Source organism: Pseudorasbora parva, chromosome 12, assembly GCF_024679245.1.
Source record: "Pseudorasbora parva isolate DD20220531a chromosome 12, ASM2467924v1, whole genome shotgun sequence".
NCBI classification, from domain to species: domain Eukaryota; kingdom Metazoa; phylum Chordata; class Actinopteri; order Cypriniformes; family Gobionidae; genus Pseudorasbora; species Pseudorasbora parva.
Window position 1 is genome coordinate 15,539,460 of NC_090183.1, and position 62,222 is coordinate 15,601,681.

Here is a 62,222-nt window from a genome sequence, read left to right on the forward strand (position 1 = left end):
CCAGCCTGTGACGATTCTCAATGCACCTCGGACGCGTGAGCCCTACAATGGATACACACAGAGGGTAAACAGGTGGAATTAAAATGAATTAAAAGCTCCCCTGTTCACCGGATCAAAGGCCTTTTGATTGTAGGTGAGAAGGAAGTGGAAGTTTAAATATCAAGAGCAATTTAGCAAAAAGGCAAAAGTTTCTGTCAAGTAGTGATAAAACAAAAAGCACCTTTGATACTGTTTGTAATTACCAGACTGAACTTTGTTCCCGATGGGAGGGGAAAAGAAAACTTTTGCAGAGAGGGAGAAAAAAAAAAAAAAAAAAAAATTAATAATAATAAAAAAAAAAAAAAAATTAAAATAAAAAAATTAATAATAATAATTTTTAATTAAAAATTAATTAAAATTAAAAATTAAGATTAAAAATTGAAAATTAAAATTAAAATAAAGTTATAAATTAAATAAAAAAAAAAATTGAGATAAAAAATAAAAATTAGAAGCTCAACTTAATTCAAATTAAATTCAAAGCAAGTTTAAATGAAATTTAACTAAGCCTGTAAGGAAAATCAAATAAAAGAAAGCCAATCAAAAATCCTACCCTATAACGATTAATCTCTAAATGGGAGTTATCCAAATAAAAGAATTAATCAGGAAGGGCGTAGGGATTTAGTGTTGCGCTGACTTAACAGGGTATAGCCACACGGTGGCGTCCTTCCTTCCAATTGGACTGTCTGTGACTTAAACCTAATTTCACTTTGGGTTAGAGGAAGTTATGTTTCTTTTTAAACATCAAATTCGAATAAGGGTGTTTAATCAGCGAGAAAGGAGATTTGGTTGTTGCTAGAAAAATTGTATAAATGAAACTGTGTACAACAGTAAGCAATAAACAATTTATAGGCTCAAACTTATTTTGTTAAGGCAGAATGAAATACGGAGAGTGAAACTATCCGAATTTATCCACACGATGGCGCTATTGCGCCCGCCCTAGACTAGAGTTAGTTAGGAGGAAATGCTCACCAGATGGCTTTGTCTGGTTCTTGAGTCGCCCTCTGGCGGTTTGCAAGCGGCGTTGCAATTTCTGAGTCGCCTTCGCGTTTTGCAAGCGGCGTTGCAATTCTTGAGTCGCCCTCTGGCGGTTTGCAAGCGGCGTTGCAATTTCTGGGTCGCCCTGGCGTTCTTCGCTTTACTGGCTCTTGCAAATCATTTACAAATGACTGGTGCTCTAGATGCACGCGTAACAAGACGGGTGAATGCAGGAATCTTCCGTCTGCCTATTCACGCATTTTACATGGACTCCAATAGACATTTATCAATATGGCTGACGGTTTTCAGCATCTCTGATTCAAATGTTTTAGGTCTCAAGTCTTTGGTTAGCTAAGCCAGACTTAAACCAGGAGTTATCGTTTATCTTAACGATCTAATAATTATTCTGAGGCCCCTTATATTGTACAGGAGAGTCTCGTCCTGTCCCAATCTTCCGCACAGATAGAAACTTTTGTAGTTCAGATCAAGCGGGATAACGCAACGTACGTGTCTACAGACATCATCAAAATCTCATTATTTTGATGGAACACATAATATATTGCTCGAGTCAAATGTATGGATTTCCTACAATACATTCGTTTGGGAATCACGCGGATAACCCTATTGCGCCCACGGCTGCAGTTTTTCGTTTCAAAATTGGATTTTTGTACCGTTCATATTTTCATTAATATAATCCGGCTACTTCAACATTTCTCAGCATCTGTTTATGCTTGGGTTCGCCTTGCGCGTACCGTTCAATTCACAAAACAAAACGAAACAAAAACGCGCGTGCAGGTTATTAATACTCCAAAAATACACAATGAATAGAATATGAATATCATTCACACATACACAAACGTTTGAAACTTGCCCGCATTTTTCTCCACCATAAAATATGTAACAACAACGAGTTTATGAGTTTAATGTCTCGGGGAATAATTAACTCAAAAGGGGTTCAATATTCAATATTCATGAATTTATGAATATAATTTGCCCGTCATTCATTACGTATTAAAAATTTCCCGATAGGGAAAATTGTTTAATTAAATACAAGTAACCCTTTATGAAATTGCTTGAAATTATCCTACTAAGTTCGTCCACCAAATTAGTTATAGACTTTTCAACTCAATTCTCCATAAGGGATCACTGCTTTACGAGCGCATAAGAAACATTAACTTTACTGATCAGGACAAGTTCAATATTTCAAATGGTCATACAGTTTACTTTACTAACATAGTAGCATAAGCAGTTAGGTAACTTAGATCGCAAGTTTCATTGACTTTGTGTATGTGGGAGAACAACAGACCCAACTCATTAAATGTTTTTTCGGAGGTTTAATAAACACAGACTAAAAATAACACTACGATTCACACAGGGAGTACACACTAAATATGCATCAAGAAAGTAGACATGTAGGTATTAACGAAAGAATACATAAAAGAGAATAATGAATAGAATGAAATTAGAGAGAGATAAAAGAGAGAGATGGGGGAGAGAGAGAGATGAGAGAGAGAGATGAGACAAAGCATTTAGAGGTAAAAACACAACTTTCCTTCAGTTCAACAACTACGACCTTCACGGAGCTTGTCCCAACGGGACAATACACACCTTCTTTACAGCAGTTTAAATTTTATAAGAAGAAGAATACTTGCATTTCTTTTGGTTTCGTTTTGGCTTCTCGCTTGTGTGTGTGTGTATATATATCTGCGTCTCAGGTAGTTCTCTCCGAGGTCGGGAGGTGACGTAGTTTTCCTTTAGCGGCGTTTCGGGTCTACCTCCTGAAGTAGCCCGTGGCTAGTAAGTTGATGGAACGAGGAACAAAGGATTGTTGAAGACCGGATTGTAGAAACGGAGTTTCTTGAAGAGGAGTTTCCAGAAGAGAAGAGTTCAGAGGAGAATTTCAGAAGTCAAGCCGGGAAGAAGTTTCAGAAGCGAAGAGGGGAGTCAAGAGGAGTCAAGAGGGAAGATTGTGGTCTCCACTGGTCTTTTAAGAGAATTAATCCACGCCCCCTTCTGGCTAATTCACCCAATCCAGAGGGTGAATTCGGTAGCGGGAAAAGTTCTCTTTGTCTCATTTTATGGCCTATTTTGCATGTTCCTGAGGTGTCGTAAAGGGGTGTTGATTTTGTATGGTTTTACTCCCAAGTCGGCTAAACATATTAATGATACATTTCACAATCCCATTTTGTGCATCATTGAGTAAGTCAAAGAAATAGGAATATTTAGATATCAAACACCTTATGGCTGGGAGATATTAAAACAGAGATACAATTTTACACAGGAATACAAGCATTTAAAATGAGCTTACATTGTTTCTATGCCATGACTGAGTAGGCCTGAGTCAAGGAGCATGCATATACACACCAAGCTACCTCGTATACAGTCTAGAATAGTCTTAATTAAAGCTTCATAAGGAATGTGTGTGTGTGCTCGTGAGTCCTTGTGTATTGACAGGAGCCTTGGCGCCTTTCGGTCTGGGGAATGAAAAAGGGGGGGAAACAGGGTTCGAGTCGTGTGACCCGATCAGGGCCTGTGTTATTGGACGGGGTCGTAAAACTGCCGAAGTTGTCACTTCCCCCAGACTCTGTGGCGTGGCTCTTAATTTACATGCGGCTAAAAGCTATCCCCCCTTTTTTACAATCAACATTGGGTTCCTCTTTGATCCTCATTGTAAGAGACCACAGACGCTACACCACCTCAGTAAGAAAACAATGTGAGTTGAGTTGAATATATCCTATTCACACTTTTCTTCCTTGAAGTATACTAAGAGGGTTAGGTGTGTGGTAAGGCACGATGAGACACAGGATTGAGTTCACAAGAATTAGACAAGACAAGAGTTTTGAACAGTATTTTTAAGAAATCCTCAATGACGAATGGATATCTCCATTTAGGCATATTGAATTTTGCTAACAAATTTATGACTCTGAATGTAGCTTCCAGTACTCCCTCCTTAAAAAATAAAAAATAAAAAAAACATTGCTTGACAAACTGGTGAAGGCAGCTTGGTATAGTACTATGGCTATTATGTGCTGCTACCCTTAGAATTTTCAGTGTGTAGTTCCTATGGCTGGTATAGTTACTAACATCAGTTTGATTTTCTCCTTCTGATTTTCCTGTTAGGTACCCAAGTCATCTTCAGTATATTGAACTTCTGTCGTTTGTGATAACGGACCACCCATTCCTTAGGGAAAGTATTGGATCAGGATATGTAAGTTTTTATTTGCATTGAAGTTGTTAACTAATACTAAACTAACTTTTTTTTTAACAGAATAGCTATAAAAACCCTATTTGTTCTCTTTACACAGAGCATATTTCTGTTTTACGGTGATTCAGAAAGAATTCTGTTTTGTTTCAACAGTAGTAACCACGCAACTTGCCAGAATTAGCATTGGCTTGAGTGGTTTGTCTCAATAGAGAGCTTAAATGTGGGCTGCTCAAAAATGTGTTGATTAGAGCTACGGACAGAGCGCGAGTGTAATCCAGTTTAAAGGCAGTAAAGAGTGAAGGGCGTATTTGTGAAGGAGAGGGTGAGGGTGCATATGACGGTGCACAACGTCTCCAATTTGTGCATGTAGTAATTTATTGTTTATGTATTTTAAAGAATGGAATCACCTTTAGAATAGCGATTAATCCGATTCTTAGCATTTTACATCAATTAACGGCCGAAATTAACGTTTCACGATTTAAAAAACATGTTTCAAGATCGATGCATATGCATCGTCAGTATTTGTAATCGATACATTGAGGAAACGTGAATCGTTAGACCCCTATTCAACAACATACTGCAAGTTTGCATGTTTCCCAGCATGTAGATGGTCAAAAGCATAAAAGTAAAAGATTCATTAAAACTACAATTTTCTTTGCTCACTTTTTTCACAGGATTCCCTGCTTGAATCACTGAGAAATAAGTTTAAGAAGGAAAGGCAACCGCTTGTGGCCAATAATGAAATCCAGCGAATGAAAGCGAAATGGACAGGAAGGAAGCGGCCTCTTCAGACAGCTGCAGCTAATCCAAGCACCTCGGTAAAACAATCTCAAATTCGGTAGTACACTTTGCAAAATTGTAAATCTGAAAATTCTCAAGAGAAAAAACACTTGTAAGTGATTTTAAAGGGATCAACCTACATGTTTGGTGATAGTCAGCTGCATGGGACTGAAATGGTGGCAAACAAAGAAATCTCTAGTGTTAATTTTGGTCATGGCTTGTCTTGAAAAACGAAGACAACTTGACAATCATCGTAGAAGTCACACTGCAGGACTATGTGCTAAATCTTTTGACAATTTAGTTAGAGGTAAAATTAGACAGCCAATTAATGACTGTTGCAATGTCAAACTAGCGATCAAGACTACAGATTTTAGCCTAAGCCTAGGATTATAGGAATTCATAAAGGATTCATAAAATTTGTCTCAGATAAACAGACGCCAAAGTTATGCTGCTTTCACACCGAATGCGAATTGAGCATCTAGATGCGTTGACGCGTGTCTGGAGGTCCTGCGGAAAGATAGACGTGTTTAGATGATCCAGGCGCAGCTCCTGGAGCATCTCAAATGCACGTCTATTTCGCTTCAAATGCTCGCTTCAATTGGACGCACGAGTGGATTCAAAATGTTCAAGCGTCAAACTAGACGCGGATTTGACGTTCAATTCTCATTTGGTGTGAACTCAGCATTCAGATTTTTCAACTCGGGCGTCAGAGGCAAATTTATTTCAAACAAGTGAATGCACAAAAAGCACCATATAAAATGACTCAAGTCTTTCACCCGAATGAGGCGGAATCGCGCCGCAGGACCTCCAGACACGCGTTTTTACATGGACTTAACATGGAAATCGCTCACTCCAGATGCTCAATTCGCATTCGGTGTGAAGCAGCAGAACTTTGGCGTCTGTTCATCTGAGACAAATTTTATGAATCCTTAATGATTCCTGTGGAAGTCATCTGTTTTGTATTTGTACCCACATTTGTACCAATTTCACTACTCCAATAGGTTGATGCAGGAGAAGATGAACGAAGTATTGGAGAACATCTGCGAGTAATGAAGGAGGAAATAGAGAAACTTCGACCAAACTTAGAGCTCCTAAAAGAAAGAATGGTACGGATAAAATGTTACTGGAGAAATTTTGTGTCCAACCATAGCACAGAGGAGATTCTCTCTGAGTTCCCATGTTTCAGATTGGCGAAAATGGTAAGTAGTGTGTTGATTGGCTCCTTATGTAATTGTTTGAGTTATGACTATTTTTTAATACATGTCTTTTCTACTTTGCTCTCATCTTAACATTAGCTCCTTTGGGATCTCAGAGACCACACTAATGTGGATGTGGACCAACAAATTCTTACACAGCTCTCTGTAATGGCACCTCGAGTCCTTCAAGTTTCACGGAGTCCCCTGAAGGACAAGTTCAGGCGAAAGATTGAGGACTGTGAAGATGGCAGGCTGAAAAAAGGTAATTAGGGTGGCACTATAATTTAACAAAACATGAAATTGGCTCTAACTACAGTCATTTTCTTTTCTGTTCAAAAAGCGCCTGTTATGAAGTTTTATGTAGCATTATTTCACAAAGCCAAAGTATGAACATTCTGTTTTTGCTTCAAAATTTAAAAAAATATACCATCTAATTTAAATTAAAAACTGCTCAGACTGCATGTATGTAGCATCTTTGTTGGGATTGTGCTTAAAATACAGTGGTTGCCTCTAATTTTAAACGGCTACAGATAGTTAAGGCAGATGAACTGGTAATACCTGGAAGTCCAAGTAGAAGCATAGGGAGTGGTACATAGTCAATACTCAGACAAGGACCCCCTCCGCTGGTGTGGTGTTATACTTTGTTTATAAAAAAAACAGTGTACGTGTGGACTAGGCCTAAATTCACTATCCCTCATTCTTTGCTGGTTCAGTGGTTGCACTTGCAAGCCATCAACATCGTACCTCATTACCGCACCCTACTTAAGCTCTCTTCCCTCCACCACTTTGTCTGGTCTCTTCAAAAAGAAAGCACAACAAACCCTTACCTATTATCACTCACTGAGAAACCTACCTGAGAAACCTACCTGTTGTTCCTGACCTGTCATCTATCTTCTGATCCCTGCTTTGTCTGCCTGGATCTCATAATCACCAGTCATCTACAGCACACACCACCTGCACAGAGAAAACTTCAGTAAACCAGCATTTTACATCCATCCATGCTTTTTGCATTCCAGCTTTGTTCTCCTATCGTTGCAATAAAGACTTGTTTTTCACTTATTATTGTTTCAATGTCTATCCTCTTTCGTGTGCATGACAGAAGACCAGACTACAAAAAGAAAACATGAGCTGAGAATTCACTGGACACATCGTGACGGCGGCTCAATCCAATCTGTTTACTTTTACAACAGATAAATTCTGTTGTCTCATCCATACCAGGTCCTTGAATGAGACCATTAAGGCTCTGTACCGGACTCGGACAAATTTCCTTAATCCATGAGAACTCCCTGGTCACATTGGATTGGACTGGAAAGAGGTCATTCACCGATGTCTGGAGTGCTTTTTTCCCCAGTATGATTTTCAGCCAGCCCCAGAGTCTCATCCTAAGATGGCCACCTGTCTGAACTCCGGTCCTATAATGGCCATCAGTTAGAGGTCCGTCCTAAAATGGCTGCCGTTCCTAAATCACTTCCCGACATTGACTGCCTTTCCAGAGCTTCATCACAAGTTTGCCTCCATTTTAGAGTCTCGTTGCACTTAGGCTGGTGAATCTGACCCCTTAGCCAAAACAGCCACTGTACCTGAGCCCTCAGTGAAGATGGCCATCTCGCCTGAACCCTCAGCCAAAATGGCCGCCACACCTGAGCCCTCAGTCATGATGTATGCCACATCTGAGTCCTCAGCCAAAACAGCTGACACTGGACCTATGACTTCAATTCCCTTCCTCTTCCAGGATCCAGTAGCAACTCCCTTCCTTGTCCAGAGGCGAGTCCCTTCCTCGTCAAGAGCCCAGAGATGGCACTAGTCCATGAGCCCACTCTAGTTAGTGAGTTCGCTCCTAGCCCAGAGGACATTACTGTGCCTATAATGGAGCTAGCATTTGTGTCTTGGCCACACACATCAGCTCCAGCCCCTGCACTGCCATGACATCCGAACTGCCTGCACCGCCATGTATATATAATATATAGTAGAAAATCTTAATCTGTATTCATCATAAATCTGAAGCAGTGTGCACTGAAATTTTGTAAATAATTTTAAGCACCACTTTCTATGAAGCCTGTATTTATAAGCATTATAAGGGTATTTTAATGCATTATAATGCATACATATTGCCTTATAAAACACTTATAATCTGTTTGTATCATGTAATGTTTGATTAGTCATGTCATTTTTTGAGTTTTGTGCAATCCAGATTGTTTCAAAGCAGCTTTACAGTGGCAAACTGGGAAATAATGTTTCAACTTCAATTCTGCTGCTAAAAGACAATAGTAAATAGTCATTATTCTGTTGAAATCAGTTCGGTGCTTATTGAGTTCAGTTAACTTCAATAACTATGTCCATCAATTTAGTTCAGTTCAGTTCTCATGCAATAGTGTCAGTTCAGTCATGTCAGAAATATTGCTTAATAGTAAGAGTCCCCAACTAACAACCCAAAGGTGACAATAAGGAACCCAAACTCCATTAGTGACAAAAATTTAGGAAAAAAAAAAAAACCTTTGGAGAAACCAGGCTTAGTCAGGGGGCCAGTTCTTCTCTGGCCAGATGAGCAAACATATGGTTTAAATCCAGCCTGGGTCACAAGTCAGATTGCTTCAGGATTTTTATCAGTTCCTTTTACTTGAATATTGGGCTACATTAAACAGGATTAGCAGTTTAAGTAATTTAACAGTGCAATTAATTAGTATTCTGAATCTTTTTTTTTTTTTTTGCCAACTAACCCTTGTGGCCTTTTTGAGCAGTACTTTAAACACACAGCTGTGTCTTTTTATTCCACAACTGTCTATTGGTTTACTCATATTGAAAAACAAAAAAAGACTCTTAAATGATTGAGGATGGATTATGACTTGCAAAGGCCCTGCATGGGGCTAATTATCTGTGTAAACAGTGATTGATAATGTATTTCTGGTAACAAGTTTGTGCTGTGGAGGCTCGCACTGCGTGTCTCTTTGTTAGAGACTTTTGTGAAGAAATCGAAACATGAGCACAACAGCACACACAAGAAACTCACAGAACAAACATGCTGAGGTAAAACATTTAAATGTTGGGGGGTTTATTTTAATTTTATTTTTTTATTCAGTGTTCTGAACGAATAGTTTGGATGAATGACTCACTTATAAGACGGTCACTTGCCACCACCTGGTGATATAGTTTCACATGTACAAGTGTCTGCATTTGTCTTGGATTTTCAAACATGTATTTAAACATTAATCTCATAAGATTATGCATTGCAATTGTAATTTTGCAGTGCAAATGATTTAATTTGATTGTTAACAGCCAGTTTCTTCTTATTATAACCTAAATTGATCAAATATAAGAATTTGACATTATAGATGATGCATACATTTAATAAGGTAAAAAAGTAACACTTTTTTTTTTTTAAAAGATAAATAATGCCCTAGGGTAAATATCACAATAATGCAGATTTAAGTACTATGTGACAGCTGATTGAACACTGATAATAGAATATATAAAACCCCACAAATTACCCCCTTGGTAGTCCTTTTGTGAGCTGGTGTGGCTCCTTGTCATAGAATAAGGCAGACAATATATTTTGTCAATAGCATTGCATTCTAAATATTTATTTCTTGTGAAAATACCTGAGAAGGCTTGAAGAATAGATAAAGTATATATTTTTGCAATTGTGTGTTGATTGTCTTCATGTTTCTTCATATTTCATGTGCAGTTAATTTTATTCAACAGAAAAAGATTAATGCATTTGTCTATATTAGGGATTTCCTGGAACGTCATGAGTTATTTTACTTCTGTGTGTCATATTCAAGTGGTACTCACTACAGAGTCAAATGACATTCAGCTCCTCTTCTCTGGAGCTCCAATGAGGCGGAGGGATAGATTTGTGGGTAGGGTGTGGTTAGATATTCTAGCTCCACATATTAGGCACAAATTACATTAACCCCTCCTCTCTGGAGTTCTGGAGTGGAGTTTCCTCAAGAGAGACAGGGGTAGCTGCAGCTTGGAGTAATGGGCGTGGCAGGAGGTAGGGGTGTGGCAGGAGGTAGGGGCGTGGCAGGAGGTAGGGGTGTGGCAGGAGGTAGGGGCGTGGCAGGAGGTAGGGGTGTGGCAGGAGGTAAGGGTGTGGCAGGAGGTAGGGGCGTGGCAGGAGGTAGGGGCGTGGTGAGAGGTTTCTCATTGGTCAAAATCGCCACAACACAATGGAAACAAGTCACAACACAACGAAATCACCACAACACAACGAAAACAAGTCACTACACAACGAAATCGCCACAACACAACGGAAACAAGTCACAACACAACAAAATCGCCACAACACAACGGAAACAAGTCACAAGACAACAAAATCACCACAACACAATGGAAACAATTCACAACACAACGAAATCACCACAACACAATGGAAACAATTCACAAGACAACAAAATCACCACAACACAATGGAAACAATTCACAACACAACGAAATCGCCACAACACAACGGAAACAAGTCGCAACACAACGAAATCGCCACAACACAACGGAAACAAGTCACAACACAACGAAATTGCCGCAACACAACAGAAACAAGGCACAACACAACAAAAGCGCCACAACACAACAAAATTGCCGCAACACAACGGAAACAAGGCACAACACAACGGAAACAAGTCACAACAAAACAAAATTGCGGCAACCCAACGGAAACAAGTCACAACACAACGAAATTGCCACAACACAACGGAAACAAGTCACAACACAACGAAATCGCCGTAACACAACAGAAACAAGTCACAACACAACAAAATTGCCGCAACACAACGGAAACAAGTCACAACACAGAAATCGCCGCAACACAACGGAAACAAGTCACAACACAACAGAAACAAGTCACAACACAACGAAATCGCCACAACACAACAGAAACAAGGCACAACAAAATCGCCACAACACAACGAAAACAAGCCACAACACAACAGAAACAAGTCACAACACAACGAAATCGCCACAACACAACGGAAACAAGTCACAACAAAACAAAAAACTAAAATCGCCACAACACAACGGAAACAAGTCACAACAAAACAAAATCGCCGTAACACAATGGAAACAAGTCACAACACAACAAAAGCGCCACAACACAACGGAAACAAGTCACAACACAACAAAATCGCCACAACACAATGGAAACAATTCACAAGACAACAAAATCACCACAACACAATGGAAACAATTCACAACACAACGAAATCGCCACAACACAACGGAAACAAGTCGCAACACAACGAAATCGCCACAACACAACGGAAACAAGTCACAACACAACGAAATTGCCGCAACACAACAAAAGCGCCACAACACAACAAAATTGCCGCAACACAACGGAAACAAGGCACAACACAACGGAAACAAGTCACAACAAAACAAAATTGCGGCAACCCAACGGAAACAAGTCACAACACAACGAAATTGCCGCAACACAACAGAAACAAGGCACAACACAACAAAAGCGCCACAACACAACAAAATTGCCGCAACACAACGGAAACAAGGCACAACACAACGGAAACAAGTCACAACAAAACAAAATTGCGGCAACCCAACGGAAACAAGTCACAACACAACGAAATTGCCACAACACAACGGAAACAAGTCACAACACAACGAAATCGCCGTAACACAACAGAAACAAGTCACAACACAACAAAATTGCCGCAACACAACGGAAACAAGTCACAACACAGAAATCGCCGCAACACAACGGAAACAAGTCACAACACAACAGAAACAAGTCACAACACAACGAAATCGCCACAACACAACAGAAACAAGGCACAACAAAATCGCCACAACACAACGAAAACAAGCCACAACACAACAGAAACAAGTCACAACACAACGAAATCGCCACAACACAACGGAAACAAGTCACAACAAAACAAAAAACAAAAATCGCCACAACACAACGGAAACAAGTCACAACAAAACAAAATCGCCGTAACACAATGGAAACAAGTCACAACACAACAAAAGCGCCACAACACAACGGAAACAAGTCACAACACAACAAAATCGCCACAACACAACGGAAACAAGTCACAACACAACGAAATTGCCGCAACACAACAGAAACAAGGCACAACACAACAAAATTGCCGCAACACAACGGAAACAAGGCACAACACAACGGAAACAAGTCACAACAAAACAAAATTGCGGCAACCCAACGGAAACAAGTCACAACGCAGAAATCGCCGCAACACAACGAAAACAAGTCACAACACAACGAAATTGCCACAACACAACGGAAACAAGTCACAACACAACGAAATCGCCGCAACACAACGGAAACAAGGCACAACACAACAAAATTGCCACAACACAACGGAAACAAGTCACAACACAACGGAAACAAGTCACAACACAACGAAATCGCCACAACACAACAGAAACAAGGTACAACAAAATCGCCACAACACAACGAAAACAAGCCACAACACAACAGAAACAAGTCACAACACAACGAAATCGCCACAACACAACGGAAACAAGTCACAACACAACAAAATCGCCGTAACACAATGGAAACAAGTCACAACACAACAAAAGCGCCACAACACAACAAAATTGCCGCAGCACAATGGAAACAAGTCACAACACAACAAAAGCGCCACAACACAACAAAATTGCCGCAACACAACGGAAACAAGGCACAACACAACAAAATCGCCGCAACACAACGGAAACAAGGCACAACACAACAAAATTGCCACAAAACAACGGAAACAAGTCACAACACAACGAAATCGCCACAACACAACAGAAACAAGTCACAACGAAATCACAACAACACAACGGAAACAATTCACAACTAGGGCTGGGATAAACGATTATTTTTTAAACGATTAATCTAGCGATTATTTTTTCGATGCATCGATTAATCTAACGATTATTTTTTCCTGTCCGATTCGGTTACGATTCGATTCGATTACCGATTATCTCCCCATTAATTGCCTAATAGCAATTTATACATGTTGATTTAATTATCTGAATGAAAAAACGAATTCCTTAACATTGCAATATATGTTTATTGCTCTTAAAATTCCAAAGTAAGACTATACAAAAACAAAGCATTCAATAAAACCTTGAAAACATAAAGTAGGCTACACACACAGACACACACACACACACACACACACACACAAATAAATAAGTATAAACCTACAACAAAGAAACATATTATACGATTTTTCTATGTATGCAACTCAGCCTACAGGCTATGCCCATCCATTAAATATCAACAAGTTGGTTAATCAAATCCGGGGACACACTGCAAGCGTGAGCGTCTCGGCTGCGTGGCGTGTCCGTTTTTGTTTCGGCTCACATGTTAACAGGTTGGAGTTTGCACACTGCCTGTGACGCGCGGAAAACGCGTGCATGCTGGAAATAGAAGAGCGCCTATTTTTCACGCGTGTTGGGAGCGTCTCCAGGCAAAATAGAATAGGAAAAGATGTTTATATATCATTTTGACACGAATACATATTATTAAATTACATTTTCATGTTTGAAAGTCTGTAGGTGTACATAAATGCAGATATAGGCCTAATTGTAATAATAAAAAACGTCAATTATCGATTTTGAAATGTTGCAACTGTCAATACAGAACGAAATATTCTGTAGCCTATTTTGCCGTCAATACCATAGATATGTGGCTACTCCCGACGTTTTCTTTGCTGTATCAGTAGGCTATTTATGTTTAACATTAGGAATAGGGCTTCCCTCCGCATCAATAGCAGCCGCAGCGCCGTGTCAGACACGCTTCTAGTGTGCAAAGGCAGAGAAAACGCCACGCAGCCCCGTGGCTGACCCGCAACAGAAACGCCACGCGCATCCGCGGCATGACAGTGAAAACAGTTACATGTAGAGTGCATTACGGGCGCCAATACTCCGTTTAAAACCGGAATAGTCCTGGGATGAGACTGCCCAGCTAACAATTTTAGGTTATAAGAACGTTTCCCTAACGTTCCCATTAAGTTCTAAAAACGTTTTTGAACGTTCTAGGAACGTTGAAATGTCCAGTTTGTGGAACGTTGTATTAACGTTCTCATTAGGTTCTAAGAACGTTAAATAACGTTCTTAAAAGGGTGTGGAGTATGATCAAATAAAATATTCCTGTTTTCTGCTTTACTGTACTTGCTTTTGTTTATTGACATCTTATTCTTTCTTAAAAAAAGCTAAAACCACTTTTATAATTGACTTTTATATTTATATTACATTTATATTTAGTACATAATTAGTTTACTAGATTTTTCTTCTGATTGTAAAAAAATTAATATATACACGAAAATAGCATTTAAGTGTCATTAAGTTATCTCTGGATATACAAAATATGTATCTGAAGTTTGAGAAAAAAGCTGTATGACTAATTTGTAATGACTAATACTTTTTTAATGTAGTAACGTTTTTAAAACGTTCCACTAACAATGTAAGAATAACGTTTTATAGCTAACGTTTTTAGAACGTTTCTCTGTAGCAAATAACGTTGGCACAACGTTCTAATAACGTTATTGCGAGAACGTTTTTTGATAACGTTGAGAGAACTTTCAGAGAACGTTAGCCAACGTTCTGAGAACGTTCCCTGTTAGCTGGGTGCTCACTTAGAGGATGGATATCCTTGGTCACATCAGCGCGATTAGACAGTGAACATTTTAAATTTAAAACAGCTTATTATGTAGGTAACGTAGCCAATGTGTCCGATGCTTTCACTTGATGCAAACGTTTTTTTTTGTGATTAAAATACATCAAATATTACCAAAACATCTGTCTTCCTGTGTGCAGAAATTTGTTTATGTAGCCGTGACAACAAAACGCGTGCGCGCATGCCTGTGATGCTCCGTGCGCACCGCGCGCCAACCCCCTAGACTGTGGCCAACCCGCAAGCCTTGCACTTCTGAAAGTCTGAGGAGCCACTTGTGTTGCTACCATAGATATACATAATAAATAATATACTTAATTACATAATATACTTTATTATGTACATCTATGGTTGCTACTACTCTCCGGCGCCGCCATCTTTATTTTGAGTCTGACGAATCGACGCGCATATTTTGCGTCGACGCGTTGTCCCAGCCCTATTCACAACACAATGAAATCGCGCAACACAACGGAAACAAGTCACAACACAACAAAAGCGCCACAACAAAATTGCCGGAGCACAACGGAAACAAGTCACAACACAACAAAATCGCCACAACACAACAAAATTGCCGCAACACAACGGAAACAAGTCACAACACAACGAAATCGCCACAACAAAACGTAAACAAGTCACAACACAACGAAATCGCGCAACACAACGTAAACAAGTCACAACACAACGAAATCGGCGTAACACAACGGAGACAAGTCACAACTCAACGAAATTGCCACAACACAACAGAAACAAGTCACAACACAAGGAAATCACCACAACACAACAGATACAAGTCACAACACAACAAAATCGCCACAACACAACGAAAACAAGTCACAACACAACGAAATTGCCGCAACAACCGAAACAGGGCACAACACAACAAAAGCGCCACAACACAACAAAATTGCCGCAGCACAACGGAAACAAGTCAACACAGAAATCGCCACAACACAACAAAATCACCACAACACAATGGAAACAAGTCACAGCACAACAAAAGTGCCACAACACAACAAAATTGCCGCAACCCAACGGAAACAAGTCACAACACAACGAAATCGCCGTAACACAACGGAGACAAGTCACAACTCAACGAAATTGCCACAACACAACAGAAACAAGACACAACACAAGGAAATCACCACAACACAACGGAAACAAGTCACAACACAGAAATCGCCGCAACACAATAGAAACAAGTCACAACACAGAAATTGCCACAACACAATAGAAACAAGTCACAACACAACAAAATAGCCACAACACAATAGAAACAAGTCACAACACAGCAAAATTGCCGCAACACAACGGAAACAAGTCACAACACAACAAAAGCGCCACAACACAACAAAATTGCCGCAACACAACGGAAACAAGTCAACACAGAAATCGCCACAACACAACGGAAACAAGTCACAACACAACGAAATCGCCACAACACAACGAAAACAAGTCACAACACAACGAAATCGCCACAACACAACGGAAACAAGTCACAACACAACGAAATCGCCACAACACAACGGAATCGCCGTAACACAACAGAAACAAGGCACAACACAACGGAAACAAGTCACAACAAAACAAAATCGCAGTAACACAACAGAAACAAGGCACAACCCAACAAAATCGCCACAACACAACGGAAACGAGTCACAACACAGAAATCGCCGCAACACAACAAAATCGCCACAACACAATAGAAACAAGTCACAACACAACAAAAGCGCCACAACACAATAGAAACAAGTCACAACACAACAAAATTGCCGCAACACAACGGAAACAAGTCAAAACACAACAAAAGCGCCACAACACAACAAAATTGCCGCAACACAACGGAAACAAGTCAACACAGAAATCGCCACAACACAACAAAATCGCCACAACACAATGGAAACAAGTCACAACACAACAAAAGCGCCACAACACAAAAAAATCGCCACAACACAATAGAAACAAGTCACAACACAACAAAAGCGCCACAACACAATAGAAACAAGTCACAACACAACAAAATTGCCGCAACACAACGGAAACAAGTCACAACACAACAAAAGCGCCACAACACAACGAAAACAAGTCAACACAGAAATCGCCACAACACAACGGAAACAAGTCACAACACAACGAAATCGCCACAACACAACGAAAACAAGCCACAACACAACACAAACAAGTCACAACACAACGAAATCGCCACAACACAACAGAAACAAGGCACAACCCAACAAAATCGCCACAACACAACGGAATCGCCGTAACACAACAGAAACAAGGCACAACACAACGGAAACAAGTCACAACAAAACAAAATCGCCACAACACAATGGAAACAAGTCACAACCCAACGAAATCGCCACAACACAATGGAAACAAGGCACAACACAAAATCGCCACAACACAACGGAAACTAGTCACAACACAACAAAATCGCCACAACACAACGGAAACAAGTCACAACACAACAAAAGCGCCACAACACAACAAAATCGCCACAACACAACGGAAACAAGCCGCAACACAATGGAAACAAGCCACAACACAACAAAATTGCCGCAACACAACGGAAACAAGTCACAACACAACAAAAGCGCCACAACACAACGGAAACTAGTCACAACACAGAAATCGCCGCAACACAACAAAAGCGCCACAACACAATAGAAACAAGTCACAACACAACAAAATTGCCGCAACACAACGGAAACAAGTCAAAACACAACAAAAGCGCCACAACACAACAAAATTGCCGCAACACAACGGAAACAAGTCAACACAGAAATCGCCACAACACAACAAAATCGCCACAACACAATGGAAACAAGTCACAACACAACAAAAGCGCCACAACACAAAAAAATTGCCGCAACACAACGGAAACAAGTCACAACACAACAAAATCACCACAACACAACAGAAACAAGGCACAACACAACAAAATCACCACAACACAACAGAAACAAGTCACAACACAACGAAATCACCACAACACAACAGAAACAAGTCACAACACAACGAAATCACCACAACACAACGGAAACAATTCACAACACAATGAAATCGCGCAACACAACGTAAACAAGTCACAACACAACAAAAGCGCCACAACACAACGGAAACAAGTCACAACACAACAAAAGCGCCACAACACAACAAAATCGCCACAACACAACGGAAACAAGCCGCAACACTGGAAACAAGCCACAACACAACAAAATTGCCGCAACACAACGGAAACAAGTCACAACACAACAAAAGCGCCACAACACAATAGAAACAAGTCACAACACAACAAAATTGCCGCAACACAACGGAAACAAGTCACAACACAACAAAAGCGCCACAACACAACAAAATTGCCGCAACACAACGGAAACAAGTCACAACACAGAAATCGCCGCAACACAACGGAAACAAGGCACAACACAACAAAATCACCACAACACAACGGAAACAAGTCACAACACAACAAAATCACCACAACACAACAGAAACAAGGCACAACACAACAAAATCACCACAACACAACAGAAACAAGTCACAACACAACGAAATCACCACAACACAACGTAAACAAGTCACAACACAACGAAATCGCGCAACACAACGTAAACAAGTCACAACACAACGAAATCGCCGTAACACAACAGAAACAAGTCACAACACAAGGAAATCACCACAACACAACGGATACAAGTCACAACACAACAAAAGCGCCACAACACAACAAAATTGCCGCAGCACAACGGAAACAAGAATTAAAATGTTTGTTTTTGTTTAAATTTTCAAATTCCAAAGTTGGCCGGGACTTTTTACTGCGCCGAGCCGAAGTACTCTCAGAAGTGCTAATCCGCCATACATTATAGTTCTCCTTTTTAATCCGATTAGAGAAGTACATCGTTTTATTTTGTCACCATACTTGATCGTTCAACTACTCGTGTAACTGTCTTTAAATAGGGCAAACGTGGAGGTGTTTGGTACTTCTAACTTGATCTCTGTTTGGTTCCATAGTGAATGAACTGGGCTTAGTGGGCTAAGCTAAATGCTATCAGATCATCACCGCGCGTCAGAGAGAATAAGTGCACGCACTGAGACGAGAGAGGTATGTATCAACTCGTTTAAGTTAAGGGAATAACATAGTTTAATATGAAAAAGCGGTGAAGTAACCCTTTAATGACTAATTACATTTTTGGGTGAACTAACCCTTTAAAGCAAGAAAACCTATTCTAGTAAACACCAAAAACAAAACCAAGACTTTATAAAAGGGCATTATAGGTCCTCTTTAAAAAAAATACTTATATTTGTGAGTCATTAATGAGTTTCAAGGTCAAAACGTCTGAAAATATGAGATAATGACTTGGGACAAGTCGACGTTAGTTCAGGTTGTAAAATGTCATGTGGCCTACTACATGACTCTCTAAAAAACTTAAATTGATGTTTGTAAAAATAACATTTTACTTTTGCAAATGTTACTTGTACGTGACATTTAGAGCTGTTAAGCGTACATTTCTTGAAAATGGTAAAGATGTTCCAGCATGATTATAAAGAGTACATTTTTATAAAATATAAAATTAGACAAATCTGGTGTTATTTAAATTTGGTTTGTTATTTTACTAGGGCTGTAACGATATGCGATATGAAATCGAAATCGCAATACGCAGGTCCACGAACCTGTATCGCGATGTGAGGAGGCAGAATCGCGACACACCCCTTCCAACTCCCAGAATTATCCTTCCTGTCCAGGTCCAACTTTTAAGTCAGCAGTATGGCAACATTTCAGCTACCCGGTGGAGAACAACACGTAAGTGTTTCAAGAAGCTTCCCCAACCGGCTGGCAACGTGGTGTGAGCGTGGCGCTTCTGTTGCGTGTCATCCGCGGGGCGGCTGCGTGGCGTTTTCTCTTTCTTTGCACACCAGAAGCGTGTCTGACGCGGCACTTCTGTTGGTATTGATGTACAGGAGGCCCTATACTTCATGTTAAATATATATTGCCTATTGGTACCGCAAAGAAAACGTCGGCAGTAGCCTATTGACCATACAGATATATGGTATTGACGGCAAAATAGGCTACAGAATACTGTACAGAATAAAACTGTTTTGTCCCCCCCATATCGAGGTTTGTATCGTACCGTGGGTCAAAAATCGTGATACGAACCGAATCGTGGGTTTGGTGTATCGTTACAGCCCTATATTTTACAGTTGAGATCATTCTGTAATGCTGACCTAACAGCAGAAGTCGCAAGCCGCGGTTTAAATCTCAGTTGAGCAGATGGGTGTTTTAACACTGCATTACAATGAGCCCCATACTAGAACTACGCTATTATATTCTATACTTTTATGAATTATTTTGAGAAACCATGAGAAGAAGGTTGATGTTTAGAAATGATTCCTTATTATTGTGTTTTGAACTATGCTGTATAGCTGTATTTAGCTGTGTTTGTTGTCACACTCAAACATTATATTTTTACTGTTAAAAAAATAACATTTAATTAAAAAAAGTTAATAACTGTATTTTACTGACACACTATTTTAGCTTGCCTTGGATATTTTTTTGATTAGATCAGATAACATTTTAAGCTGTCATAAGGTCATGTTACAATCTACCCCACCTATGGGGCATGTTGTCACATTTCACTTCCATTCTTTCGGGGTAAATCAAGAAAACACTGTATTAATAAAACAGAACCACATAATTGTACTAGACATGTGGAATTAATGTAGGAAAAAATAAATACTGTGAACCCCAAGTGGATTTACACAAACTGAGCTGAAGTTAGGTCAAAAAGAAGTCCCCGCTCTCCCCAACATTTCATGGACACGCTTGTCGGTCTAGAGCAGTTGTTTTTAAACAGTTACTGCATATTTGGGACGTTTCTCTTATTGCACACACCCATCTCAGGTCATGGAGTACTGTACCAATCAGCTTATGAGTTAATTCAGCTGAGTTAAATAAAGGAGACATCAAAAATGTGCCGTGAAGGTGAGACGAAAGAAATCTAGGGCTTATGGCGCCATCTGCAGGCTGAAGTTCACTAATGAATGTTCTGTTTCTTTCTCTCTAGCCAAGTGATTTCTCTGTGTCTCTGAAAGCAGTGGGGAAGAACAAACACTTCAAAGTGCAGTTGTCGAATGGAGTTTACTGTATCGGTCAACGACGCTTCAACTCTATGGATGAACTGTTAGAGCACTACAAGAAAGCTCCCATTTTCACTAGCGAGCATGGAGACAAGCTTTACCTGATCAAACCCCTCCAGTGACCTTCCACACACGAATGAGCCTTACAACCAGACCAGATCTGACCTCACACTGAGCCAAGTGATCTGCAACTCCTAACGCTCATTTCTCACCAGCAAACAGGGGACTTGCCGAACACCAACCCACAGGAAAATCTGTCTGAAAATCTTTCTGTCTCTATCTCCATATTACTTTGATGATCTTTTTTTACCCTGGAGTGGGCCACGAAAATAAACATCGCCTTTTCCAAGTGATAAAATGAGCACTTGCCCATTGCCTTTTCGACCGACAGCTCAATTCCTGTTCACACTTCACCGCCGTCGAGATACATGAAAACCAACAGATGCGGCCTTCATCTGATACAGCCTCGGACTATTTTGGCAGCACAAGGTTTTCACGGGACAAGTGCAAGGATACAGATATGGGATTTACAGTAAAACTGTATGTACATAGGAGTTGCCAAAGAGAGAGTTGGTTACAGGTACTAGTCGCCCCCTGCTGGATGAACTGAGAAATGCCAACAGGAGGGTCTTTCTAAAATGAATGTTTTGTAGATGCTTAACCAAATGTGCCACCTTCACATTCAAGCACCGCTGATTTAATATATATGAGAACTGTATCCCCCTCATTCAGATTCACACATCTGTATCATTCTTAAAGTGTTGGCATAGACCTTACTACAGCAAAACACTGTTAGTTTCCATTTCAAAAGACCACCATTCAAAAAGAATGGGTTTAACTATTTACAAATGAGTTTGTTCTTTATTTACTTTCCAAACTTTTATAAAAGTATGGTACGTCTGAATGTTACTGAGCATTGTTATTTAAACCATGTTTATTTAAGGAGAGAAAAAAGCTGCAGAGAAGGACAATGTAATCAGCTCCACTTCCATGATAGCTGTGCAAAAAGTTTAAATACTTTAGTTTAATTAAACATTTTGCAAGAGAAATGACATAGTGGTGTGAATTTTATGTTGTTGTTTTTTTTTTTTTTGATAGCATACACTACCAATAAAGAGTTTGGGGTCTCTTTTTACCCTTTTGAAAGAAGTCTCTTATGCTCACCAACGCTGCATTTATGTGATAAAAATATATATATATTTTTTTTTTAAACAGGTGTTTTTACCTGTATTTTGACACACATTGGATTAGTTTGTGTTTTAATTATATATCCTCCTTATTCCGTAACGGTATCTTTTTATAGATTAATTTTAAGCTCACAGAAAATAATACAATTTGAAAACCGACTAATAGGCTTCATTTATAGGCTAAGCATTTCTATATCTAAATATCGAAGCCTCTTTGAAAGAAGTCTCGAAGGCTGCAGGTATGTGATAAGATACAAAAATATTATTACAATTTAATACATAACTGTAAAAAAAAATAATCCGTAAAAAAACAAAACGTACTGGCAGATTATTACCCGGACATATTATAATTTTACAGACATTTCAGTATAAAATACAGTAAAAATTGAACAATTGGAAAATATTATTAAAGTTTAATACATATAGGCTGTAAAATGTAATAAAAATGGCAAAATAACTGAAAATAATAGTTGTTTTTAAATATCTAGAGCTTTATTATATATAAATTAATTACATTTTAGAAGTTCAAGTTAAACTGCATTAAAATGAGATTTTTTTTGCGCTTTGGCAAATAGCTGAAATGCAGTATTTCTTTTATTTCGGTTATTTATTACTTTTTATGGCTTGGTTTCAGATTTCGTTTATTTAAAGTAAAATAAAATTCTGATGAGGGAGTGGAGCGCACCGACTAGCCAGCCAGATCATCCGAATCACACATGGAGATCGTGGTGTGCCGGATGTCACTACCTGACCTCCCTCACTTAATTACATTGTGATTTTGCGGAGAATAAATAACGCTGACAAGACCTTTGTTTCTCTTTGACGGTAACATAAAATTCAGCCTACGTCTTTTACACACTTTTTGTACTTGCACGATCAAATATAGATGTATGAAAAACAATACAAAAGCAAACTCCACGATTTGTCCTTTATTATACGGTTTTTGAATCGAAAACGGTCATATTACCCACAATGCTTTGCTGCATACGCAAACACACAGCGATGTTATCGGCGCACATAATTATAACGAATAATTCTAAGCAGAAAGTGGACAACTATTATTTATTTATTGTTTAGTTAGTTTAAGTCTTAAACGCACATGATCAAACCTGTGTGATCAGTCGCTGGTGCCTGGAGCGTACGATAACACCGGTCAATGCATCACGTGATTAATCGGCTCACTTCACTGCATCACGTGATCAATCGGCTCACTGGCTTGGCGCCGACACAGACATACACTTCGCCCATCATACACAAGTTATTCAGTGTTTTCAACTGTAAAGTTTATTTTTAGGTTTCCGACATTTATTAAATACACATTGTACCAGCAAGACAATTTTCGAGATGTTTTACAATGCACACTGGTGTCCTAAAACGGCAATAGGCCTAGCTCTGCTAACGTCTTCTATCCACTTCACTATACACGGATCTGGTAGCCGAATACCATTTGATAAAGTCAACTTTTTAAAATAACTTTCTCGGTTTGTGTTGCTTAATCCGCTCACATAGCTTGGCATGCTGCTGATTCTCGCCACAGTTTGTTGCCAAAATGCGCGCGTAACGTTATACGTTGCCACGTCGTCATTGTATACAAACAGTAAAATGGTCTATATAATTTTCGTTAAACTTATCAGATACATTGTAACTTAGCGTTCCTTCTTCTCCCAATTTAAAGACCACCTACGTTCATGTATTTCGGAAGACGTCCATGGGTGATTTCACGTTGTAAATCCAATAGATCAGGTTCTCTGAACTGCGACACAACTTAAAATTGCGGCGGCCCTCACGGTGACAACGCGACAATTATAAAAGTGTTTAAACAACAAAACACATCCACTAATAACTTGAGAGAGACGGATCTGTTCAAGGTGGTTGTTTTATACAAGCAAGCAAGCAGTACACTTGATAGTTTCACAGCCAGGTGGACTCGATTCACGAATAACGAAGAGGACGAATAATAAATAAAAAAAACACATAGGACGAAATTCTTCTTTGCTGCTCCGAAGGCAAGTCGAAAGGCATTCGATTGCCCCCTACGGGTCAATCTGTAACAGCCCATGCTTGACAAAAGGAATACCAATTGTCACGTTAACAAATTTGTGAACCTTTTTAATAAAAAAGGAGAAATTAAATAAAAGCAGATCATCATCAGTCATACAGCATTATTGATGTCACGTGACAAGCGACGTGTCCCCATGGAATCAATAAAGTGAGGTTCTAGGGGTTTTCAAACTGGTCCAGGGAAGGTTCCAAGGGGTCCCCAGAAACTTTCAGAGAATAATAAGACAAAGAAACAATGTATAAAGTCTACCGAACATTAAATGTTTTGCTCCTTTCTTGCTTATTCCAGGCCTGTTTGCTTTGTAGGTATACTTTCTAATGAGTTTTTCTCATCCGTCTTGCTCGGTTGTAATAAGGCAGTATTGACGCAGTAGCTGCATATACAATTATTGTGAAAGTTGCTTATACATTTTCTTCTTCAAGGTTATACATCCAACATTAAGTAACACAGACAATTTAAGTCACAGCTTGGGGACAACAGTTTAGGATCCAAGACCAAATATGAGGAAACCAGTCAGGAGTGCAATTCATTAAAGATAAATTTACTGAAGAATAGTTTGAAGTGTTTCATGAGCAGAAGCCAGCTTCAAGTCTCACACAGGGAGTTTGCAGGTCGCTCTGCGTACCTGTATTTTTTGCATATTGTGCACAGTAATATGCTAGCCTACTATAATTATTAGGCTACTAATAACATGTTCAAATGAGGTTTGCACATATAGCAAAACTGGTCTACTGGTCACTGGAGGGCGCTGAAACTTTATTTTAACAGGTTTATCAACGATTGGAACTTTTTGGAATGTTCTGGATTCATCGTTTTGTCAGCAAACCACATCTTGAAAATTTTAGAAACTGTATTGTAATGAAAGTTTTATAGTTAGTTCACACTATAGGCTTTATTTTCAGTCTATGTTCCCTGCTTCAGAGGACAGAGGTTAGTGAAGCTTTTCCACCACCGAATAAAACATAAGGTGATTGACGTTTTGTCTCACAATTCTGCCGATTTCTGGCAGTTGCCACTTGCGAGTTTATATTCCACAATTTAGTGGGGGGAAAAGTTAGAATTAAATTAGTAGGGTAGACCGAGTACAGGTACAGGGGTACATTTGAGACACCTCAAATAACTTGCGTGCACAACAAGTCTGATTCTGTGACATTTGCTTCGCACATATTAGCGTTCTCTTCAATCGAGGAAAATTTGAAATAAAATAAAAAAATAAATAAAGTACGAAGTATTTACTAGACTAGTAAAAATCAGTCTTGTTTTGGGACATTTTTTCCCCTAGTTTTTGCTTAAAATAAGCAAAATAATCTTCCAATGGCAAATGGCAATTTATTATTGATAAATAATCAAATAAAAATACTGAATGGAAATACAAAAATGTTGAGTTCTCATTTTAAAGGTATTTTACAAATTCAATGAATGGGTTGGGCAGTTTTACAGCATTACGGATGGGCGTCTCAACTGTACTCGGGTACTGTTCCAACTGTACCCAAAATGGGTACAGATGGAACGAAAAAGCTTATTGTGTTAATGAGCTAATTGTGGCAAATATGACCTACTTATGCATGTTAAGAATATTTTAGTAGACAAGTAAAGGAATATTAATATTTTAGTAGACAAGTAAAGGAAATATCAAATGAAAAAAAAAAACTTATTTTCAGACCTCAGTTTTGGTGTGGTAACTGAAAAAGCAAAAAGTATACCAAGTGTACTCGGTCTACCCTACAAACTTGCAATTTCGAGGAATAATGTCAGTTGTGAGAGATACATTTGCATTTGTGGAAGGAAAGGTCAATTGCGAATTAAAATCTCGGACGATTCATGACAGGCTTATTTTTCATATTATTGTTTTTTATAACTAGCTAGTCCTAGTAATGAGAGAGAAAAAAAGTCGCAATATCCTCTCTTTATTCCGTGATGGCAGCTTTTTATAGGCTAAGTTTGACTAGGCCTAAGCTCATAGAAAATAATAAAATGAGAAAAACAGATAACAGCTTCATTCAGGCTAAACATGTAGAGACATGTACATTTGTAGAGATATTTCAAAATGAAATGTTTCTTTGGAACTGTGACATGTAGGGTATGCTGTTCTAAAAAAGAGAGGTGCCCTAAGTAAGGCTTCTTGGTTTAGTCTGAGAATTTTTGGACCGTAAAGACGCTTGAACAAGGGATTCTTTCAGTTGTGGAGAAAAGTGTGAGAATCCCTTGCAAACAAAGAGCTATAGAGTGAACGAGCAAAGAAATGAAGGGTATGATTATATGAAAGGTCCATGTGAAAGGTAAACAGGACAGTTTCAGCCCTGACTTGGTGTTCTACTTAAAGTTCTAGGCTTCATGACACATCGCCGTCAGATCCAGAAGTAGCTGCTGCAGCCAGGTAACCTTAGGCTGACAAACTGATGTAAGATTCATTACATTTGTGGTTCCTTTAATACAATATTTTTTTGTTTAATGTTTGAATCTGTTTGAAGTTTGAAAATGACTGTAGAACCTTATATTGAGTCTGTTGCTGTGATGCTTTCAGCAGGTGACCATGTTTCGTCTGTATTTCTCACTCTTCCTGTGTGTGGTTTGTCTTGGACTGCTCTGTCTCACAGGTAAGAAAACCTGACACTTTGCTGTACACTACCATTCAAAAGTTTGGGGTCATTGTGAATTTATGTATTTATTTATTTATGTATTGTTTATTTTAAATCTCTTTTGCTCACCAAGGCTGGATTTATTTGACCAAAAAGACAGTAAAAACAGTTAAAATGTAATTTATTCCTGATGTCAAAGTTGAATTTTTAGCATCAATTCTCCAGTCTTCAATGGCACATGATCCTTCAGAAAAGAATCATATTAATAATAATAATAATAATAATAATAATAATAATAATAATAATAATTTGAAATAGAATAACAATGTAAAAGTATTTAAAACATCCTTGCTTAATACAATTAATTATTCATTTATTTTAAAACATGAAGGGTACACTCTAAAAAAAAAGGGTTCTTCAGCGGTTCTTCAGGGGTTCTTTGGGGTGGATAAGGTGCTTTATAGCACCAATACCAGATAAAGAACCTGTAAAGCCCCTGTGTGGTTCTTCAGCGGTTCTTCAGGGGTTCTTTGGGGTGGATAAGGTGCTATATAGCACCAATACCATATAAAGAACCTGTAAAGCCCCCGTGTGGTTCTTCAGTGGTTATTTGGGGTGGTTAAGGTGCTATAGCACCACTGCCATAAAAAACAAATAAATAAACCCCTCTAGGTTCTCTCTCTCTCTCTCTCTCTCTCTCTCTCTCTCTCTCTCTCTCTCTCTCTCTCTCTCTCTCTCTCTCTCTCTCTCTCTCTCTCTCAGTTTCTTAATTTAGTTGGGGAACGGATTAAAAAACAACATTAAATAAAATAGTGTATCCCCATTAAGATAACGTGGTTCTCAGCCTTTTTTACCCCAAGGCCCCCAAAGGAAATATTCCTAAACCCTCAAACACACAACTTTTTGAGCCCAGAAAAGTGATTCAAAACACTTTTTGCCACTGGTAGTAAAATTAAGGCTAATGGCCTGACCAACTTTCAAATTAAAACACAAGAGGCATACAATACAAACAAATTATAAGAGTATAGGCCTACAAATCAAATCTACACTTAAACCATTTCAAATCATCATCCACACATAGCCTATTACCACACATTAATAGCCTATACATTATAAATAATAATAATTAAAAAAAAACCTCTGAAAAAAAAATTATCAGCTGGAAGCTATTTCACTTTATCACACCGCTGTAGGCCTATTCAGTTCAACCGCCAAAAGATGAAGTTATATCACAATATTTGTAATGTTTACAGAGACTAAACAATTCCCCAAAAAATACTTTGCATTAATATATTTTTTATGACCCGGAACTACACTTGATCAAAGTACAATTTTATTTTACTTTTATGTTTTTAATTTATTACGATGTATATAATATTATACTATATATATATATATATATATATATATATATATATATATATATATATATATATATATATATATATATATATATATATATATATATATAGGATGTATAGGCAAGGATGTATATATATTATAGTTTTATATATATAAAACTACGCGCCAATCAGATGCATCCTGTCAGTGCGCGAGCGGACCTCTCGAGAAAGCTGCGTCTAGGGCTGGTCGATTCCGAAATTTTTGGAATCGATTCCGCACTGATGTTTTCGATTCCTTTTCGATTCTTCTTTTTTTAACAAAATCGATGGTGAACATAGTTCCGGAGTGACCGCAGGATACAAGGATGTAGAAAGTATCCTTCTCCGAAACTTTATTTGTAAAATGATGATACATTTCCATAACTCTGATGAATTTTAAATGATGGATTCTCCTGAAATGGCCCATTTAGCCCAGAAGTAAATGTGATTTAGCCTAATAAATCAAAAGGATAGCACATTATTCATGGATGTGCATTTATTGCATGTTTAAAACTACATGACATGTCTAAAATGCATGTGCACAGTTAAGTTAAATGACTACATTCAAATAAGTGCTTGCACAGAATGTACGAGGTAAAATAACCACAATATTAACAAAATCAATAATATAAGAGTGCGCAGTTTATTTGTCAATCAGATGCGCAAGCAAGTTGCGTTCATTACTATAGCAACATAGACTCGGTCATCAAGTACTCTAGGCGCATTTTCTTTCAGTTATCAACGGATTAATGAAAATAAAAGAAAATTGAAAATTGAAATAAGACCCTCACATCTGCATCTGTAAGCAGCGCTCAAAACCTACCGTTGTGGACAACAGAACCATTTCACGATTTAAAATTATGGAGTTTATGTGTGCAAAATGTAGCAAACTTGTCCACGATGCAGGATCACAGAAGGAAACAATGACAATAAACACTATTAAACTAAGTGAATGAAAGCTATAGTAATAATCAGCGATATGCGTTCACATACGGCTTGATTTGAACGTTTCATACCATAAAAATAAGTCGTTAGAATTACGTTCTAGTGACGTCATCACACAATGACGCAAAAAAACAGCTGAATTGCTTTATTTTTAATTCGTAAGTTGAAACTAACTGTTCAAAAGAACCTTTTGCAAAAAATAAATAGACTTCCAATCATTAGAGACAAGTAAATAAAGAGGAGTCGATTCCCCGCGATGGAATCGATTCCAAACGTTGGAATCGACTCTCGATTCCCAACGCCTTGGAATCGAGGAATCGATTCTTTTTGGAATCGATTCCCAGCCCTAGCTGCGTCATTACGTCGTTGGAGTCACGCCCGTTTCACACATACTCCGTCTGCAGTGCGTGTGCGGTGCGTGTTGCGTTGCGTGTGCGTTGCAGGAGCCCCACACCCTGTAGTCCTTTCACATATGCTGCGTTTGCAGTCCGCAACTGATCCGCTTTTACATACCACAAGCACAGCATTTATTAATGATTTTTTATTTAAAATCCAGAAGTTGTTACTGATCTTGGCTCATCAGAATTGCAATTCTCTTTGTTTAATCTTTCTGAGTAGACAGGTTAACGTTGGCTACATGCCTACATTTAAACAACATTTTTTCATGAATTAATTCATTAATTCATATTTATATATAAATATACTTTAGATTTAGCTCACACAAAAGGCAAAACATTTAAACATAGGTTATAGCCTAAAATCATAAACATTTTAAATTAGAAACTTAGAATAGTCTATTCAAAAACAGCCGACTCTCGTCTTTTCTTTCGTTTTTACACCCTTTTAAAAGAAAACCTGCAGGTCAAAAAGAACTTTGCTTTTCACCTCCAAGAAAGTATGAGTGCTATCCATTATGGTACATTTTTTTTTACCTCAATGCCAGATAAGGTGTCGTTTTGTTGCTTTACTTGAGAAAAAAAGCCATGTGTTGACTTTGAAACAAGAGTATGTTTTAAATGATATGCATCCGATTTGAAATTACTAGATTTTCGCGTCAGTACATGTTTATTTTAATGCGAAAAATGTTCTATCACTTTAATGCAGCAACGCAACGCAGCGCAGCGCAGCAAAAAATAGACTCGGTACGAAAACGATCCGTGCACTGCTGCAGACGCAACGCTCCTGGAACGGACTGACGGACTGCATCCGCGTGCAGTGTGAACGCTGTCATCCGTTAACATGGGTACGGAAAAAAATACGCAACGCACACGCACTGCAGACGGAGTATGTGTGAAACGGGCGTTAGACCCCGCTGTCATCTTGAAGAGATACTGAGGAGAGAGAAAGAAGCAAATATATTTGCCAAGGTGAGTGTCATACCTCCAACTGTCACATAAATATGCTAATAAAGTTGAGTTACTTGTTAGGGGGACATTTTTGTTGGTATTTTAAAACGTTGTACCGTGTTTTGAGTAATTTTAGCCGACTGTGGTGCCTGACCAACCAACGGTGTTACTGTTGACTAACGTTAACGTTAATTTAGTTAACGCTAACTTGCTGTTCAATTTTTGCGCAATAAAGAAAGCGAATAATGTAATATTGACGCTTAATAGGGAAAAAATGAATAATTAATTGTTAAACTGGAGCCAGTTGCAGCAGTAACGTTATAGTAACTTGGAAGTTCTTTCAACCAAAGACACTGAAACGCCTTTGGTCTAAAGTTAACTGACTCGAGAGACAGAGGGGTATAAGTTAACGTTAAGAAAATAGGCTTAGTGATATTTGTTGCTTAACAAATACGTAAGTGTAAGTAACAATTAAGTCTAACGGGGGTCGTTCGTTGCGTGACTAACTATTTAATCTTTTTTTAAATCGCTGATAGTGATGACAGGCCGCCAAGTCCCCTAGTGGCGGGCTTTTAAAGCTGCACCGTTTCCATGGATACTGTGTCTAGTAATGAAATATAAAACAACATAAAATTAACATGCATCTTAAAACTATTAAGATAACATTAAATGTAAGAATACTTGTGTTAACCGTTTAAAGCTCAAATATTGTATTTAATCTAACATGCAAGAGGCATGTTACATTATCTAGTGTAAGGTTATGACAAATACGTTACTTCTATGCAAATGTAACTGACACGGAAGCAAACAACAAATGCTAACATTAGGTTAAAAGTTAGCTCTATTTATTTAGGCTATATATCATTTGCTTAATTATTAATGTTGGCCTATTTCTTGTCGTGTATATTTGTATGTTACTGTTAATAAATCGGACTGAAGATAATTTTCAATTACCTATTTTTATCTCTTTCTGCAGGTTATGACAGACTTCACATGTTGGACTTCTGTCCAAGTTTGCCAATGGTTGAGAGATATTGACTTGGAGGAATTCTGTGATACGTTTGTGGGTGAGCTTCAAGTATTCTGTGATTGATGCACCAGTGTCCTAATTGCCATGTAAGAACAGTCTCTTACAACAAATACCTCAAACACCTCCAGTATTTCCATGAGAATGAACCACATTTCTTTGTTGTATGTGGACATAATGGCTGCCAAAAAAGGTACAAAAGAGTGAGTTCTTTACGTGTCCATGTTTTTCGGAATCATAAAGTCTTGAGAAACGCAGAAGACTCTGAGAACCATCCAGAGGCTCCAGGCACCTTGACTACTTTTAATGATTTGGATGAGACTTTTGATTCTGAAGAACCAAATATCCCTTTTTCTGAAAAGATATGTGGGTTCAGATCACTAATTGAGAGACATTTTGCATTGTTTTGTTTAAAATTTCAAGAAAAGCACATCCTCCCCAAAACTGTTCGACATACTATTACTAGTGAAGTTAAAGTACTGATTGAACTTTTCAATGAGCAGTCTAGGGACCTTCTAAAGTTTTGTCTTGAAGAAGCAAATATCAAGATTAACAGTCATTCAAACTTGAAGTACTTGGTTGAAGATAACCTCTTTGGGAAGTGTTTTGATGTCATTGTGTCAGACTATCAGTTTGAGAGGTACTGTATTAGAGAGTTTGGGTTAATTGAACCTGTTGAGTATTTACTTGGATATGACTCAACTGGAAGAAAAGAGACTTTCCAGTACATTCCCATTTTGGAAGTTTTAAAAAATATTCTGAAAAGAGAGGATATTTTTCATCATATTGTGGAAGACACAGTTTTTGATGGAGAAACACTTAAAGACTTCACAGATGGATTAATTTTTCAGCAGCATGCCTTTTTTGATGATTCTGAGACACAGCTGAGGCTCCAGTTATATACTGATGAATTTGAAATTGTTAATTGTTTAGGATCCAAAAGGCAGATCCACAAAATTTCAAGCGTCTACTTTGTTCTTGGAAATATTCCACTGAAGTATCGTTCCAGTCTTCAAAATATACACGTGGCTGTACTTGTCAGAAATCGATTGCTTCAGAAGTATGGTTATGAGCACATTTTGCATCCTCTTCTTCGTGACCTTTGTGAACTTCAGTGCCGCGGAAATCAGTTGATATTGAAGACCAGTCCTGCATTTTCAAAGGCTCTGTGATTTCCATTTGTGCGGACAATTTATCAGCCCATTCCTTGGCCGGCTTCAGTACTTGCTTTAGTCAAGGACGGATCTGTCGTTTCTGTCTGTGCCACCACAGTGACATTGGTAACAAAACTGAGGAAAGTGAGTGTATTCTCCGGACTCCTGACACACACCGTAGCCATTTACAAGTGTCAGATGGTAAATCCTTGTATGGTGTTACTGGACGCTGCCCTTTTGATGAACTGCCTCATTTTGAGGTTACTGAATCCTTTCCGCCAGACTTGATGCATGATATTCTTGAAGGTGTCATCCCACAGGTTCTGAAATTAGTCTTGCTAAAGCTTACCCGGGAAAGACTGGTAACACTGCAACAGTTTAATGACCAGCTACAACAATTCTCCTTTGGACAAAACGACATCACTCACAGGCCTGTTTTGTTAAAGCCATCTGCTCTGCAGCAAGGATGCATCCCAGGAAAAGCCGTTGAAAAACTAACTCTTTTCCGACTCTTACCATTTTTGATTGGAAGCTTCATCCCTCATGAAAACACTTACTGGGCTCTCTATTTGCTGTTAAGATCTATATGCGAAATAGTACTGGCACCTGTGATCAAAAGCAGTTGGCTGAGTCCACTGTCTGCTCTCATCACAGAATTTCTGAAGAGTTTTCAGAAGCTTTTCCCTGATAATTTCACTCCAAAGATTCACTTTCTGGTTCACTATCCCAGATTAATCAAACAGCACGGTCCACTGAGAGCACATTGGTGTCTCAGGTATGAAGCCAAACACCTGTACTTTAAACGCCTTTCATCGATTGTAAACAATTACCAGAATATTGCAAAGACTCTTGCAAAACGCTATCAAATGCGCCAGTGTTGGGAAGCACAATCACCTGTAAACCATGGCTCTGAAGATGTTCTGTACTCTTTAATAGAGATACCTTTGCATGCTCTACCCTCTCAGCTTAGCGAGATTCTTGCAGAGGACACAGCTGAATTGAGTGATACTGTCTGGAAAACCAAACAAGTGGTATATGACAGTGTCAAATACACCACTGGAGACTACTTGATACTTGATCTTGTGCATGCTGAGGAAATCCCAGTTTTTTTGAAAATTATACATATTTTTAAGTACCATAGTCAATGGAAATTGTGTGGAAGAATCTACAAAACCTGGTGCTTCTCTGAGCATCTGCATGCCTACGGTGTCCAATCAACAACTCAGTGGGTGGCCATTACACCTGGAGAGGAAACTGACTTCCATGCCCTTGATGCATACACAGATCAAGAAGACAACCTTTATATCACACTGCTTCATCGGCCTGTGAGATATACTAAGTTATTTGCAACTTCAAATTAATTTAATATTGCTTGCTATTTATGATCTAACTTGTTTATAGATTTGTATTAAACTTTCTGCTCTCCTTCCTGTTTTCTCATTCCCAGAACATGAGATAGATGGAGCCACTCTTGCTATTATCTCAGAAAGGATGTCTGAGAGGCTCATACCAGTCATTCGCAAGCAGGGTCTGTTTCTGGCCCAGTTAGAGAAACTTAAAAGCACACCAACGAGCAGGTAATCAGAACGGTATCCCATTATATCATAACACACTCTGCTACATTGTTGTTTATCTGTGTTTTGCTAACTGCTAATTGCATTTTTATTCTACTTTTTGATGGTCAAGTCTCCTTTTGAGTTTCCCTTTTCTTCCTTCTATTTTATCTTTGCAGAGAGCACCCTCCAAGAAGCAGTGATCACTCTAGTCAAGCACTGTCCAGTCAAGATACCTCTTTAGTGATTCCAACAATGCTGAGAATGGCCATAGACAGAAGAGATTCTGATCTGAAGAGTCCAAGTAAAACTAAACTACGGGCTCTATTGATTCAAACTCTTTTTGACCACCTCAGTAAGAAAACAATGTGAGTTGAGTTGAATATATCCTATTCACACTTTTCTTCCTTGAAGTATACTAAGAGGGTTAGGTGTGTGGTAAGGCACGATGAGACACAGGATTGAGTTCACAAGAATTAGACAAGACAAGAGTTTTGAACAGTATTTTTAAGAAATCCTCAATGACGAATGGATATCTCCATTTAGGCATATTGAATTTTGCTAACAAATTTATGACTCTGAATGTAGCTTCCAGTACTCCCTCCTTAAAAAATAAAAAATAAAAAAAACATTGCTTGACAAACTGGTGAAGGCAGCTTGGTATAGTACTATGGCTATTATGTGCTGCTACCCTTAGAATTTTCAGTGTGTAGTTCCTATGGCTGGTATAGTTACTAACATCAGTTTGATTTTCTCCTTCTGATTTTCCTGTTAGGTACCCAAGTCATCTTCAGTATATTGAACTTCTGTCGTTTGTGATAACGGACCACCCATTCCTTAGGGAAAGTATTGGATCAGGATATGTAAGTTTTTATTTGCATTGAAGTTGTTAACTAATACTAAACTAACTTTTTTTTTAACAGAATAGCTATAAAAACCCTATTTGTTCTCTTTACACAGAGCATATTTCTGTTTTACGGTGATTCAGAAAGAATTCTGTTTTGTTTCAACAGTAGTAACCACGCAACTTGCCAGAATTAGCATTGGCTTGAGTGGTTTGTCTCAATAGAGAGCTTAAATGTGGGCTGCTCAAAAATGTGTTGATTAGAGCTACGGACAGAGCGCGAGTGTAATCCAGTTTAAAGGCAGTAAAGAGTGAAGGGCGTATTTGTGAAGGAGAGGGTGAGGGTGCATATGACGGTGCACAACGTCTCCAATTTGTGCATGTAGTAATTTATTGTTTATGTATTTTAAAGAATGGAATCACCTTTAGAATAGCGATTAATCCGATTCTTAGCATTTTACATCAATTAACGGCCGAAATTAACGTTTCACGATTTAAAAAACATGTTTCAAGATCGATGCATATGCATCGTCAGTATTTGTAATCGATACATTGAGGAAACGTGAATCGTTAGACCCCTATTCAACAACATACTGCAAGTTTGCATGTTTCCCAGCATGTAGATGGTCAAAAGCATAAAAGTAAAAGATTCATTAAAACTACAATTTTCTTTGCTCACTTTTTTCACAGGATTCCCTGCTTGAATCACTGAGAAATAAGTTTAAGAAGGAAAGGCAACCGCTTGTGGCCAATAATGAAATCCAGCGAATGAAAGCGAAATGGACAGGAAGGAAGCGGCCTCTTCAGACAGCTGCAGCTAATCCAAGCACCTCGGTAAAACAATCTCAAATTCGGTAGTACACTTTGCAAAATTGTAAATCTGAAAATTCTCAAGAGAAAAAACACTTGTAAGTGATTTTAAAGGGATCAACCTACATGTTTGGTGATAGTCAGCTGCATGGGACTGAAATGGTGGCAAACAAAGAAATCTCTAGTGTTAATTTTGGTCATGGCTTGTCTTGAAAAACGAAGACAACTTGACAATCATCGTAGAAGTCACACTGCAGGACTATGTGCTAAATCTTTTGACAATTTAGTTAGAGGTAAAATTAGACAGCCAATTAATGACTGTTGCAATGTCAAACTAGCGATCAAGACTACAGATTTTAGCCTAAGCCTAGGATTATAGGAATTCATAAAGGATTCATAAAATTTGTCTCAGATAAACAGACGCCAAAGTTATGCTGCTTTCACACCGAATGCGAATTGAGCATCTAGATGCGTTGACGCGTGTCTGGAGGTCCTGCGGAAAGATAGACGTGTTTAGATGATCCAGGCGCAGCTCCTGGAGCATCTCAAATGCACGTCTATTTCGCTTCAAATGCTCGCTTCAATTGGACGCACGAGTGGATTCAAAATGTTCAAGCGTCAAACTAGACGCGGATTTGACGTTCAATTCTCATTTGGTGTGAACTCAGCATTCAGATTTTTCAACTCGGGCGTCAGAGGCAAATTTATTTCAAACAAGTGAATGCACAAAAAGCACCATATAAAATGACTCAAGTCTTTCACCCGAATGAGGCGGAATCGCGCCGCAGGACCTCCAGACACGCGTTTTTACATGGACTTAACATGGAAATCGCTCACTCCAGATGCTCAATTCGCATTCGGTGTGAAGCAGCAGAACTTTGGCGTCTGTTCATCTGAGACAAATTTTATGAATCCTTAATGATTCCTGTGGAAGTCATCTGTTTTGTATTTGTACCCACATTTGTACCAATTTCACTACTCCAATAGGTTGATGCAGGAGAAGATGAACGAAGTATTGGAGAACATCTGCGAGTAATGAAGGAGGAAATAGAGAAACTTCGACCAAACTTAGAGCTCCTAAAAGAAAGAATGGTACGGATAAAATGTTACTGGAGAAATTTTGTGTCCAACCATAGCACAGAGGAGATTCTCTCTGAGTTCCCATGTTTCAGATTGGCGAAAATGGTAAGTAGTGTGTTGATTGGCTCCTTATGTAATTGTTTGAGTTATGACTATTTTTTAATACATGTCTTTTCTACTTTGCTCTCATCTTAACATTAGCTCCTTTGGGATCTCAGAGACCACACTAATGTGGATGTGGACCAACAAATTCTTACACAGCTCTCTGTAATGGCACCTCGAGTCCTTCAAGTTTCACGGAGTCCCCTGAAGGACAAGTTCAGGCGAAAGATTGAGGACTGTGAAGATGGCAGGCTGAAAAAAGGTAATTAGGGTGGCACTATAATTTAACAAAACATGAAATTGGCTCTAACTACAGTCATTTTCTTTTCTGTTCAAAAAGCGCCTGTTATGAAGTTTTATGTAGCATTATTTCACAAAGCCAAAGTATGAACATTCTGTTTTTGCTTCAAAATTTAAAAAAATATACCATCTAATTTAAATTAAAAACTGCTCAGACTGCATGTATGTAGCATCTTTGTTGGGATTGTGCTTAAAATACAGTGGTTGCCTCTAATTTTAAACGGCTACAGATAGTTAAGGCAGATGAACTGGTAATACCTGGAAGTCCAAGTAGAAGCATAGGGAGTGGTACATAGTCAATACTCAGACAAGGACCCCCTCCGCTGGTGTGGTGTTATACTTTGTTTATAAAAAAAACAGTGTACGTGTGGACTAGGCCTAAATTCACTATCCCTCATTCTTTGCTGGTTCAGTGGTTGCACTTGCAAGCCATCAACATCGTACCTCATTACCGCACCCTACTTAAGCTCTCTTCCCTCCACCACTTTGTCTGGTCTCTTCAAAAAGAAAGCACAACAAACCCTTACCTATTATCACTCACTGAGAAACCTACCTGAGAAACCTACCTGTTGTTCCTGACCTGTCATCTATCTTCTGATCCCTGCTTTGTCTGCCTGGATCTCATAATCACCAGTCATCTACACTGCCCTACAAAGGCAAAAGACCTTAACTCACTGGAGTGTGGAACTGAGAAAAATGACTTTAAAGATTTTTTGTTGTCCAGCCAAATTAGTTATAGGTAGGACACTGGAAATCTGGCATTTAGATGTTTTAGTAATGACAATTATCTACATACACTTTTTTTTTACTCAAACTTGACTTTTGACCCCTATTTTGAAGTTACGGCACTCTGCCTTTGTATTGTCTGCAAAAAATGTGGAGTCATGCCAAGGCAAAAGGCAGTAACTTCCATAATATCAATATTTGGTTGCTGATCACCATTTGCAAAATCAATATAGTAACACCTTTATAAAATCTAATGATCATGGCATTTATTTTGGATGATTTACAATTAATTATAGCCATCTTATTATTATTAAGGACACAATACCTCTAGTAAAGAGAATCTTCATTGGTGTGCAGCAAAACTTACAGGTTGATAGGTGACACTGAATTATATGAACAAGATAAGATTATTTCTAATAAGTAAACATTTGCATATATAATGCAAAGATATAAAAAAAATAGAACAAATAAAAAATCTTGTAAAAATGCATGTGATAAATAAGACAAATAGCAAACAGTGCCGCTGGTTAATCAAGGGTTAAGTTTGGCTATCACGCTATTATATTTTGGCTAATGACAGCGCTGACTGGATCGGATTGCCCATTCATAGGCTAAACAGAGTAATTATTTATTGCAATATGTTTTTAATGTTTTTATCTAGTAAAAAAAGATACAATGGGCTACATAGCTTATACTTTTACATCTTTGAATGAAAATCGCCAAGCCTAAAAGGACAACTTTTAGATTGATGTGAACGACAGGAATAATTCTCAGAATGCTTGTGGATTAAACATCTCCGATGACGTTCATTGGCATGGATTTTATCGGGTTTACAAGAAAAGGTAGGACATATGGATATAATTGCGAACTGTTACTAGCCTACTGATTGTATGCGTGGTCGCACGCTGTCACTGCATTCGAGTAGCCTACACACACTCGTGCAGTGGGCAGCCCCAGACTGCCTGACAGCGCGCTGAGAGAATATTCTACATTATGAAAACATGTATGACAGTACACAGACTACACCGTAACTCAAACGCGGCAAACTTTAATAGACATTAATACAAAGGCGGAACACCATAACTGCATGTCGGTACCGTAACTTAATTTAGACGCATGGCTAAACAAAGGCAGAGTACCGTAACTCAGTTTGAGTGTTCTAAAACCAAGGCAAAGAGCGGTAACTGCTGTTACGGTGTTCTGCCTTGGTTTCTCCTGGGCTTTTGGAAGTTACTGTTCAGACAATCCATAATTTTCTCGAAAAAACAACATAATTGACTAACGATATTTATCCACATGATAAAGGAGGTCTTGAAAGTCCCAAAAATGTCAATAACTCATTTTCGACCAAAAACGAAGTTACGGCCTTTTGCCTTTGCACGGCAGTACAGCACACACCACCTGCACAGAGAAAACTTCAGTAAACCAGCATTTTACATCCATCCATGCTTTTTGCATTCCAGCTTTGTTCTCCTATCGTTGCAATAAAGACTTGTTTTTCACTTATTATTGTTTCAATGTCTATCCTCTTTCGTGTGCATGACAGAAGACCAGACTACAAAAAGAAAACATGAGCTGAGAATTCACTGGACACATCGTGACGGCGGCTCAATCCAATCTGTTTACTTTTACAACAGATAAATTCTGTTGTCTCATCCATACCAGGTCCTTGAATGAGACCATTAAGGCTCTGTACCGGACTCGGACAAATTTCCTTAATCCATGAGAACTCCCTGGTCACATTGGATTGGACTGGAAAGAGGTCATTCACCGATGTCTGGAGTGCTTTTTTCCCCAGTATGATTTTCAGCCAGCCCCAGAGTCTCATCCTAAGATGGCCACCTGTCTGAACTCCGGTCCTATAATGGCCATCAGTTAGAGGTCCGTCCTAAAATGGCTGCCGTTCCTAAATCACTTCCCGACATTGACTGCCTTTCCAGAGCTTCATCACAAGTTTGCCTCCATTTTAGAGTCTCGTTGCACTTAGGCTGGTGAATCTGACCCCTTAGCCAAAACAGCCACTGTACCTGAGCCCTCAGTGAAGATGGCCATCTCGCCTGAACCCTCAGCCAAAATGGCCGCCACACCTGAGCCCTCAGTCATGATGTATGCCACATCTGAGTCCTCAGCCAAAACAGCTGACACTGGACCTATGACTTCAATTCCCTTCCTCTTCCAGGATCCAGTAGCAACTCCCTTCCTTGTCCAGAGGCGAGTCCCTTCCTCGTCAAGAGCCCAGAGATGGCACTAGTCCATGAGCCCACTCTAGTTAGTGAGTTCGCTCCTAGCCCAGAGGACATTACTGTGCCTATAATGGAGCTAGCATTTGTGTCTTGGCCACACACATCAGCTCCAGCCCCTGCACTGCCATGACATCCGAACTGCCTGCACCGCCATGTATATATAATATATAGTAGAAAATCTTAATCTGTATTCATCATAAATCTGAAGCAGTGTGCACTGAAATTTTGTAAATAATTTTAAGCACCACTTTCTATGAAGCCTGTATTTATAAGCATTATAAGGGTATTTTAATGCATTATAATGCATACATATTGCCTTATAAAACACTTATAATCTGTTTGTATCATGTAATGTTTGATTAGTCATGTCATTTTTTGAGTTTTGTGCAATCCAGATTGTTTCAAAGCAGCTTTACAGTGGCAAACTGGGAAATAATGTTTCAACTTCAATTCTGCTGCTAAAAGACAATAGTAAATAGTCATTATTCTGTTGAAATCAGTTCGGTGCTTATTGAGTTCAGTTAACTTCAATAACTATGTCCATCAATTTAGTTCAGTTCAGTTCTCATGCAATAGTGTCAGTTCAGTCATGTCAGAAATATTGCTTAATAGTAAGAGTCCCCAACTAACAACCCAAAGGTGACAATAAGGAACCCAAACTCCATTAGTGACAAAAATTTAGGAAAAAAAAAAAAAACCTTTGGAGAAACCAGGCTTAGTCAGGGGGCCAGTTCTTCTCTGGCCAGATGAGCAAACATATGGTTTAAATCCAGCCTGGGTCACAAGTCAGATTGCTTCAGGATTTTTATCAGTTCCTTTTACTTGAATATTGGGCTACATTAAACAGGATTAGCAGTTTAAGTAATTTAACAGTGCAATTAATTAGTATTCTGAATCTTTTTTTTTTTTTTTTTTTTGCCAACTAACCCTTGTGGCCTTTTTGAGCAGTACTTTAAACACACAGCTGTGTCTTTTTATTCCACAACTGTCTATTGGTTTACTCATATTGAAAAACAAAAAAAGACTCTTAAATGATTGAGGATGGATTATGACTTGCAAAGGCCCTGCATGGGGCTAATTATCTGTGTAAACAGTGATTGATAATGTATTTCTGGTAACAAGTTTGTGCTGTGGAGGCTCGCACTGCGTGTCTCTTTGTTAGAGACTTTTGTGAAGAAATCGAAACATGAGCACAACAGCACACACAAGAAACTCACAGAACAAACATGCTGAGGTAAAACATTTAAATGTTGGGGGGTTTATTTTAATTTTATTTTTTTATTCAGTGTTCTGAACGAATAGTTTGGATGAATGACTCACTTGTAAGACGGTCACTTGCCACCACCTGGTGATATAGTTTCACATGTACAAGTGTCTGCATTTGTCTTGGATTTTCAAACATGTATTTAAACATTAATCTCATAAGATTATGCATTGCAATTGTAATTTTGCAGTGCAAATGATTTAATTTGATTGTTAACAGCCAGTTTCTTCTTATTATAACCTAAATTGATCAAATATAAGAATTTGACATTATAGATGATGCTTATACATTTAATAAGGTAAAAAAGTAAAACTTTTTTTTTTTTAAAAGATAAATAATGCCCTAGGGTAAATATCACAATAATGCAGATTTAAGTACTATGTGACAGCTGATTGAACACTGATAATAGAATATATAAAACCCCACAAATTACCCCCTTGGTAGTCCTTTTGTGAGCTGGTGTGGCTCCTTGTCATAGAATAAGGCAGACAATATATTTTGTCAATAGCATTGCATTCTAAATATTTATTTCTTGTGAAAATACCTGAGAAGGCTTGAAGAATAGATAAAGTATATATTTTTGCAATTGTGTGTTGATTGTCTTCATGTTTCTTCATATTTCATGTGCAGTTAATTTTATTCAACAGAAAAAGATTAATGCATTTGTCTATATTAGGGATTTCCTGGAACGTCATGAGTTATTTTACTTCTGTGTGTCATATGCAAGTGGTACTCACTACAGAGTCAAATGACATTCAGCTCCTCTTCTCTGGAGCTCCAATGAGGCGGAGGGATAGATTTGTGGGTAGGGTGTGGTTAGATATTCTAGCTCCACATATTAGGCACAAATTACATTAACCCCTCCTCTCTGGAGTTCTGGAGTTGAGTTTCCTCAAGAGAGACAGGGGTAGCTGCAGCTTGGAGTAATGGGCGTGGCAGGAGGTAGGGGTGTGGCAGGAGGTAGGGGCGTGGCAGGAGGTAGGGGTGTGGCAGGAGCTAGGGGTGTGGCAGGAGGTAGGGGCGTGGCAGGAGGTAGGGGCGTGGCAGGAGGTAGGGGTGTGGCAGGAGGTAAGGGTGTGGCAGGAGGTAGGGTTGTGGCAGGAGGTAGGGGCGTGGTGAGAGGTTTCTCATTGGTCAAAATCGCCACAACACAATGGAAACAAGTCACAACACAACGAAATCACCACAACACAACGAAAACAAGTCACTACACAACGAAATCGCCACAACACAACGGAAACAAGTCACAACACAACAAAATCGCCACAACACAACGGAAACAAGTTACAAGACAACAAAATCACCACAACACAATGGAAACAATTCACAACACAACGAAATCACCACAACACAATGGAAACAATTCACAAGACAACAAAATCACCACAACACAATGGAAACAATTCACAACACAACGAAATCGCCACAACACAACGGAAACAAGTCGCAACACAACGAAATCGCCACAACACAACGGAAACAAGTCACAACACAACGAAATTGCCGCAACACAACAGAAACAAGGCACAACACAACAAAAGCGCCACAACACAACAAAATTGCCGCAACACAACGGAAACAAGGCACAACACAACGGAAACAAGTCACAACAAAACAAAATTGCGGCAACCCAACGGAAACAAGTCACAACACAACGAAATTGCCACAACACAACGGAAACAAGTCACAACACAACGAAATCGCCGTAACACAACAGAAACAAGTCACAACACAACAAAAGCGCCACAACACAACAAAATTGCCGCAACACAACGGAAACAAGTCACAACACAGAAATCGCGGCAACACAACGGAAACAAGTCACAACACAACAGAAACAAGTCACAACACAACGAAATCGCCACAACACAACAGAAACAAGGCACAACAAAATCGCCACAACACAACGAAAACAAGCCACAACACAACAGAAACAAGTCACAACACAACGAAATCGCCACAACACAACGGAAACAAGTCACAACAAAACAAAAAACAAAAATCGCCACAACACAACGGAAACAAGTCACAACACAACGAAATTGCCGCAACACAACAGAAACAAGGCACAACACAACAAAATCGCCACAACACAACGGAAACAAGTCACAACACAACAAAAGCGCCACAACACAACAAAATTGCCGCAACACAACGGAAACAAGGCACAACACAACGGAAACAAGTCACAACAAAACAAAATTGCGGCAACCCAACGGAAACAAGTCACAACGCAGAAATCGCCGCAACACAACGAAAACAAGTCACAACACAACGAAATTGCCACAACACAACGGAAACAATCACAACACAACGAAATCGCCGTAACACAACAGAAACAAGTCACAACACAACAAAATTGCCGCAACACAACGGAAACAAGTCACAACACAGAAATCGCCGCAACACAACGGAAACAAGGCACAACACAACAAAATTGCCACAACACAACGGAAACAAGTCACAACACAACGGAAACAAGTCACAACACAACGAAATCGCCACAACACAACAGAAACAAGGTACAACAAAATCGCCACAACACAACGAAAACAAGCCACAACACAACAGAAACAAGTCACAACACAACGAAATCGCCACAACACAACTGAAACAAGTCACAACACAACAAAATCGCCGTAACACAATGGAAACAAGTCACAACACAACAAAAGCGCCACAACACAACGGAAACAAGTCACAACACAACAAAATCGCCGCAACACAATGGAAACAAGTCACAACACAACAAAAGCGCCACAACACAACAAAATTGCCGCAGCACAATGGAAACAAGTCACAACACAACAAAAGCGCCACAACACAACAAAATTGCCGCAACACAACGGAAACAAGGCACAACACAACAAAATCGCCGCAACACAACGGAAACAAGGCACAACACAACAAAATTGCCACAAAACAACGGAAACAAGTCACAACACAACGAAATCGCCACAACACAACAGAAACAAGTCACAACGAAATCACAACAACACAACGGAAACAATTCACAACTAGGGCTGGGATAAACGATTATTTTTTAAACGATTAATCTAGCGATTATTTTTTCGATGCATCGATTAATCTAACGATTAATTTTTCCTGTCCGATTCGGTTACGATTCGATTCGATTACCGATTATCTCCCCATTAATTGCCTAATAGCAATTTATACATGTTGATTTAATTATCTGAATGAAAAAACGAATTCCTTAACATTGCAATATATGTTTATTGCTCTTAAAATTCCAAAGTAAGACTATACAAAAACAAAGCATTCAATAAAACCTTGAAAACATAAAGTAGGCTACACACACAGACACACACACACACACACACACACAAATAAATAAGTATAAACCTACAACAAAGAAACATATTATACGATTTTTCTATGTATGCAACTCAGCCTACAGGCTATGCCCATCCATTAAATATCAACAAGTTGGTTAATCAAATCCAGGGACACACTGCAAGCGTGAGCGTCTCGGCTGCGTGGCGTGTCCGTTTTTGTTTCGGCTCACATGTTAACAGGTTGGAGTTTGCACACTGCCTGTGACGCGCGGAAAACGCGTGCATGCTGGAAATAGAAGAGCGCCTATTTTTCACGCGTGTTGGGAGCGTCTCCAGGCAAAATAGAATAGGAAAAGATGTTTATATATCATTTTGACACGAATACATATTATTAAATTACATTTTCATGTTTGAAAGTCTGTAGGTGTACATAAATGCAGATATAGGCCTAATTGTAATAATAAAAAACGTCAATTATCGATTTTGAAATGTTGCAACTGTCAATACAGAACGAAATATTCTGTAGCCTATTTTGCCGTCAATACCATAGATATGTGGCTACTCCCGACGTTTTCTTTGCTGTATCAGTAGGCTATTTATGTTTAACATTAGGAATAGGGCTTCCCTCCGCATCAATAGCAGCCGCAGCGCCGCGTCAGACACGCTTCTAGTGTGCAAAGGCAGAGAAAACGCCACGCAGCCCCGTGGCTGACCCGCAACAGAAACGCCACGCGCATCCGCGGCATGACAGTGAAAACAGTTACATGTAGAGTGCATTACGGGCGCCAATACTCCGTTTAAAACCGGAATAGTCCTGGGATGAGACTGCTCACTTAGAGGATGGATATCCTTGGTCACATCAGCGCGATTAGACAGTGAACATTTTAAATTTAAAACAGCTTATTATGTAGGTAACGTAGCCAATGTGTCCGATGCTTTCACTTGATGCAAACGTTTGTTTTTGTGATTAAAATACATCAAATATTACCAAAACATCTGTCTTCCTGTGTGCAGAAATTTGTTTATGTAGCCGTGACAACAAAACGCGTGCGCGCATGCCTGTGATGCTCCGTGCGCACCGCGCGCCAACCCCCTAGACTGTGGCCAACCCGCAAGCCTTGCACTTCTGAAAGTCTGAGGAGCCACTCGTGTTGCTACCATAGATATACATAATAAATAATATACTTAATTACATAATATACTTTATTATGTACATCTATGGTTGCTACTACTCTCCGGCGCCGCCATCTTTATTTTGAGTCTGACGAATCGACGCGCATATTTTGCGTCGACGTATTTTTTGCGTCGACGTCATCGATGACGTCGACGCGTTGTCCCAGCCCTATTCACAACACAATGAAATCGCGCAACACAACGGAAACAAGTCACAACACAACAAAAGCGCCACAACAAAATTGCCGGAGCACAACGGAAACAAGTCACAACACAACAAAATCGCCACAACACAATGGAAACAAGTCACAACACAACAAAAGCGCCACAACACAACAAAATTGCCGCAACACAACGGAAACAAGTCACAACACAACGAAATCGCCACAACAAAACGTAAACAAGTCACAACACAACGAAATCGCGCAACACAACGTAAACAAGTCACAACACAACGAAATCGCCGTAACACAACGGAGACAAGTCACAACTCAACGAAATTGCCACAACACAACAGAAACAAGTCACAACACAACAAAATCGCCACAACACAACGAAAACAAGTCACAACACAACGAAATTGCCGCAACAACCGAAACAGGGCACAACACAACAAAAGCGCCACAACACAACAAAATTGCCGCAGCACAACGGAAACAAGTCAACACAGAAATCGCCACAACACAACAAAATCACCACAACACAATGGAAACAAGTCACAGCACAACAAAAGTGCCACAACACAACAAAATTGCCGCAACCCAACGGAAACAAGTCACAACACAACGAAATCGCCGTAACACAACGGAGACAAGTCACAACTCAACGAAATTGCCACAACACAACAGAAACAAGACACAACACAAGGAAATCACCACAACACAACAGAAACAAGTCACAACACAACAAAATCGCCACAACACAACGAAAACAAGTCACAACACAACAAAATCACCACAACACAATGGAAACAAGTCACAACACAACAAAAGCGCCGCAACCCAACGGAAACAAGTCACAACACAGAAATCGCCGCAACACAACGGAAACAAGTCACAACACAGAAATCGCCGCAACACAACGGAAACAAGGCACAACACAACAAAATCGCCGCAACACAACGGAAACAAGGCACAACACGACGAAATCGCCACAACACAACAGAAACAAGTCACAACCAAACGAAATCGCCACAACACAATGGAAACAAGGCACAACCCAACGAAATCGCCACAACACAACGGAAACAAGTCACAACACAACAAAATCGCCGCAACACAATGGAAACAAGTCACAACACAACAAAAGCGCCACAACACAACGGAAACAAGTCACAACACAACAAAAGCGCCACAACACAACAAAATCGCCACAACACAACGGAAACAAGTCACAACACAACAAAAGCGCCGCAACACAATGGAAACAAGCCACAACACAACAAAATTGCCGCAACACAACGGAAACAAGTCACAACACAGAAATCGCCGCAACACAATAGAAACAAGTCACAACACAGAAATTGCCACAACACAATAGAAACAAGTCACAACACAACAAAAGCGCCACAACACAATAGAAACAAGTCACAACACAACAAAATTGCCGCAACACAACGGAAACAAGTCACAACACAACAAAATTGCCGCAACACAACGGAAACAAGTCAACACAGAAATCGCCACAACACAACGGAAACAAGTCACAACACAACGAAATCGCCACAACACAACGAAAACAAGCCACAACACAAACAAGTCACAACACAACGAAATCGCCACAACACAACGGAAACAAGTCACAACACAACGAAATCGCCACAACACAACGGAATCGCCGTAACACAACAGAAACAAGGCACAACACAACGGAAACAAGTCACAACAAAACAAAATCGCGGTAACACAACAGAAACAAGGCACAACCCAACAAAATCGCCACAACACAACGGAAACGAGTCACAACACAGAAATCGCCGCAACACAACAAAATCGCCACAACACAATAGAAACAAGTCACAACACAACAAAAGCGCCACAACACAATAGAAACAAGTCACAACACAACAAAATTGCCGCAACACAACGGAAACAAGTCACAACACAACAAAAGCGCCACAACACAACGAAAACAAGTCAACACAGAAATCGCCACAACACAACGGAAACAAGTCACAACACAACGAAATCGCCACAACACAACGAAAACAAGCCACAACACAACACAAACAAGTCACAACACAACGAAATCGCCACAACACAACGGAAACAAGTCACAACAAAACAAAATCGCCGTAACACAACAGAAACAAGGCACAACCCAACAAAATCGCCACAACACAACGGAATCGCCGTAACACAACAGAAACAAGGCACAACACAACGGAAACAAGTCACAACAAAACAAAATCGCCGTAACACAACAGAAACAAGGCACAACCCAACAAAATCGCCACAACACAATGGAAACAAGTCACAACCCAACGAAATCGCCACAACACAATGGAAACAAGGCACAACACAAAATCGCCACAACACAACGGAAACAAGTCACAACACAACAAAATCGCCGCAACACAATGGAAACAAGTCACAACACAACAAAATCGCCACAACACAACGGAAACAAGTCACAACACAACAAAAGCGCCACAACACAACAAAATCGCCACAACACAACGGAAACAAGCCGCAACACAATGGAAACAAGCCACAACACAACAAAATTGCCGCAACACAACGGAAACAAGTCACAACACAGAAAATCGCCACAACACAATAGAAACAAGTCACAACACAACAAAAGCGCCACAACACAACGGAAACTAGTCACAACACAGAAATCGCCGCAACACAACAAAATCGCCACAACACAATAGAAACAAGTCACAACACAACAAAAGCGCCACAACACAATAGAAACAAGTCACAACACAACAAAATTGCCGCAACACAACGGAAACAAGTCACAACACAACAAAAGCGCCACAACACAACAAAATTGCCGCAACACAACGGAAACAAGTCAACACAGAAATCGCCACAACACAACAAAATCGCCACAACACAATGGAAACAAGTCACAACACAACAAAAGCGCCACAACACAAAAAAATTGCCGCAACACAACGGAAACAAGTCAACACAGAAATCGCCACAACACAACAAAATCGCCACAACACAATGGAAACAAGTCACAACACAACAAAATCACCACAACACAACGGAAACAAGTCACAACACAACAAAATCACCATAACACAACAGAAACAAGGCACAACACAACAAAATCACCACAACACAACAGAAACAAGTCACAACACAACGAAATCACCACAACACAACAGAAACAAGTCACAACACAACGAAATCACCACAACACAACGGAAACAATTCACAACACAATGAAATCGCGCAACACAACGTAAACAAGTCACAACACAACAAAAGCGCCACAACACAACGGAAACAAGTCACAACACAACAAAAGCGCCACAACACAACAAAATCGCCACAACACAACGGAAACAAGTCGCAACACAATGGAAACAAGCCACAACACAACAAAATTGCCGCAACACAACGGAAACAAGTCACAACACAACAAAAGCGCCACAACACAATAGAAACAAGTCACAACACAACAAAATTGCCGCAACACAACGGAAACAAGTCACAACACAACAAAAGCGCCACAACACAACAAAATTGCCGCAACACAACGGAAACAAGTCAACACAGAAATCGCCACAACACAACAAAATCGCCAGAACACAATGGAAACAAGTCACAACACAACAAAAGCGCCACAACACAACAAAATTGCCGCAACACAACGGAAACAAGTCACAACACAGAAATCGCCGCAACACAACGGAAACAAGGCACAACACAACAAAATCACCACAACACAACGGAAACAAGTCACAACACAACAAAATCACCACAACACAACAGAAACAAGGCACAACACAACAAAATCACCACAACACAACAGAAACAAGTCACAACACAACGAAATCACCACAACACAACGTAAACAAGTCACAACACAACGAAATCGCGCAACACAACGTAAACAAGTCACAACACAACGAAATCGCCGTAACACAACAGAAACAAGTCACAACACAAGGAAATCACCACAACACAACGGATACAAGTCACAACACAACAAAAGCGCCACAACACAACAAAATTGCCGCAGCACAACGGAAACAAGAATTAAAATGTTTGTTTTTGTTTAAATTTTCAAATTCCAAACTGTTTCGGCCGGGACTTTTTACTGCGCCGAGCCAAAGTACTCTCAGAAGTGCTAATCCGCCATACATTATAGTTCTCCTTTTTAATCCGATTAGAGAAGTACATCGTTTTATTTTGTCACCATACTTGATCGTTCAACTACTCGTGTAACTGTCTTTAAATAGGGCAAACGTGGAGGTGTTTGGTACTTCTAACTTGATCTCTGTTTGGTTCCATAGTGAATGAACTGGGCTTAGTGGGCTAAGCTAAATGCTATCAGATCATCACTGCGCGTCAGAGAGAATAAGTGCACGCACTGAGACGAGAGAGGTATGTATCAACTCGTTTTAGTTAAGGGAATAACATAGTTTAATATGAAAAAGCGGTGAAGTAACCCTTTAATGACTAATTACATTTTTGGGTGAACTAACCCTTTAAAGCAAGAAAACGTACTCGGTTACTTTCGTAACCTCGGTTCCCTGAGAGAGAGGAACGAGTATTACGTATGGGAAAAACTCCTTTTCTCGAGAATGTGAAGCAAAACTTTTAATAAAGGTATCTATGTAAAGCGCAGTGAGCTGCACGGCCATAGCCCAGCGCGAGGAGCGCTCTGATTGGCCGGGCTGCGGCAACTGCAGGAACCTATGGTGAGGCGGCTGAGAGGAACGAACCAATGGGGGGCGTTCCAGAAGCCCGCCGAAAAAGGTGCTTATATTTGCATACAGGAGGCTATATAAGACCCTAATTCGCCATAGGTGTCAGGTTTTAAGATCGACTGAAGCGATACCTGAGAAGCATAAACACGGCACGGAACGTAATACTCGTTCCTCTCTCTCAGGGAACCGAGGTTACGAAAGTAACCGAGTACGTTCCCTTTCGAGAGAGGTTCCTCGTATTACGTATGGGAACACAATGTAAAGCGCCGTGTGTGCTGACTGACCCAGTATACCCAAAGCACATGTTATAAACCCCCGAGACACCGACAGAGGCGGCTTATAAGGGGAATGAAGAACCGGAAGAGTCGGTTCGTTTGAACAGCTGATCGGACATAAGGCGCGTTTCGATTACCCTTCAAATTGCGCATATTGAAATTGCGAATTGAAAACACGCCTAATGGAAACGCGGCAATTTCGCAAAAACTCCCATATATCGCAAAAAAGTTTTTACGCTCTCATGAGGTGGTTTTTCAGGCGATTCGAAAAAGGACATTTTCGCAAAACTGCAATGGAAACGTTTTTTTCGCATTTACATGTCACCTGTTGCGGTGACGCATTGCTGCAACATAGGGCCTATATATTATATTTCCCACTCAATTGTGTCGTAATAACAACATAATGTAGTTAAAAGGACATATATTTTCTCCTAATAAGGACTACAGGCTATATATACTGTAATTAAGACATATATTCAAGAAATTTATTAAAACAGAAAGAGCTAGCCTATAGTTTCAGCCTTACTCAAAGGCAGAGGAAACCGGCCAGCTACGCACGTCAATCCATTCCAGACGATCTTAGTTTGTTTCTTATTTAATAAACAGGCAATTCATTTATGAAACATCGATACAAATAAAAATACAATTTATACAAAACGAATTTTTTTTTTAAGAAAGACTTTCTAGAAAATAAAACTCGAATTGATCAAAATCATGTGACCCCAGGTCTCAAACATATTGCGATTCTTACTCATGCTGCTCACTTTTCATAATCAACATATAAATTAAAATAATACTATAACAGGCTAATGTTTAGTCCTAAAGGTAGCCTGTTTAGTTTCGTAGTTAGGCTATGTTTTCTTTAACCCACGGCCGATAAAAGCGCCGACGTTCTCATTTTTCCTTCTTCCTTTAAGAGAGATGAAACAATTTACAATACTCTTGTCATTTTTAGCTATACAGATGAGTTCAAGACATAATTATAAACTATAAACTGTCTATTTTTATTTGTGGACTCAGGGAACTAATTATTTTGCATGCACTCACTCCAAACGCGGTCTTCATTTAAAAAAAATTATTTCGTTTATTAAATGCCATTTTTTTCTTTTCCAAAGCATTTCTAAAATCAATTCACATGCCCATCAAACAAAATATCTAGCCAAAATAACGAAAGTGGTAAAAACAAAAAAAAACAAAAAACAACAAACATTTGAGTTACCATGCAAATTCAAACATTTCGCTCTTCTCTATATGCGTCAACCTGCCGCGCGTAAGAGTCGATCATTCTTTACAGATGATGGTTCGGTTTGGAGAGAAGACGAGACGGAGTTTTTTATTAAACTCATAAAAGACAATATAGGATTACAGTAATACTGGATGCTAAACACAGAAATGCTACATTATCATGAAGACCTTGAAGCAGATCTGACACACACACACACACACACACACACACACACACACACACACACACACACACACACACACCTCATATCCGTGCCGATTAAGTAACCTAAGGGGCTTTCCTTGCCATTAATGCTTGGATAACACACGTGTCCTTCCAATAAAAATAATGGCTAGTGGATGAGATATACAAACCTACCAAGTACCATCATTTTGGAATGACCTATCGCGAGAGGAAAGTAATATGTTTTAGTCGCATAACTGCAGCTATGGAAACGCTGTCATTTCGCAACAGTTTTTTATCGACATTTAAGAAATATCGCAAAAGTTTTTCGCAAATCTGTAATGGAAACGCAGCTATAGTCGGATCTTATGATGAAAGAATAGTGCTTAAGGACTAATGTGTACAGGCCAAAATGTAAGGCAATCTGTTTGCCAGGGTCAACATAGAGCCTAGATGGAGAGAAGCCCTGCTTGTAGAGCTGGAACCTCCAACTTGTAGAATCTGATAAAAGTGGACGGAGAGGCCCAGCCTGCCGCCGCACAGATATCTTCCAAAGAAATGTCACACGACCAAGCCCAAGATGAGGCCATGCCTCTAGAGGAGTGGGCTTAAATGCCTGTAGGACAGGTTAGGTCCTGGACCTATATGCTAGTGGGACTGCATCCACTATCCAGTGTGAGAGACTGTTTCATGACAGCACAAACTTTAGTGCGGCCACCGAAGCAATGAAGAGCTGATCCGACTGCCTGAAGGGGGCGGAGCGCTCTAGATACAATCTCAATGCTCTGACTGGGCAGAATAGGTTTGCGTCTTATTCTCTCTGAGACGCGGGTTAAGCAGTGCAAAGACCTGCATACTGAAGGGGTTGATAGCACTTTCAGCATAAAACCATGCCTCGGTTTGAGCACAACCTTGAAGTTGCTGGACCCAAACTCAAGACAGGAAGGGCTCACGGAGAGTGCAGGTAAGCCACCCACTCGGTTAACCGAGGCCACAGCCAGCAGAAAAAGGTTTTGAGTGATATGTGCTTCAAGCTCGTGTTCTGAAGTGGTTAGGAGGGGGAACCCTTCACGGCCTCCAAAACCATGGCGAGGTCCCAAATAGGGACCGAGGTAGGGGCAAAGCGGGCTGAATCTCCTGGCCCCTTTAAGAAAACACACAATAAGATCACTTTTCCCTAGTGAATGTGCCGCGATCGGAGCGTGGCTAGCTGCTATGGCGGAGACACACACCCCGAGTATGGAGAGGGGACGACCCGCATCCATTAGCTCTTGGAGAAAGCGAGCGGTTCCGCCAGTTCGCATGAGTGTGCGTCGATGTTTCGCGTAGCACATTGGTTAGAAAACCACTGACCACTTCAAAGCAGAGCTGCCAGATAGCAGGGGCTCTAGCTTCCGAAATAGTGTTCATAACTTGTCAGAGAGGTTCCCGGATACCGTTGATGGGCCATACGTGGAGGGCCCACAGCTCGGGATTGGGATGCCAGACCTTCCCTTTTATTGGCAGAATAGGCATGGGGCTGTGTCTGACAGCTGAAACAGTATGGAGAACCATGTGCGGTTCTTCCAAAGTGGGGCTATTAAAAAGCACAGGCTGCAGCTGGATCGCGATCGGAGGGAACATATAGAGGGAGTCTGGGCCAACATGGGCCAGGGCATCCCTGCGTTTGCAGAAAAAATATTGGGCAGCGTGTGCTGTGCGAGCTGAATTGTTTGCGGGTAAAGGGACCATCCCCCTGGGGACATGGGTCCTCTGGATAACATGTCCGGACCCTGATTCAGAATACCTGGCACGTAAGCCGCCCTTAGGGAGCTCAGATTGTGCTCTGCCCATAAAAGGAGATGCTTAGCCATGCAGTGAACAGAGTCTGATCTCGGCTGCCCTAGCGATTTTATGTACATTATCAAGACGTGGTGGTTCTTATGCCGTAAGTCTTGAGTCTATGACAATGACTGTACTGATAAGCCTGCCCCTCGAAGGCGAATCTCAAGAATGGCCTGTAGTGGGGGTGGGGGGTTATCGTAACGTGAAGTATGCGTTTTTCAGATCTATTGAGAAAACCCAATCCCCGGGGCGAATGTGCGCGAGGATTTGTTTCACCGTCAGCACCTTGAAACGAGCGTGTCATAAGTGCTTTGTTCAGATGCCTGGAAAATGGGCCTGAGACCGCCACCCATTTTCGGCATGAGGAATTAGCGACAGTAAAAACCTGACTCGCTAGCGTCGGGTGTACTGTTTTCGCCGCTCTCTCCTTTAACAGTCTCAATGCCTCAGCGAGAAGCACGTGACTGACACTGCTTCTTACAGAGGGCTCGACCACGGCTTGAATCGCGGGGTCTGCGAGCAAAACTGTAGCGAGAACCTCGTTTTATATGTTCAACACCCAATATTATATACCAGGAATGGCCTGCCAGGCCTGGGCTCGTAAAGCCAGGGGTTGAATTAGATTCGGGGGCTGGCCGCTTAGTAATAGGGGCCTGTTAGCTTGGTTGCTTGTGCTGTAACACTGCTTGTAACACTGTGGGGATAGTGTTAGTTTTGGCGGTGCAGGCTTTGCAGTGGGCGCACGCCTCACATTTATATTGTGTGTGCGAGAGTGAACTTTGTGAAAAGTGCTTGGGTGCAGGAGTGCAGACTGTAAAGTGGGCACATTTCCTACATAGAAAGCTCTTTTGTGTGTAGTGTAAACAATGTGCAGTGGCGCACAACCTACGTAGAACACCCACGGTGCAAACCAGTGAGCAAATCCACAGGGGTAAACGCACACAGCATTAGTGTGCAGACGAGCGAGTGTTTAACACAGGCTAGTTGACTGCAATATTTCATCTCCAGTCACTTAACTTAAGGGAACTGGGAGAATGTAAGGAAGTGCGGGTGGTATGTGAGCCATTCCACAATGCCGTTATGCTCTAGTCTAGACTGAAAGCGCGCATGCAGACAAGCGTGTTTGACCACAGGCTAGTTGACTGCAATAAGGCTAGTTGACTTTATATGGTGTAATCCGGCCGCGGCGGGATTTATTTGTGATTTTGTGAGGCTGAATTAACAGTGCTTATGTAGGGGTGCACACTGTGTAGTGGACACTTTGTCTACAGTGTAAAAACCTTTCCAGCCGCCTGAATAAAGGGGACTGGAAGTGATAGAGTGAAAAAAGGGCTTAGCTTGGCAGCCATTTTCCGACGCCCTTATGCTCTGACAGTGAGCGCGTGCTATGACGTAAGCCGCGCTCTAGTCAGCAACGCGCTGTGGAAGGGGCGCGCGCTATCATGACAAGGCAGCCATTACAACTTCCTTGGCAGTAAGCGCGCGCTGCAGCAACATTGTTCTTGACATACCCAACAGCCCGAGCTCGCTCGTCTAACTTACTCTAGTATTCTCTGTCCGCAGCGCTTCAGCACGGCGGCGGTAGAATGAGCACGGCGAGAGCTTCGGCTCGAGTTTGTTTATTCACTCTAGTATTCTCTGTCCGCGGCGACAGCGCGACTGAACGAGAATTGGAAGCGTGAGGAAAAACTCTGTCCGCGGCGCTTCTAGCACGGCGAGAGCTTCGGCTCGAGTTAGTTTATTCACTCTAGTATTCTCTGTCCGCGGCGATAGAGCGACAGGACGAGAGAATTGGAAGCGTGAGGTAAAACTCTGTCCGCGGCGCTTCTAGCACGGCGAGAGCTTCGGCTCGAGTTTGTTTATTCACTCTAGTATTCTCTGTCCGCGGCGATAGAGCGACAGGACGAGAGAATTGGAAGCGTGAGGTAAAACTCTGTCCGCGGCGCTTCTAGCACGGCGAGAGCTTCGGCTCGAGTTTGTTTATTCACTCTAGTATTCTCTGTCCGCGGCGATAGAGCGACAGGACGAGAGAATTGGAAGCGTGAGGTAAAACTCTGTCCGCGGCGCTTCTAGCACGGCGAGAGCTTCGGCTCGAGTTTGTTTATTCACTCTAGTATTCTCTGTCCGCGGCGATAGAGCGACAGGACGAGAGAATTGGAAGCGTGAGGTAAAACTCTGTCCGCGGCGCTTCTAGCACGGCGAGAGCTTCGGCTCGAGTTTGTTTATTCACTCTAGTATTCTCTGTCCGCGGCGATAGAGCGACAGGACGAGAGAATTGGAAGCGTGAGGTAAAACTCTGTCCGCGGCGCTTCTAGCACGGCGAGAGCTTCGGCTCGAGTTTGTTTATTCACTCTAGTATTCTCTGTCCGCGGCGATAGAGCGACAGGACGAGAGAATTGGAAGCGTGAGGTAAAACTCCGTCTGTCCGCGGCGCCTCCTCAGCGCGACGGTATAGTGACGAGAGCTTCGGCTCGAGTTCGCCTATTCACTCTAGTATTCTCTGTCCGCGGCTGTAGCGCGACGGAATGAGAGAAGAGTGGGAACAACTCTGTGGCAGCGGCGGAAGAAGAGCCGCGGCGGCGGCAGAGTGAAGAGAGCTTCGGCTTGAGTGTGCTCATGTCCTCTAACATTCTCTCTTTCCGCGGCGCTATTCAGCGCGACGGGACGAACGCAGAGGGAGAGTGAGAAGAGCTCCGTCTTTCCGCGGCGCTTAACGACGCGGCGGAACGAGAGAGTCCTCGAGTAGAACAAGCCTGTAAGCTCTAGAAGTGGCGTTGCAGCGGCAACACACACAAACACATATAACACTCAACATAGACACAGTTTAAAGGATATATAACGCCGGATGGCGTAGCTGGAACGGCAGAGAAGGCGGAGAGGGAGTCCGTCGTCCTCAGCTGCAGGTTCCGCTGGTGCCTTTTCAACGGCGGTGCTTCTTCCGGAGACCAGCGAAGGTATCGCTGAAGGAGATAAAATCTGACACCTATGGCGAATTAGGGTCTTATATAGCCTCCTGTATGCAAATATAAGCACCTTTTTCGGCGGGCTTCTGGAACGCCCCCCATTGGTTCGTTCCTCTCAGCCGCCTCACCATAGGTTCCTGCAGTTGCCGCAGCCCGGCCAATCAGAGCGCTCCTCGCGCTGGGCTATGGCCGTGCAGCTCACTGCGCTTTACATAGATACCTTTATTAAAAGTTTTGCTTCACATTCTCGAGAAAAGGAGTTTTTCCCATACGTAATACGAGGAACCTCTCTCGAAAGGGAACCTATTCTAGTAAACACCAAAAACAAAACCAAGACTTTATAAAAGGGCATTATAGGTCCTCTTTAAAAAAAATACTTATATTTGTGAGTCATTAATGAGTTTCAAGGTCAAAAAGTCTGAAAATATGAGATAATGACTTGGGACAAGTCAACGTTAGTTCAGGTTGTAAAATGTCATGTGGCCTACTACATGACTCTCTAAAAAACTTAAATTGATGTTTGTAAAAATAACATTTTACTTTTGCAAATGTTACTTGTACGTGACATTTAGAGCTGTTAAGCGTACATTTCTTGAAAATGGTAAAGATGTTCCAGCATGATTATAAAGAGTACATTTTTATAAAATATAAAATTAGACAAATCTGGTGTTATTTAAATTTGGTTTGTTATTTTACAGTTGAGATCATTCTGTAATGCTGACCTAACAGCAGAAGTCGCAAGCCGCGGTTTAAATCTCAGTTGAGCAGATGGGTGTGTTTTAACACTGCATTACAATGAGCCCCATACTAGAACTACGCTATTATATTCTATACTTTTATGAATTATTTTGAGAAACCATGAGAAGAAGGTTGATGTTTAGAAATGATTCCTTATTATTGTGTTTTGAACTATGCTGTATAGCTGTATTTAGCTGTGTTTGTTGTCACACTCAAACATTATATTTTTACTGTTAAAAAAATAACATTTAATTAAAAAAAGTTAATAACTGTATTTTACTGACACACTATTTTAGCTTGCCTTGGATATTTTTTTGATTAGATCAGATAACATTTTAAGCTGTCATAAGGTCATGTTACAATCTACCCCACCTATGGGGCATGTTGTCACATTTCACTTCCATTCTTTCGGGGTAAATCAAGAAAACACTGTATTAATAAAACAGAACCACATAATTGTACTAGACATGTGGAATTAATGTAGGAAAAAATAAATACTGTAAACCCCAAGTGGATTTACACAAACTGAGCTGAAGTTAGGTCAAAAAGAAGTCCCCGCTCTCCCCAACATTTCATGGACACGCTTGTCGGTCTAGAGCAGTTGTTTTTAAACAGTTACTGCATATTTGGGACGTTTCTCTTATTGCACACACCCATCTCAGGTCATGGAGTACTGTACCAATCAGCTTATGAGTTAATTCAGCTGAGTTAAATAAAGGAGACATCAAAAATGTGCCGTGAAGGTGAGACGAAAGAAATCTAGGGCTTATGGCGCCATCTGCAGGCTGAAGTTCACTAATGAATGTTCTGTTTCTTTCTCTCTAGCCAAGTGATTTCTCTGTGTCTCTGAAAGCAGTGGGGAAGAACAAACACTTCAAAGTGCAGTTGTCTAATGGAGTTTACTGTATCGGTCAACGACGCTTCAACTCTATGGATGAACTGTTAGAGCACTACAAGAAAGCTCCCATTTTCACTAGCGAGCATGGAGACAAGCTTTACCTGATCAAACCCCTCCAGTGACCTTCCACACACGAATGAGCCTTACAACCAGACCAGATCTGACCTCACACTGAGCCAAGTGATCTGCAACTCCTAACGCTCATTTCTCACCAGCAAACAGGGGACTTGCCGAACACCAACCCACAGGAAAATCTGTCTGAAAATCTTTCTGTCTCTATCTCCATATTACTTTGATGATCTTTTTTTACCCTGGAGTGGGCCACGAAAATAAACATCGCCTTTTCCAAGTGATAAAATAAGCACTTGCCCATTGCCTTTTTGACCGATAGCTCAATTCCTGTTCACACTTCACCGCCGTCGAGATACATGAAAACCAACAGATGCGGCCTTCATCTGATACAGCCTCGGACTATTTTGGCAGCACAAGGTTGTCACGGGACAAGTGCAAGGATACAGATACGGGATTTACAGTAAAACTGTATGTACATAGGAGTTGCCAAAGAGAGAGTTGGTTACAGGTACTAGTCGCCCCCTGCTGGATGAACTGAGAAATGCCAACAGGAGGGTCTTTCTAAAATGAATGTTTTGTAGATGCTTAACCAAATGTGCCACCTTCACATTCAAGCACCGCTGATTTAATATATATGAGAACTGTATCCCCCTCATTCAGATTCACACATCTGTATCATTCTTAAAGTGTTGGCATAGACCTTACTACACCAAAACACTGTTAGTTTCGATTTCAAAATACCACCATTCAAAAAGAATGGGTTTAACTATTTACAAATGAGTTTGTTCTTCATTTACTTTCTAAACTTTTATAAAAGTATGGTACGTCTGAATGTTACTGAGCATTGTTATTTAAACCATGTTTATTTAAGGAGAGAAAAAAAGCTGCAGAGAAGGACAATGTAATCAGCTCCACTTCCATGATAGCTGTGCAAAAAGTTTAAATACTTTAGTTTAATTAAACATTTTGCAAGAGAAATGACATAGTGGTGTGAATTTTATGTTTTTTTTTTTTTTTTTTTTTTTGATAGCATACACTACCAATAAAGAGTTTGGGGTCTCTTTTTACCTTTTTGAAAGAAGTCTCTTATGCTCACCAACGCTGCATTTATGTGATAAAAAAAAAATATATATATATATATATATATATATATATATATATATATATATATATATATATATATATATATATATATATATTTTAAACAGGTGTTTTTACCTGTATTTTGAATTTCACATTGGATTAGTTTGTGTTTTAATTATATATCCTCCTTATTCCGTAACGGTATCTTTTTATAGATTAATTTTAAGCTCACAGAAAATAATAAAATTTGAAAACCGACTAATAGGCTTCATTTATAGGCTAAGCATTTCTATATCTAAATATCAAAGCCTCTTTGAAAGAAGTCTCGAAGGCAGCAGGTATGTGATAAGATACAAAAATATTATTACAATTTAATACATAACTGTAAAAAAAAATAATCCGTAAAAAAACAAAACGTACTGGCAGATTATTACCCGGACATATTATAATTTTACAGACATTTCAGTATAAAATACAGTAAAAATTGAACAATTGGAAAATATTATTAAAGTTTAATACATATAGGCTGTAAAATGTAATAAAAATGGCAAAATAACTGAAAATAATAGTTGTTGTTTTTAAATATCTAGAGCTTTATTATATATAAATTAATTACATTTTAGAAGTTCAAGTTAAACTGCATTAAAATGAGATTTTTTTTTTTTTGCTTTGGCAACTAGCTGAAATGCAGTATTTCTTTTATTTCGGTTATTTATTACTTTTTATGGCTTGGTTTCAGATTTCGTTTATTTAAAGTAAAATAAAATTCTGATGAGGGAGTGGAGCGCACCGACTAGCCAGCCAGATCATCCGAATCACACATGGAGATCGTGGTGTGCCGGATGTCACTACCTGACCTCCCTCACTTAATTACATTGTGATTTTGCGGAGAATAAATAACGCTGACAAGACCTTTGTTTCTCTTTGACGGTAACATAAAATTCAGTCTACGTCTTTTACACACTTTTTGTACTTGCACGATCAAATATAGATGTATGAAAAACAATACAAAAGCAAACTCCACGATTTGTCCTTTATTATACGGTTTTTGAATCGAAAACGGTCATATTACCCACAATGCTTTGCTGCATACGCAAACACACAGCGATGTTATCGGCGCACGTAATTATAACGAATAATTCTAAGCAGAAAGTGGACAACTATTATTTATTTATTGTTTAGTTAGTTTAAGTCTTTAACGCACATGATCAAACCTGTGTGATCAGTCACTGGTGCCTGGAGCGTACGATAACACCGGTCAATGCATCACGTGATTAGTCGGCTCGCTTCACTGCATCACGTGATCAATCGGCTCACTGGCTTGGCGCCGACAGACATACACTTTGCCCATCATACACAAGTTATTCAGTGTTTTCAACTGTAAAGTTTATTTTAGGTTTCCGACATTTATTAAATACACATTGTACCAGCAAGACAATTTTCGAGATGTTTTACAATGCACATTGGTGTCCTAAAACGGCAATAGGCCTAGCTCTGCAAACGTCTTCTATCCACTTCACTATAGTACACGGATCTGGTAGCCGAATACCATTTGATAAAGTCAACTTTTTAAAATAACTTTCTCGGTTTGTGTTGCTTAATCCGCTCACATAGCTTGGCATGCTGCTAATTCTCGCCAGTTTGTTGCCAAAATGCGCGCGCATACGTTGCCACGTCGTCATTGTATACAGTAAAAGGGTCTGTAAATTGTTAAACTTATCAGATACATTGTAACTTAGCGTTCCTTCTTCTCCCAATTTAAAGACCACCTACGTTCATGTATTTCGGGAGACGTGCATGGGTGATTTCACGTTGTAAATCCAATAGATCAGGTTCTCTGAACTGCGACAACCTAAAATTGCGGCGGCCATCACGCTGACAACGCGACAGTTATAAAAGTGTTTAAACAACAAAACACATCCACTAATAACTTGAGAGAGACGGATCTGTTCAAGGTGGTTGTTTTATACAAGCAAGCAAGCAGTACACTTGATAGTTTCACAGCCAGGTGGAC

At 40.0% G+C, this 62,222-nt stretch overlaps 1 protein-coding gene across 1 annotated transcript; it reads left to right on the plus strand.

Annotated features, from left to right (window-relative positions):
- Positions 1 to 31,457: 31,457 nt before the first annotated feature.
- Positions 31,458 to 59,175, plus strand: LOC137093775 (sterile alpha motif domain-containing protein 3-like). Its single transcript, XM_067458620.1, has 9 exons — positions 31,458 to 31,545; positions 34,107 to 34,236; positions 34,392 to 34,580; positions 34,988 to 35,075; positions 35,747 to 35,890; positions 36,854 to 37,051; positions 37,148 to 37,310; positions 40,254 to 40,342; positions 58,981 to 59,175. Exons 1-9 carry the CDS (start codon positions 31,458 to 31,460, stop codon positions 59,173 to 59,175), a joined length of 1,284 nt encoding a protein of 427 aa, XP_067314721.1.
- Positions 59,176 to 62,222: the final 3,047 nt, after the last annotated feature.

Bases quoted from the DNA above. Each gene is read 5' to 3' on its own strand.
- LOC137093775 (XM_067458620.1), top strand. From the start codon at position 31,458: ATGACAGACTTCACATGTTGGACTTCTGTCCAAGTTTGCCAATGGTTG. The intron at 34,237-34,391 runs GTAATCAGAACG...TTATCTTTGCAG, and splicing joins AAAAGCACACCAACGAGCAG to AGAGCACCCTCCAAGAAGCA. The intron at 34,581-34,987 runs GTGAGTTGAGTT...TTTTCCTGTTAG, and splicing joins CACCTCAGTAAGAAAACAAT to GTACCCAAGTCATCTTCAGT.